This window comes from Pinus tabuliformis, chromosome 3_1 (assembly GCF_031772625.1).
Source record: "Pinus tabuliformis cultivar Carrire ecotype Pingquan chromosome 3_1, CPIR1, whole genome shotgun sequence".
Lineage (NCBI taxonomy): Eukaryota > Viridiplantae > Streptophyta > Pinopsida > Pinales > Pinaceae > Pinus > Pinus tabuliformis.
In genome coordinates, this window is record NC_142301.1 from 963269394 (window position 1) to 963341482 (window position 72089).

The 72089-nt window shown below is 39.1% G+C and overlaps 1 pseudogene; it reads right to left on the reverse strand.

Annotated features, from left to right (window-relative positions):
- Nucleotides 1-21250: 21250 nt before the first annotated feature.
- On the reverse strand, nt 21251-57835 carry LOC149191006 (phytochrome pseudogene; annotated as a pseudogene).
- Nucleotides 57836-72089: the final 14254 nt, after the last annotated feature.

Here is a 72089-nt window from a genome sequence, read left to right on the forward strand (position 1 = left end):
TGTTTGATCCTCAACTTCTTTCACATGACCACCCAGTTTCCCCAGTTCTAAATGTGTGATATATTAATTTTCATTCTGATCATGCCCTTTGTTGGAATTTACTAAAAGCTTATTTTGTTCAAATCCTTGTGCTTCTCTTTTTCTCCAACAACTCTACTCCTTGGACGTAAGATGAAAGATTCTTTCAGATTAAGACATTACCTTGGTCCTCTAATGAGTTATATTGTTTCCTCCCATCAAAATTATTATAGAGGGAAGATACCCTACCATCAGGTGGAAATTTTTCAATATCCTGACTTTTCCAAGAATTATGTTGTTCATCATCAAAATTAGTGTGAGAGTGAATATTGCAACTTTTTTCAGAAGGTTGATAAAGAGTATTGTCTTGCAATCCACCAAATTTCTCGGGTGTTTCTTGAAGAAATTAGGAGAAGGACAATTTAACATCCCATTCATATCACATTTTAAGTTACACCATCTTTACATTCCTCAGAACTTATAGAGGAAAGTTTCCTGTCAAATGAATATGATCCAATGTTTGGTGTAGACCACACTGAACTACAACTACATTACCCAATCTAAAACCTTCTCCATATGTCAGCTGAAATCTGGTGCATAATGTGGTGAAGAGAAAATTTAGGTGACAGAAAACACTCTGCCTACTCCAAAAGTTAAAACAACAACATGCATACCAACTATTTGTGGTCCATACCAGCGTATGGATATTTCATGTGTTTGACCTCCTAATATAGTGGACCATGAGGAAGGAGATCACAAAAGGGTGGTTATATGATTGATGATGTGCCTTTTTGCAATTTTGGCTGGTCACTTACATAATAGAATGCAAGTGACAATATTTGCTCCTTTGACTAAGAGTTGAGTTGTAGTGGGATGCAGACATTGATGAATGGCAATAATCAATATTTTCTATTTGATACAGTTTTACTTTATAGCTACATATCAAAATGTAGATGAGTATTATTGTATGCATTCAATATCTATTGTACCACAACATAAATACTCATAATGATTAGCAAAAGCCCTAAAATTCTACAAGTTTATGGCAAAGTTTACAACAAAATACTCAGAATGGACCTTCAAAATATAACTGAATGTCAAATTATTTATTTCATATTCCTGAAGAATAACATGTGGCATCTTAATAGATACACAAAATCTGAATTATGAAATATTCAGGTGAAACCTGGTCAAACTGTCCCTGGATTCCAAACATTGTATCTCAACCAAAGAGGACCATACACAATATGCTTCAAGAAAGGAAAACACTAGTAATAATAATTCTTCCCTGTCATCTATAGCATATATATAAACTCGCTTTTGTGGACAAACTAGAATTATGACCCTAGCTAAAATTCACACAATTTATTACTTAAGAGCTAAACCGCAATGCACATGATAAAATTAGGCACATTTGGACCACATGAAAAAATATGCACTCCAATAACACAGGATGTAACAAGATTGTGTAGCACAGAGATATGTGTGCAATCAAAATTATACATTCTTTGAGAAACTTGTGGCTATATTGTGCCCCTTAAGGATTCGTTCCAGACCTGAGGAAGTTGTGGGATTACAATTGAGAATGTCATGGTTACATTTCTGTCCTTTGCAAGCTCCAAAGGGTTAGGTATTAGGCCAATCGATTAAAATAAGTTATGGGAACTACAAGATGGGGTTATAAGCCTATGGAAACACCACAACATTAGATGTTACGCCATTAGGATGCATACATAAAAGCAGACATGGATCACTTAGTTAGAAGCCCCCATGTTGTACCACAAGATTAGGTTGCAGACTGACAGGCTGCAGAAGACTAAACACCCCATAAGGTTGTGTTGCAGGTTAAAGGATGCATCACAGGGTTTGTGAAGATTGAAGAGAGTGGAAGAAAAAACAGATCAATAGGAAAATGAAGTGGAAGAGATCAAGAGGGAAGTTGAAGAATCAGAAGTTGAAAAAATATATGTAACATATGTAATTTGTAGTTGATATGTAATTGTAGTGTATTTATAAAAAATCTTTTGATAGTGAATATGTGAGAAACAATATGATTGTGTTACGTACTTGCCATCAATGAGATATTGAAATGCATATTTTCACTGATTCTCATTGTTCCATGTGATGTGTTTTACTTGGATAAAATGTTCATTGATTGTTCAATACAGATGTTGAAATTTGCTTTAACGAGCTAAGGATGGGTACACTGTCAATGGCAATCACTTTTGCATGAATGTGAAGAGTGTGAGTTGAAATACAATTGTATTTCTTGTCTTGCTTGAACGAAAGTGAACACAAACTGGGAAGCTATGACATTTATCCTCGTCCTTAAGGTAAGAAACTCAAATGATGACCTTCATGTTAGAGAAACAGGGCAGTGAAATATGGCACACCATGCCTAAACTCCATAGCCATTTTTTTTACTAATCAAATTAAAATATTTAGAGATATAATTTGGATAGGAGCACAATATCAACAATGCAAGGAGATACACAAAAAAAGCATAAGAAGGCAAGCTTGAAAGTAGATTGCTAGAATTGTATACATAGTTTGCACTAATTTGCATTACTATATCTAGGGTACAAAAGTGTGTGGAGTGTGATCAAAGTTGATAGCGTCTTACAATAAAATACAATGAAGTGGGCAACTGATCAATTTAAAATCCTACTAAAGTACATAAAAAGTACAATTTTAGTATATAGTTCACATGTTCATTAGGCCAAGTCTCATCACAATTCCAGTTTAACTTATTGCCCTGTTACTTTCTTGTTACCAGGCAGAAAACAGTAACCTAATATCAAAAGAAAATAGTTATTCCATTCATTATTACAATATACATTCAAGGGCCAACAAGAAGCTTGAGATTATCTGTTGTATATTCTAATGTGCAATCAAAAGTGACTTTCGTAGCCCTATCTTAAACTGTGGCAACCTACTGTGTAGATTTTGTACCCATGGTGTCGCATTCGATCAACTACTGAGTTTTTTAGATTTTTACACATTTAATTACATTTAGTAAATTACTATATTTAGTATATTCCACCTTCCTCTATACAAAAAATGCACTAGCACCCAAAGGCTTGTAAATGGGTGAGAAAATTACAACATGTATTTATCTAAATTCCATATAACAATTGTTGGGTTGAGATTCTTCCACTATAAAATTATTATTTTCAATGCCCATATGAGATATCAAGCCACCAAAATTTATAAATTTAGACACATTATGAATTGAAGAATGATAGGGTGATGGATAAAATTCGTTCCCTAAACTTTGTTTGTCACCAGCAAGAAGATGTAGTTTTTGTTGCCCAAAGTGTTGTTCTAACTGTTGTGCTTATTGTTGTTGAGCATGCTTCTCCAACTGGTGTCATACATACTATTTTAAGAGTTGATATTGATTTTGTCGAGCATGCTCTAACTGTAGGGCTTGTTGTTGTTGAGCAAGCTCTAACTGTTGGGCTTGTTGTTGTTGAGCTCATTGTTGTAACTATTGGAATTGTTGCTAGGAAAAGGGCGCTTAAACTTTAAGAAATGGCGCTTAAACTTTAAGAGGTATCATTGGGATGGCTAAGGAAAGATAACAAAACCTAAGGCTAGGGGAGATTGGTGATTGAAGGATATTTTACCTTTGGGTGTTCATTAATGGCTAAATCTATTCATTTCCTCTAAAATACTTTGGAAAAATATCTTGTGCAGAATTATATTGTTCTTGGTTCAATGACTGGATCCACTAGGAGCTAAAATGATTTTAGGGAGGTTCTAATCATTGGAAATATTTTTCATTAGTGTTCCCTCTTGCGAAGAAATTTCTAGCCTAGAGGGTTGTGAATGGTTCGAAAATAGATTGGGAAAAGATACTATTATGTGTTATAGTAAATACATACTTTTGTTAGATAACCTGATTTGTCACCTACATGAATCCAATTATTTCATGTTAAATCAAATCAACAAACTAAAGTGAAAAAAAAAAGTAGCATGGTATGTGCACTACCATATAAAATTACCATTTTAGAGAAGGAGATATTTCAGAGCCATGACCATTAGTCTTCACTAGGGTGCACTGCCCAAGCTAGGGCTAGCACACATTTCTAGTTCATCAATGTGATTTAAGTTTGCAGCTTGGTAGTTTTTGTGTGGAAATGTTATTTTGTATGTTGTTTTGCAAAATTTGCATGTGAACTGGGACAACTTTCCATTGGAAATTAGCTACTACGTATTGAAACATGCATCCTATATTTCATTTGAATGGTTGCAAAGACCAGCAACGTGGAAATTCCCTATTGATTCTAGGAGTAGATTCTTAGGTTGAAAGCTACATGGGAAAATTTCTAACATTCGACTGGAAGCTAGTTGGTGTTGTTTGGAGATCTGCCCTAGGTCTTTTGAGGCTTGAGATTCTCTACTCATGGTCATTTCACTCTTGTTCATAGTGCTAACAATCAAATCCATTCACAGTTGCAGAGCATTGATGATGGCACTATTCCACATAGAAAATAGGGTAGAAATGAGGGACAAAGTTCTGCCAAAGTTCCTCTCCAAAGCCAAAATTTTTGAGCTCACGAGTTTTTGGAAGGCCCTTTAGGAAGATTCCTATTGGACATATAACTAAAAATAACTACTGGACAAGCATGGATGTGATGAAAAAGAGAATTTGATTGCATCTAATCAATCTTTGATAGCAGAAGATGAAGCCAAAAAGGAGGGAATTAATGGTGTCTCAGCTGGAGATCTCACTTTCATGGCTCAAAAATCTCTTTGATTTCAACCTGAATGAAGTCGTTGCCAAAGTCTTGTTAAAAATAATAGCAAGAAAGTGTTTCTTGATTTTTGCCTTTATAAAAGGAACCCCAATGAGTTTCTTCTTGTGCATGCATGCTCTAGTTCCTAGAAATTAGGCGATTTCCTATAAATCCGAACGAGTTCCTAAGCCACAAGCAAAAAAAATGCCCTCTTCAAGTGTTATTGACCTCTTTATCCAGTGAATAATTAGAAAAATTCCAAAATTTTGGCTTATTTCTATATTTGGAACTATTATCTTACATGTATTCTAACATTATAAATTATGGTTTAAATTTGAATCATGTTAGTCTTTACTGAAAGCAATTTACAAGAAGGAAAAATTATGAAATACTTACAGTTTCTTTGGTTGGTATGTTTCCATCGTGTGATTTTTGCCTAGTTGTTGAAGGTGGGAACATGCCCTCTGCTCCAGGTTTGTTCCCAAATATTTAGCATCAGATACCCTCATCTTCCTTGTTAGACTATTTTTCATGGCTAGGATTTGCAGCTCTAACAACATGCGCGCCCTCAAGATAAGATGTGTAACTAGTATCTTGTTTAGTATTCCAATTCCCGAAGTTTGGAACATGTGTTGGCCACTGTTGTAAACAAATACAAGAAAAACACCCTAAAAATTTCAATCTATGAAAACACATACAAGAAACCATCCATAGATATCAAAGTTTACAAAAGAGAGGGGGCTCTAAAATCCCTTGCCTTCACATTTTAGGGTCCCATTGTTATTTGTTTGTTGTAATCCTTCATGTTCCATGATGCAGTTATTTTATCTATGAAGTATATCCGCAACATTTCTCAACAAAAAAAAAAGATAGGAAGACCTTCTATGTGACAAAAGAATACGTCAAACTATATCAATGGGACTAGGGGGACAACATTTGACAATAGCAATAAGGAGTGCCTAGAGAATCTATCAACTAGTTCTACAATATAAGAAAAATGAAAGAAGAGTAGATAATAAAATAGAAAACAAAGGGAACCAAAAAGAGTATCCCTAGAAAGTGGAATTGATAATAGATAATACTTGAGAGAGAAAATCCTCCAAGTCATGACTAGTGTCAGGCGGAAAGAGTCGATAGTGCGGACACAACCAACCTCCCTAGGAGCCTAAGACTCTCTAGTGACAAACAAGACAAATAAGAGCGATCCTTCTCTAAACATGCATTTACTATATAAGAAATCAAGTGTTTAGATCCTACCTGTAGTCCAACGCTGTTGTAGCAGTCCAGCCTCGCTGATCCGGATGAGCTCCTCCTTCACTTTGAAACTTGCATTCACCAACAATCAAACGATTAAATAGCACCTGAATATCACATAAAATAAAACATATTTAACATATAGACCAAGGAGTATATGAAACAACTCATAAATAACAAGTTATTGAGAAGAATGGACTCATTTGCATTAATAGGAAACAAAAGGAACAATTACAACCTGAGCCTTGGTGTTGTGCAAGTCCCTCCCAGGGTCCATCAAGAGTTCTCCTTTACTTTGACAAAGCTCACCCACTTCCAAATAGAACAAGCAAAGATGACAATCTCTCCTCACAAGCTTCTAAATGGGAGTCCTAATTCCTGCAGCATCTACCCTTAGAAATGTTTAGCTTTCAACCTCCCCTCCTTCTGGCCCAATGCCTGTATTTATAGTGCTCAAGAGGAAGTTAATCAGGTCCACCATCAATGGGATAATCCCCTCTTTGGATGGGATAGCTCCTCTCTTGATGGGATAAGTTCCTCTTTGGTAGGGATACATGAACCATCTGGAGGCGCTCAATACACATCGAACAACCTTCTAGAATGCTCTAGAAATGACCACAAGTAACTTTTTAAAGATGAAACTTGCGCATTTTGACCTTTACAAGGGTACGCACCTGTCCTTTACATACAAAGCGTACAAGTACACAACTTTTGTGAACATTAGGTGCGTATACGCAGGTAAGGCCGAGAGAATCTGCGTACCCAGAGATAAACACATTTACAAAGACTTTCTCTCTTTTTGGAGTTTGACATGGAGAGCAGAGGCATAAGACTTGCCCAGGAGGTTAGCATAGTTGTTGATAGAGCCATACTAACTGTACATAGCCATGGTGACATTTTTTAGTGTAACAGATTGCCCCCTAAAGTGCGAAGCCTGTAGTAGATTAGGGTTTTGTATTATCTAGGAAGGGTGAAGCGCTTTATCATTTCAAGGATTATCTCGTGGAGAGCCTGGTCAGAACCTGCAATTTTCAACACAAAATACATTATAAGATTATATCATCACTGAGGTAGGCATTCCCATACTCAGATCAAAAACTTTAACTAACAGACTAACTACTGCTCTGATACAGGAATGATTTTGCAGTACATCATAATCATAGACTTGTGTAGACACAGTATGGACGCAACCATCTATTTATAATTGGTCTACTATATAATGAATACAAAACTCCTCGCAGCCTGGATGGTGGGAACTAGATCCAGGGTCTTCATTTCTACTTCCCGAATTGGTACGATTCTAGCCATGCGAATAAATGAGTTGATGTCGAACATGGTAGAAACCACTTGATTACCAGTCGATGATGTAAACTGTTAACAAGTGTGAGAGAGACCACCAGTAATGTCAATGGTTCTCAAAGTACCCAGTACAATCCATGAGATGTGAATGAATGAGTTGATGTCGAACATTTCACGGAATCCTTCGATCGAAAGTCAATGATGTAAACTGACGTCAAAGGCGAGAAACTGCCATTGATGCATGCAGACTTCAAGGTACTGACGATTTCTAAGTCATCTCTCTAGATAATGTGCTGATGTCGATAGAAAGCGACCCGTTGCAGGCAAGCCCACAACACGAAATCACAATTCAAGTTGAAGAAAATGTTGCTGTAAGGACTGACTCAGTGATGGTCAAAATGGATGACAAGGTATTTTGCAGATGAAAGTTTTGTTTGCAGACCTCTTGAACACATAACGACACAACAGATGGCTTGGTAATGAATGACTCAAAGTTAATCCCCGGAACCCGGTTAAAGACTTTCAATGTGGTTTGATCAACTGTGAGGCAAAGGATTTCCCAACCCAGGTGAATGAAAAGTGTCGCGTTCAAGAGTGGTAATAAGGTTTCTTTTGAGACAAAGGATAACAAATAGGCTCATTCTTCTCTCTTTTCCCCCACCATTTCTGGCAAGTACCTCTTTATTTTTAACAAGCTTGAGGAGGATAACATATGCTTGATTATAAGCTCATCCTTCGGATGAGTCCAACCTAGTTTTGATTCGAACCCTAGGAAGGAGTGGTTCGTTCCTGTTTGTAATTGAACAGGTCCTTTACTGTGAAATTTTAACGAGCCTAGTATAGGAGAAACTCGGCGTTTTTCAATTTTAGAGAGTCTGAAAAACTTAAGAAGACTCCAGGTTGAACTTTTTCGTAAATTTGTGTCCCCAAGCCCGAAAAAGTATAAAATAATACCTGGGGGAACCGCTTGATCTTGCGACCAAGGAGTACTTTCATGATTAGTGCCACTGACCTGAAAAGTAAAAAGCGATCAAGGACACGTCGTTTTATTTCCAATATCGAGTTTGAAACGACAAAAACCCGGCAATCTTTTCCTGTTTTTACGGTCAGAAAAGGGCTATAAGGGGACCGTCTTTTAATTCCGTTTTAAAGAGTGTAAAAGAGACGCTCGGCAATCTTTTCATGTTTTAGGAGTCAGAAAAGGGCTTAAAAGATGACTCTGAGGTTTCACTTTTTCGTAAGTTTTGACGAGTTCGAAAAAATGATAAAAATGTACTCATGGTTTTCACTTTTTCGTAAGTTTTAATGAGTTTGAAAAAATGATAAAAATGTACTCACATGGCCGACTTTCAATTTAATTTACGAGCAGGAAAAGACGGAAAGAACTCGGCATTTTCATTTGTTTTACGAGAATGAAAGATAGCAAAATAATCTCGGGATTTTCATGAGTTTAACGAGTCTTGAAAATAACTGAAATTGACTCGAGATAGGTTTCATTTTTACAAAAGCTTGAAACAGAGAAAAACTATGCTTCAAAGTAGTTTCATTTTTACACAAGCTTGAAACAGAGATAAAACTGTGCTTGATGCCCCCTAAGCATAATTGCTAGAGCGCATGCCCCCCAGCTTCATTTCATTCAACTAAGTACAAGCTGGATGGAATGAAGGTTCATGTACGAGATCATTTGAAAGACCTGACCTAAAATTACGTAAAAAACTGAAATAACTAACCTAAATATACAACTTAACATTTATGAGATCTAGTCAAATTCTCAACTCAATTAGAGGAGGATTTGTTTCATTTTTTAACGAGCTTGACACAGGAAAAGAACTATGCTCGGATTCGGTTTCATGTTTACGCAAGCTTGAAACGAAAAACTATGCTTGTTATAAGTTCGCATGCCCCCCAAGCTTCATTGCATTCAATGAGGTGGATGGAATGAAGCTTTACTTTCAAAATCTTGGAAAGACTCGTGGGAGTTGTTTCATTTTTTAGTGAGGTTGACACAGGAAAAGAACTATCCTCAAAACCCTTGTTTCATTTTTTAAACGAGCTTGGCACAAGATAAGGAACTATGCTCGTAACTACTCTACAATCTACCTAACAAAAAACTCTACTCTAAAAACCTTGATTCATTTTTTAACGAGCTTGACACAAGACAGGGAACTATGCTCTAAAATCCTTGTTTCATTTTTTAATGAGCTTGACACAAGACAAGGAACTATGCTCATGACTACTCTCTACAATCTACCTACTTAACCTACCCTTGTTTCATTTTTTAAAGAGCTTGACACAAGACAAGGAACGATGCTCAAGACTCCTTGTTTCATTTTTAAACGAGCTTGACACAAGACAAGGAACTATGCTCCAGAAGTTCGCATGCCCCCAGTATAATGATGCAAAGCGAGGTACATGCCCCCCAGGCTTCATTGCATTCAACCAGATGGATGGAATGAAGGTTTACTTTCAATATTTAACTTGAAAAGGGAGTTGTTTCATTTTTTAAAGAGGTTGACACAAGAAAAGAACTATCCTCATACCTGATTCATTTTTAACGAGGTTGACTCAGTAACAGGAACTCTCCTCATACCTGACTCATTTTTTAACGAGGTTGACTCAGTAACAGGAACTATCCTCAAAATCCTACTTTCTACAATCTACCTACATATCCTAAAATCTACCTGATTCATTTTTTAATGAGGTTGACTCAGTAAAAGAACTATCCTCATGCTAGCCTGTTTCATTTTTTAACGAGGTTGATACAGGAAAAAACTATTTTCGTCCCTGATTCATTTTTTAACGAGGTTGACTCAGTAAAAAGAACTATCCTCTGACCAACTGATTCATTTTTTAACGAGGTCGACACAGTAAAAGGAACTTTCCTCGTACACACTGATTCATTTTTTAACGAGGTTGACACAGTAAAAGGAACTTTCCTCACACACACTGATTCATTTTTTTAACGAGGTTGACACAGTAAAAGGAACTTTCCTCACACACTGATTCATTTTTTAATGAGGTTGACACAGTAAAAGGAACTTTCCTCACACACACTGATTCGTTTTTTAATGAGGTTGACACAGTAAAAGGAACTTTCCTCACACACACTGATTCGTTTTTTAATGAGGTTGACACAGTAAAAGGAACTTTCCTCACACACACTGATTCATTTTTTAATGAGGTTGACACAGTAAAAGGAACTTTCCTCACATACACTGATTCATTTTTTAATGAGGTTGACACAGTAAAAGGAACTTTCCTCACACACACTGATTCATTTTTTAATGAGGTTGACACAGTAAAAGGAACTTTCCTCACACACACTGATTCATTTTTTAATGAGGTTGACACAGTAAAAGGAACTTTCCTCACACACACTGATTCATTTTTTAATGAGGTTGACACAGTAAAAGGAACTTTCCTCACACACACTGATTCATTTTTTAATGAGGTTGACACAGTAAAAGGAACTTTCCTCACACACACTGATTCATTTTTTAATGAGGTTGACACAGTAAAAGGAACTTTCCTCACACACACTGATCATGGCTTCCAACTGGAAGAAAGACATGTCAATGGACACACCTTGATCATGGCTTCCAAAAGGTCTTCATCAGAAGGAAGAATACTTCTCTGGAAGGAACACATGTCAAGGGACTCAAAAGGGATAAGAACATCATGTTCAAGTAATCCCATAGAGTTTTCCATGTCAATTACCGGATCTAAATCAAAGGAAGATGAGCACACAGAGAGAGGCTCACTTACATCGGTAACTGAAAACATGGGACCAGTTGCCACATAATTAACCCGTGGCAGGGTAGATACCACTTGAGAATCAGGAACATTTAGGGCTGTCATATTATTGGTAGTTGAAACAAGACTAGGGAACGAAAGCTGGTCTACAGTCACAATACTGCCATTGTGAGGGAAAGACATCACGCGAAAGAGTGTCGATACGACAGCTTTCATTGCATAAACATAGTCTCGCCCAAGGAGTAAATTGAAATCCAAGGGACCTCGAACTACCATAAGATCAATACAGACAGTTTTACCTTCCAAGGTAATAGAAAACTTAGGAAGGATCCCTAAAGGTTCACTAATGGTTCTGTTAAAAGCTTTCAGATTCTGTGTAATAGGCGCAAGCTGAGGGGAACCCAAAGCTTTCCAAACAGTTGAGGATAAAATACTAACAGAAGCACCTTCATCTACCTGAGTACGATGAATGTCCCTACCACTAGCCTTGACAATGATTTGGAAAGGGATGGAGGAAGGAAGACGAGGTTCTGTCAGTCTGTTCCAATCAAAGGAAAAAACCTCAGTACTTGGAGGGGGTTCTGTAGAAACAGGTGAAATGCCCCCCGGCATAGAAGAATCTGATGTAACAAGAAGAACCTGAGCGGTATGAAGTTCACTCTCTAAATGGAAAGTGGGATCGACCGAATGTGAAATTGAATCGACCACTTGATCAACTAACGAATCATCAACCTGAGTGACATGAGTTTCACTCTCCAATGGGAGAGTGTGATCGACTGTACTTGAATTTAGATCAATCACTCCGTCAGTTGACGGTAGGTTGGGAGAAAGTTTACGGTAACCAGTTGGAAATTCTTGCTGTGGAACAGTAAGGTTTTCCAACAATGTTGAGGCTTCATCCATTTGAGGGCAAATGTGAGTTTGATGACTCCCTTTGCATAACTTACAAGGAAACCTAACTTTACCCTTTTTCCCAAGAACCTGACTATCACTGGTTGATGGATCAATGGAAAGTTGATGAGATTTTTCTGACCATACTTCCAAGACCTTTGGAATACCAGGACAATTGATAAGGAAGTGGTCACCCTTACAAAGCCTGCAAGGGTATTTGGGTTTACGGTGCATGTTGGAGTTTTCCTCAACACAACTAACACTTACAGCCACGGTTGGTTGGTTGACTTCTTTCTTATCTTGCTTCTTCTTCTTCTTCTTCTTCCCTTTCTTCTTCTTCTTAGCCTCCTGGTTACTAGCATCAAGGCTTTTACCAGGCGAAGAGGAAGAAATGGAGGAAGAAAAATTAGGCGAAGAAGGTAAAGGGTCAACAGAAGGTTGGTGATGTTGAGATGGTGAACTCTGTTGAGGTGAAGCATTCGGTTGAGGTGGAACAATTGGAGTATTTTGGGCCAACGAAGTTGAAAATAACCATATCGGTAAACCTATTGTAAATCCAGGTAATGACAAAGTAGCCATATAAGGAGGACCAACATTTCCAAAGTAAGGAAAAGTACTAGGATCCTCGTTAGGAGGGGTTCCTAGGTTGATAAATTCCGGAACATTTGCCATTATATCCAACTTCAGTGAATTTTATTAACAATTTAAAACTAAAATTAACAATTCAAAATTCACACCTAACAATTAAAATTCACAATTCACACCTATGGTCTCTAAAAGTAAAAACAAACAAATTAACACGCGCTATCAAATCTAGGAGTCAAACCACACACAAACAGTAACCTTCCGGCCTGAAAACACTAGTTGGTGATGAAATCCAACATCGCAGAATTCAGTACAGAAGTGGTGGGTGGAACAGTTACCCCGGCAACCTGCTTAATGAATAGACTGGACCAAGTTCCTCCACTTTAACCGTCTCGAGTGAAGTGAACCCCCCAGAAAATCCAAGTGAGTCTAGCCGACGTCTGCTCCAGGTACAGTGGGATCTTCCCTCCACCGTCACCTTGGGTAGAACCCTAAAGATAATGGTCACTAAGGTCACCAACAGCAACAAATATACCTGGGGGAACAGTCTACGACCCGATAGCACGCAAGGGCAGAGTAACAAGCTCAATCCCCTTGCCGGCTCCTTGACAATAATCCAAGGTTTACCGACAAGTGACCCCAGGCTCCTCGACAATAATCCGAGGTTTACCGTTTGTAGTACGTGCGTATCTGGCGTCTTTCCCAATGAAGGAGGATTGATCCCCTCACTGGTTCGGACACGGTCTCGTGCTTCTCCTTTAAGAGGAGCTTTCCCAGAGCATAAATGTAACAGTTGGATTTATCCTACCACAAGATGAGCTACCTGTTTGGTTTTGCTGTCTTGGAGAGTTAATTACTCTCCTACCCCAAGACACTAGCCTAAGCTATGTTGGTGTATCAGAGCCCTAGAAATGTAAAAATTACTAGATGAATTTTAATTAAGCGTTGTGTTATTAAGGCTGTTATTACTCAAAGGGGTAAATGGAGATGAAACCAATGGTGTTATGACCCGACTCAACTGAATGCAATCGAATATGATAATGTAATCTTTTCAATTCGATGAATCCTAACTAAAGTAAGGAGAGAGTTTCCATTCACTTCCAACAATGCAAAAAATTGATCACTAAGAGAAAATATAACAAATTCTCTAATGCACTAATTTCATCAAGAAAAACTAATGCAAATCAATTCCAAACCATTTTTTTTATTTTTATTTTTTGTGTAAGAAAGCTGATCTAAATCTACGATTGATTTTTCAGAATGTAAACTATGCAATGGTAATCTAAGCACAATTCACTTGAAAAGTATGCAAATGTAATCTATGCACATTTTTCATTCATATTCTGAAAATGAGAATTCTAATTATGCAAATGTAATCTATGCAAAAGAATTCTCAAACACAAGACGATTCTAATGTAATCTAAGAATCAATCAAGTGCAAGTCGAGAAAATTGGGTGAGAGTTCCAAAGATCAAAAAATAAAAACACTCAAAGGCGATTAACACTCATACACAATTTAGCCTGAGAAAAACCTCCAAGTAATGACCAAAGGAAATCAAATTAATAATTTCTCAAAAAAGAGACTCAAAACACCCAATTGATAAAAGCTGAGAGCAAGAATGCCAATGAAACAAGCTTAGGTGAAGATTTATGGCAGATAACCAGTGGATCTGGGCAGTAAAAACTAAGAAAAAGCAAAACCTAAGAGGAAAAATGTAAAAAATGAAAATTTCTTGATTTTTAGCAGGGTACGCAGGCAACCTGTTAAGCCAGGTGCGGGCCCGCTCTGTGCACACAAAAACAGTGCGTACAAGTACGCACTGTGCAATACTCAGAGGGTGCGTACTACTGGAAAAACCAAGAAAAACTAAATCTAATTTAACCCTAAGCTAGCCCACCCAAATACAAAGTCACACAGCCAAAAACCAGAAAATAAATGACTTTTCTCAGATCAAAGTTTCATACAAAGGAAAAATCATTCACATCAATGGATTCCCCAGTGGAGTCACCATTTTGTCACGCGGAAAGAGTCGATAGTGCGGACACAACCAACCTCCCTAGGAGCCTAAGACTCTCTAGTGACAAACAAGACAAATAAGAGCGATCCTTCTCTAAACATGCATTTACTATATAAGAAATCAAGTGTTTAGATCCTACCTGTAGTCCAACGCTGTTGTAGCAGTCCAGCCTCGCTGATCCGGATGAGCTCCTCCTTCACTTTGAAACCTGCATTCACCAACAATCAAACGATTAAATAGCACCTGAATATCACATAAAATAAAACATATTTAACATATAGACCAAGGAGTATATGAAACAACTCATAAATAACAAGTTATTGAGAAGAATGGACTCATTTGCATTAATAGGAAACAAAAGGAACAATTACAACCTGAGCCTTGGTGTTGTGCAAGTCCCTCCCAGGGTCCATCAAGAGTTCTCCTTTACTTTGACAAAGCTCACCCACTTCCAAATAGAACAAGCAAAGATGACAATCTCTCCTCACAAGCTTCTAAATGGGAGTCCTAATTCCTGCAGCATCCACCCTTAGAAATGTTTAGCTTTCAACCTCCCCTCCTTCTGGCCCAATGCCTGTATTTATAGTGCTCAAGAGGAAGTTAATCAGGTCCACCATCAATGGGATAATCCCCTCTTTGGATGGGATAGCTCCTCTCTTGATGGGATAAGTTCCTCTTTGGTAGGGATACATGAACCATCTGGAGGCGCTCAATACACGTCGAACAACCTTCTAGAATGCTCTAGAAATGACCACAAGTAACTTTTTAAAGATGAAACTTGCGCATTTTGACCTTTACAGGGGTACACACCTGTCCCTTTACATACAGAGCGTACAAGTACGCAGCTTTTGTGAACATTAGGTGCGTATACGCAGGTAAGGCCGAGAGAATCTGCGTACCCAGAGATAAACACATTTACAAAGACTTTCTCTCTTTTTGGAGTTTGACATGGAGAGCAGAGGCATAAGACTTGCCCAGGAGGTTAGCATAGCTGTTGATAGAGCCATACTAACTGTACATAGCCATGGTGACATTTTTTAGTGTAACAACTAGTCATCTCAAAAGAAAAAACTATGGAGGTGAGGAAGAGAAACATCCTTACTAGCATTTGAAACAAATAGGAGCCATCACCATCCACCACCATAAATGTGTCAATGTTGACATGGTTACCCCTTGGTTTGTGCAAGAAATCACAAGGCTAATTGAAGGTCTAAAGGATTTTTAATGACTTTCATAAGGTGAATGAAAATAATATGCAAAAGGACATATCACTAGTATGCTTCTCAAATCAAGTCAAGCAGCATAAATGGGTCAAATGCACATAAAGAAAGTTACATGGGATATGTTTCAAAAGTGGCTTTATAGTGGCACTTGCAGAGTTTTCATGGCATACAAAACTTGTGATTGGAGGTAATTTGATGTCATAGTAGAATTGAAACAAAGACTTTCTGAATGTGGTCACAAATGTTCTATGTGCTTGGATAGTTTGTTCTGAAGTACAAAATGATAATGTCCATATCAAACCAAAAATGAAAGGTCTACAGGATACACTTATATTACAGAAAAACGAATTCTTTAGTACACAAGTCAAAGTTGATAGAAAATCCCAAGGGAATAAAAAAAACATTAGATTGGAAATGGTGTATATAAAGGCAAGTGACCTATCAAGCACCTTAAAAGAAATAAGGTGAAAACACCTGAAATTTCACTTGAATCGGTATAAAGGGATGCTATTAATGTGTTCTAGGCTACTTTTAGTGATAGAATGGAAATATTGCTCTCTTGAAGCTTGAATTTTGGTGTGATATGCTGTAATGAAGCAGGAAATTGCAGCAAAGCCTTTCTGCAACAAAGAATTCTTGGATCGGATGCAAACTCAAGCTTCCTTAGGGATATCAAAAGACTATCTAAACTGTGAAGCTAGTACTTTGTACCTATTTCAGATTTTGTGGGAGCAAGGTTAGACACTTCTATTTGTATTCTTCAAAATGGCCACTTAGGTTTTATATATATATATACTTCTGTATCAACCACTTAAAGGAGTAAGGGTTGACTTGTTTGAGCCAACCTACAAGTTGTATTGAAACATATTTTATTGAGGACCAATTTATAATGTGTTTTGAAACAAATATTCTAAATGGATCTGTCCCACGTCATTGCAACAATTAGGTGTTGACCTTTGTTTTGGGTGGTTTATAGATATGACAAGTAGAGCTAAAGCCTGTTTGGGAGTATTGTTGGAATATTTGTATGTTGAGCATTCACCTTAGAAGATTTTCCCCACATAGGCGGACACTTGGATGTCTCATGTACATGACAAGAATAGTTGTTCCACCTCTTGAAAGTTAGATGTGTCCACTCTGAAGCCCCTGTGGTCATTTTGTAGGAGTGTTTGGGATCATTCTTGATAGGATTGCAAGAGAAGACCCACCACTAAGGGTGGACAGTTTACTTTGGAGCCCATTCTTTTACTTTGGATGACGCCTAGGGAGTTTATTGGCTAATTTGTAGAGGAGAAGTACCTTTAAAGGGCCTTTGAAGGCTGGATGTTGCACCAAAACCTTTTTCCCCTCATTTGTTGGAGATGGGTCACTTTTTTGGGCCTACTACCTCTCGTGTAAGCATGGGTACATATGAACACTTCACAATATTTTTCACCATTATTGTAAGCCCAAGGTCATGTTACCCCTCTTTCAGTAAGGGTACTCCAAAAAAATTTGGACACACCATATAAGCCCAAAGAATGTGCCTTATAGCCTTGTAAAGTCATGTGGGTGTGTGTTATTTTGTGAAAGTGACTCTAAGATCACCATTGGTGTGGATGTTGATGGCTACTTTCAATTTTGTTTTATTCATTGTATGTATAGATCTATGGCATTGTTGACTTCCCCTTGGTGAGCAGTAACTCTTGACCTTGATGGGTATCATTGCAATATTTCTTTTCAAATTTATTTTAATTTCCAAAAAAGTATTTTATGAAATTTATTTAGGAAAAGCACATAGTAATTCTTGCAAGAATTTGAGTGATTTAAATTTTAAAATCAATAATTGCAAATTTTGTAGACAAATTCTATTGTAAAACTCAACTCCTGGTTTGAAGCAACACCAACACTACAACACATAAACATGTTCAACTTTTAGAGGCCCCAAATGAAAATGACTATATTCATTATAGGTACAACCTATCTTATTCAAAACTAATTATTGATGACCTTTGGGGTGGCTTGTTATGAGATGGAGTTTCTGATGGTATTATTGGAATTTTGGTTGTTCCTCTTGTCTTCTTGTCTTCCAATGCTTTGTTAAATATAGGGTTCCTTTCACTCAAGACTCCAACACTAGGGATAGGTGCACCTCTTCCAAGCTACTACATGTTGAATAAGATTTACATCAATGAAATATAGAGTTGTTGCTTGGAAAGAGTTATTGATTTATGAAATCTTATGTTAATGCCATGAACCTTGTAACAAATATTCATAGTGCTCAATCAATTTGCTTCAGCCAAGAATCTGCCTAACCAAATGCTAATGGATTCCTCTCACCTTCCAGATAATACGAAATAATATTTTAATGTTTTCCTTGAAGTATAGGTATAATAAATATCCATATTACAGATTATGATAAAAAATAAGGCCCTACTAGTGCCTAACTTAAGAAGGCTTCACGAAGACCTATATTGTCTCACAGAAGGTGAAAAATCATTGGAATTCTTAGAATAATGAGTTTGAACAATAGATGGTGATAAGTGTCCTCAGTCAACCTAAAATCTTTAATTTGAAATGTTACAGATGGAAGGGCCTTTATTTTAATCAACCTATGCCATTAATAATTTCTCAAATCAAATATATGCAGACTTGGTTCATAAGTACCTAAGCTTTGTATTCATGGCTTGCAGGACACTCACAAATTTTGCATGCCCATTCTCCACAAAGCATGTAATTTGATTTCTAAAATATGCTTGAAATTAATAGCATACCTTGGTCCTAGACACACAAATTGGGAGTAATATTTATAAAAAAAATATAATAAATTATTCTATTTAGACATGATATCTACCAATCGAAGATCATGGCTATTCAAACCACAAGAAAAAAATAATGCCCTTTTCCAATGCTATTGGCCACTTTATCTAGTGACTAATTAGAAAACTTCCAAAAATTTGGCTTATTTCTACATTTGGAACTATTACCTTAACAGGTATTCTAACATTATAAATTATGGTTTAAACTTGAATTATGTCAGTTTTGACTGAAAGCAATTTACAATAAGGAAAAACTATGATATACTTACAGTTTCATTGGTTCGTATGTTTCCACCCTATGACTCTTGCCAAGTTGTTGAAGTTGGTAACATGCGCTCTACTCCAAGTTTATTCCCAAATCTTTGGCATCTAATATCCTCATATTCCTTGTTAGATTTTTCTTCATGGCCAGGCTTTGCATCTCTAACAACATGGGCACCGTCAAAATAAGATGTGTAACCAGTATCTTGTTTAGTATTCCAGTTCCCAAACTTCAGAACATGTGTTGGATGTTGTTGTAAACAAATATAAGAAAAACAACCTAAAATTGTTAATATATAAAAACAGAGACAACAAAACATCCATAGATATCAAAGTTCACAAAAGAGAGGGGAACTATAAAATCCCTTGCCTTCACCTTTTGGGTACCATTGTTCTTTGTTTGTTGTAATCCTTCATGTTCCATGATGTACTTATTTTATCTATCAAGTATATATGCAACAATTCTCAACAAAAAATAAGAGAGGGAGATCTTTTATGTGACAAAAGAATACTTCAAACGATGTCAGTGGGACTAGGAGGACAACAAATGACAAGAACAATAAGGAGTGCCTAGAGCATCTATCAACCAGTTCTAAAATATAAGAAGAATGAAAGAAGAGTATATAATAAAATATAAAAGGAAAGGAACCCAAAAGAGTATCCCTAGGAAGTGGAATTGATAATAGATAATACTTGAGAGAGAAAATCCTCTAGTTCATGACTAGTCCTCTCAGAAGAAGATACTATGGAGGTGAGGAAGACAAACATCCTTACTAGCATTTGAAACAAAGAGGAGCCATCATCATCTCCCACCATAAATTTGTCAATGTTGACAAGGTTACCCCTTGGTTTGTGCAAGAAATCACAGGGCTAATTGAATGTCTAAAGGATTTTTAATGACTTTCATAAGGCAAATGAAAAAAATATGCAAAAGGGCATATGATTGTTATGGTTCTCAATTCAAGTCAAGAAGCATGAATGGGTTAAATGTGCATAAATAAATTTACATGGTTTGTGTTTCAAAAGTGACTTTGGAGCAACGCATGTATATTTCATGGCAGACAAAACTTATAATTGAAGGTAGTTTGAAACCTTGATGCCATAGCAGAATTCAAACAAAGACTTGCTAAATGTGGTCGAAAATGTTATGTGTGCTTGGATCATTTGTTCCAAAGTAGAGAATGATAATGACCAAGCCAAGAATGAAAGGTCTACAAGATACTCTTATATTACAGAAAAAAGGCATTCTTCAGCACACAAGTCAAAGTTTGAAAAAAAAACCGAAAGGAATTAAAAAACATTAGATTGGAAATGGTGTATATAAAGGTGAGTGACCTATCAAGCACCTGAAAAGAAATAATGATTAAACACCTGAAATTTCACAGTGTTAACAGAATGGAACTATGGTTGTCAAAATAGGACAAACTTCTCCAAGCATTGATCCACTCTCAGTTGTTAAAGCAAAATTGTTCCTTGCAAGTCTAAGGTTTGATGAGGCTGCAATCGATTTCAAAGAAAACACTCCTTCCCATACTAACTTGACTGTCTTAGGTTTTAGTTTTTGAATTGAATGAAATATCTCACATCTCTCATTATAGATTCATCGAATGGATTTAGATGGTTGTGCTGTAGGAAACATCAAATCTTCCGCACAGTCACCAAATGTGCAGGATAATGGTGAGATGTTCTTGGTCTTCGGCTTCATGATGCATCTATGAAAATCCAATCTGCCATTATGTATAAATTTCTTAGTGAATGAAGATGAGACAATGGTGAAAGAACTACTACAATTAGTGGATCTACATGAACTCTATTCATAGGAAAAGGCTGTTGAGGAATCCATAGAGGAAGACTAGTTTTTCTAGCTGATTTCTTCTAGCCATGCCCTATCTCCTGATCCCTTCTGTTCTTATTTCTCTAATATTTTTATTTCTATCAGTGATGTTTGATGATCAATGTTTGTCACTGTCCTCTATTTTTTCATGGGTTCTCAGTCAACAAAATTGGCTTGCTATGAGGGAAACCTTTTCAACATGAAAGAATAATTGAGTCTCCTTCGACATGCAAAAAGGAAAGCATCTTTCACTGCACCTTTAGCTATGAATTCTAGTTTTGACCATCAGACTCTTCATATGTGAATTTATCATCCTTCTCTACAGAGAAAAGGATCACCTCTGAGCAGGTCAACACAATGCTTACACAATTCTTCCTCTGATAAACGATATTTTCTGTATCTTAGTGGTGCTCCTTTGTTTTCTGCTAGGGGTTCCTTTAATGAGGGAAATTATGCCACCTATTTAACCAACTGCCATTCTGACTGATATATTTATGCCCTTCAAATCTGGAGCTACGGATTGTATGCCTTGAAACTCTACTCATAAAAAATGAAATCCAAAACTTTAGCAGCTTTAAAAGTGAGAATTAGAGCCTCTTTGTCTCAAGGGTGGAGTCCACTCAAAACACCATCCACATTCATCTGCTCCAAATATGAAGGAATTAGGGGACTTGGATTCTAAACTATTGTCCTGTAGCCACCTTGATGCGAGTGAACTTATCCATAATGATCTTCTGCCCAGTGACATCTTGGGAAACAAAGCACACTCCCACAACATTCTCCTTCAAGTCCCTGCTCGAGCAAGCATTAACAAGTAAAACTACTAGACCTTTTTCCTCCTCTGAGCCATGTCTTTTCAGCTTAATTTGAACATTTTGCTTTTCACCTCCTTGCAAAGCAAAATGTAGCATCGTTCTCAGCTGAAGTTTCCTCAATGATATTGATTAGAGGCTCCCACAGGACCTCTTCCACTGACAACCCTATAAGTTTAACAACTTTTCTATTCCATCCATTTACTACTCCATAAGCATCGACTACCAATATTGGAGTCTTTTTTGTTTCAATCAGTCCCACCATCTCATTTTTCACTGCATTTAATTCATCCATTTCATGAAGTATCAAATCAGTGAGTTACCTATTTATCAAGATATTTTTTTTACTATCATCAGTTTCTTTACAGGAACCTCACAGTATTAACTACAATGAATGGATGGCATCCATCTCAACATCCTCCCAAGGAAAACTCCTCATTTTTTACATTTCAAGGAATGCATCAAATGAAGATCATGGATGCATTTTCTTACCATCGTCTCTATCTTGCAGGTCATGTTTGGCTCCTCCCCATTTGATTTCTTTTGCAGTATGGTATCTGAACCAAAACAAAATTCTTTTGAATTAATTCTCACCGCAGAACTTCTATAAACTGCATTACCTAATGATCCCGCTCTGGGATAGCCTACATAAACAAGACTATCTATGCTCAAACTTGTGGAATCCATGTGATTTTCAGACAGCCATGCAACAATATCTTGGATCTGAGCCTCAGTAGGAGTTACCCCTGGAAGCCAAAAGTTTTCTTCATAGAAAAGGGCAACACCATTGCATCTGAAAAGATCCATGATGTTGGGCTTCTGAGTGACAATTCCCAAGGGTGTGTCGCAAAGCAGCATGTTGTAGACCAATGCTTTAGTGCATAGAATTAACTTTTCTCTAATTTGAGCAGTCAATTCAACTTCCTTTTTTAGCTGAATTCCAAAAACTTGAATTAAGAACTCGTAGGCATACCTCAAAAGAAATGGAACATAGTGTGGACTAGTGTGATGACAAACCACCAGTCCCCAAAGCCTTCTTCCTTTCTGTTGCATCTGCCCCTCGCTACCTCCATCCAATTCCTTCTCATTGATTATTATAGCCATTACTAGAGATGTTATAGAACCCATGTTGGCCATGTATTGAGCATGGAAATCATGAGGTGTTATCAATGTAGATCCACAAAAACTTAGGTCTGTAGGAAATATCTTGTCCTAAATCACTGTTACAGGTTGTATATAGCAATCACAAATCATTCCTACTCTGTTCCTCATAAAAAAAATCTTGAAACCTGAAGGACATCAGTTGCAGAGTAGTGAAGACCCAAATAAGGTTCTAAATCATATCTTCTTATCTCGGATATCACCTCACCATAATCATCATCATGAAATTTATAAGACATAACATGGTCATAGCCTATAAGGTCATACACCTATTGTACATTCATGTCACACAATAGCCAAATATTTCCACCAGGGATCGATTTCCAACCATGATGTTGCCCTTTGCAGCAAGATTATACGATTGTAATGCTCTCATTATAGAGGTGGAAACATATGAAGTCCTAATAGGCTTAAAATATGTCACCAACACCAGATCAATTATATGGAGTATAGCATAGAAGGGCTTACCGGAACTCTTTGAATGTACCAAAATAGGATTTAGAAGATTGAGTTCTTAAAACTTGGCAGCCTTCTACAATGCCATGGTGCTTGAAGGAGTGAACAAGGTCCTTGCATCACTGCTAATACAAAGAATTTTTTGGTCCTCCATGCTGGGAACTACATGAGCTGACACTTGAAACATATTCGGAGGATTTTCACTGTAAGCAATCACTTCAATAGTCTTTTCATTCACTGCCGCGCGCCTAACTGGATGAATAAGCTTTCTCCTTTGTATTTGTTATAGATATGCACTAACTACAACTGATGGAACAATCTCTAAATCTTGGTTATCTATTATGGAGTCACAAATTTCAACACATTGAATTTTAGGCTAGGCATCCCAACTTTAAGAAGTTTAAGAACTTGCCTCAATCCCTCATCTCCCACATCTGAATTATCATTTTTCTTTGTGTCATATCTAAGTCTTTTGTAGCTTTAAGTGATAATGAAAAGGAAGCATCCACATATTGTCCATTCCACTGCAAGTAGACCACCTGCTCCTTGTATTTCTAATTTTTGTTAAGAAAATTTGAAACATAGGAATGCCTCGAGCTCCTGCAGCCTTAAGCAACAACAAAATTTGCCCATATAAATCATTTTTAACAAAAAATTACATGGGATAACACGACCAAACGCGTGAGAGATATGGCACCAACGAGACATGTAGAGTAAGAAAGCATGGCTTTGGGTTCACAATGCTAGCCTTCTTCGCCTCCTCGAGAATAGATCTAAAATCTAGCAGGCGTGTTAGGCCAAAAGTGGCATCGACACTCGATCCTTCCAAATGTGTCCTTCCTTCTCCTTCTTCCTCATGGAAAGACCTTTCAAATGGAGGGAAGTAAACCATTTTGATGTTTGGATAAAAATTTCAAATGGAGGGAAATAAACCATTTTAATATTTGAAAGAAACAAATCCATGAAACCTTAATGAAAATTAAATGAAATGCTCTTCTGTTTATCAAGGGAATTAAATAAAAGGTTGAGTCTACCAAAAGATTATTTTGTTAGACATTTGAAAAACAAACATATAAATATTAATTTTTCTTGATACTTATTAGATAAACAGATGTTCATGATTTTTTTCTAGAATAAAGATTTAATGACAAACAAAATGTTAGAGCTGCACAAGTTCAATGTCCAATGAGGCTCTAGATCTCCTAGGGCAAATATAAAGAGATAAGCCCAATCTAAAGAGAGATATATAAACTAGAAAGGATACCAACTTTAATTCTCAGCAAAGCTTCAATGCACCTTCTAGAACTTTAGTTCTCCTTGCCATTTTTCATGGAAATCGTGGTTGTTGTTGCTCAAGACTTTCTGTTAGAGGGGAAGGTAGAGCTGCAAGGTAACATGCGTGTTAATATGCCCTAGAATTATTAGAGGGTGTTTAATATGAAATTATGTCTCTTCTTCATTGATTACACATACAAATGATTATTTTTACATCTTTATATAAAATTAAGGATCATTTTATAGTTTATTTAATAAATAAAAGGTTGAGTCTTTTCTTTTGTTTAATGGGAGGTATTTTTTATTATAAATAATTATTAATTTATGAAAAAAATTAGGTTTTTGTGTCACTAAATATCAATTGAGGGGGATTTTGGTTGATTTATCAAAAGTGAATTATGGTGATATTAAAACAAGTTTTGTGTGGTTAAAAAGTGAAGAAAAGTACTAATGTTATGGTAATGATCAATCATTATTTCCAATTAAATGTTTGGTTTAATAAGGATAATTCAATGGTGAGAGAGCTTTGGTAGTGGTGGCACATAACAAAATATCCAAGGGTGAGAGAGCATTGGAAACGTTATAAAAGGACAAGAGACTATTAAATAAAAGTAATATTATTAAACATAAAACAATATGAAAGAAAATTTATTAAGTGTCAGCAGATGAAGAAGATAATTGAGCTTGGGCTACTTGGTATTGAAGTTCTTTTGCTTCAATTTCAAAGAGACCAGTTACTAGAAATTTTTCTCCATCAGATCTGTATTGGGAAGTTTCTTTCCATATTTGAGTAGGTTCATATGCATTGGTGAAATTTTCCACGACCTTTTGCTGATATTTAGATTTTTGATTTTGTGGGAAATTTGTAGCTCAATGACCTTTCTTCTTACATATATAATAGTCAAAATTCTTTGAAGGAATATTCCTTCATTTAAATAACAATTTCTCCCTGGTTGATATGATGTTTAATAGAGGGAGTCAGCATGGGAAAGGTAATACTTTGGCTCTCACATGTTTTAGAAAATTGATATCTCTTGATATCTCTTTGTCCATAAACATTAACGGTGGAAAAATAGCATAGCTTCTAGAGCTAAGTTTTTTCCAACTTAGTTATATCTTGAACCACAAATTAGTGTTTACATCATGGATACGATATAAATTGGGTGGCTTGTAGGGTAGTATTGCCTTAAAATAAGAAGGATAGACATCAAAATAAGCTTTGTGTGGTCAAGTGAAGTAGTAATGTCATAAGATAAATGATCATTTCCAATGAAATTTTTATTTTAGTAAGGATAACTAATTTATGGAGATTTTCCATGATTTTCAATAGAGGGAGTCAACATGGGAAAGGTGGTAGTTTAGCTCCCACATGATATAGAAATTAATCTCTTTGTCTATAAACATTAGAAGTAGAAAAAAATCCTAGGCTATAGAGCTAATCTTGTTCCAAATTAGTTATATCTTGAACCACAAATTGTTGTTGACCTCATGGATATGATAGAAATTTGGTGGCTTGTAGGGTAGTCTCAACATGAAGTAATGTTGTGACTTATTATCTAGTCATATATTTTAATCCTAGACTAAATTAGTCATTTAATTTAGTCACTTTTAGTTTAGTCACTTATTAGCTAGTCGTATATTTTATTCCTATACTAAATTAGTCATTTTTAGTTTGGTCACTTAAAATTGCTCAAATTTAGTAGTAATTTACTTGAAATAATTGTGGTGACTAATGTTTTTAGTCACCTAGTGTTTTGGAGAATTTGGTATCTACGGATAAATACTGATTCCCTAGATAAGTAGCTATATCTAGAACAACAGTTTAAAGTGTTTTAGAATTTTCCTATAAGAAATAGATAAGATGAGAAGATAGAAGACCTAATTGTAGTTCTGCTTTCCTCTCATCTCCCTTGTATTGATCTTGTCGCTCTTTCCCATACTTAATCCGCTTGAGAAGTACCTTGTAAACACAATATAAAACAAAGAACCGATCAAAGCATACGATCTATTGAATATAAGTGAAAGGAATTAGATACAATTCACACATATAAGCATTATGAAACAATACAAACATATGGTGAAAATGTTCAAACACTTTATTAGATAGAAGAAGGAATTACAACCATTGGTGTCTAATTCAAAGCCATTCCTCCAGCTTGGATCCCATCCACATCACATCAAAAGCATGACAAACTTGTAGCATTACAATACTTGCTTCAAAGCCAAATATCATAGCAGCATTATCTCCTTACAATTCAACATAATCCAGCCCCTGATCACTTAGATGAGTGGTCAATTTATAGGAAGATGAAGGAGGTTTTGTCATAAATGGTGGCATTGAATGGACTTCCATACTTAGAATTAGTTCCGTGGAGGAAGGGATGAGAGGATAGGATGCACCTTAACTCATTCCTCATCCATTTTCGAGCTCATAGGAGTTGATAAGTGAGGGAACCTTCTAGATGACTCAAAAAGATAAGAATATTCCCCAAACCCTATGTGAATTTTACTCATTCTCGCCCAGCGTGGGTGAAAGGAAGCATAAGTTCTCTGCAGAGCACACTGGTAGTGGACTCAATTGCTTTGCAGCGCACCTTCATAAGGGCTTACCTGCACTAGTCCCTCTAGAGGCTATTTCTGGATGTCTTCAAGTCATGAGACTTTTTGGGAAGGAGGCATTCAAAGGGGTGACTTGTTTAGGGCATGAAGCAACTGAAATTAGGGTTTGATGAGCCCTAAAACACTGATCTGGATGTTGGGATTTGATGTTCCCAAATGGATCTATAACACTTAGTCATTAATTTCGTCATTTTCTACTAGTGTTTTCAATATACAAATATATAAATTTACATCAGGAGCCTTAAAATCTCTCTAGTTTTTATAATTACAAATTTGAGTCTATGTTTGAGATTCACATACTATTTTACTTTGAAAATTTCTACTTGATCCTAGGCTTAGGTTTCTTATAAATAGATATCAACAAAGTAAAAGGATAATAGGCTTCTATGGTATAACCTTTCCCAATGAAAAATATTTAAGATATTCCACTCAATAGACACTATATACATGGGTAGATTTTACATAGAATGCATAACATGCACTTTTATAAGACGAATTGGCCTATATATTTTCTATTCCATGTTTCCTAATTTTTTTAACATTAATCTAAGAGAACATTAGAATAATTATTTTTTCATACAATAACCCACACATTCCTACCTTACAAAGGATTTAATTTATTTCTTACTATACTCTAACAACATACCCACAATTTATACACATATTGTTAAGATTATGTTTGGCTCCATATTAATATTACATGGATTTTTTTCTCTAATTCTTGGTTAACCTGGTTGTAACGTCATTGCCTAGAATATAGTGTAGAACTTTCACTAAACCATAGTTTATAATAAGTACTCCCATAAACAATATTTACAATAACTTTATTTTCCCATCCCCCTGAAAACTATAAGAGAAGCTCACTAGTTAGTACATGCATACTTCCATAGATATTCAACTATACTCTCGATTAAATATTTCCATACTAAAATAGAGCATACATTTTCCCTCAAAACATAGTCATTTTTTTGTCTTACTAATATAGTCTACCATGGAAATAATATGGGAAAAGGGATGTTCCTTGCGGCCAATGATTTGAACTCATAGAAACACCCCTCGACCTTAAGCTTCTTCCTTCCTCCCTATTTTCTTGACAACATTCAATTATTTTCGGTTAACTATATTTATCATTTTCCTTCCTAGTATATTTTAATAGTGTCCTACTTTTAAGGTCTACCTGCCTTTCTTTTTGACTTAGGATTTATCAAAATACAAAAAATATTTCCTTTTTTCCTTCTTTAAGCATGCACTCCTCTCTAGCAATGATTATCCTTAGTGTAACAACTATCTCCATCTATTATTTTCCCTATCTCCCCACCCAACATAACATCTCTCTCTAGTTATGTTTTCTCATGGTGGCAGTGATTCCCACTATAGATTTTGGAGAATTTTGGAAGGTTACAACTGTGACCTCTATCACATTCCTCTTTTCTATACACCACCTTGACTTAACCAATTAATAGTTTCATGGACAATGAAAAATCGAAAAATGCTCACATGTTTTTTCCCATATCATTTCCAAGATTAAAGAAACATTTATTTATCATAAAACTTATCTACATAGGTTTATTAGGTAATTTAACTGTGAGTTAAATTAATTACAGTTAATCATCAATCCATGTTCATATACTTTCTAAGTACACTTACACAATATATGTGAGGACATAACTTTCAACTGAAGGAGTTGTTGTTAGGATAAAATGCCCAGTAAGACCCAAGGATGAGTGTCATCGACCAAATTTTCAACTTCAGCATGGTCTCCATCCTGCTTCTGAGCATTAGTAGTAGCCATGATAGTGGAGCATAGTTTTTTCCCTCTTTAATCAAGCTTCGTCCCAAACCTGGATTTTAGGCACTGGTAGACATGCGTACGGGAAGATGTAGTGAGCAATAATAGGTTACTTTCTAGGCAAAAAATGGGCATCACCAGAAATTGTACACTGCACAGATCTAACGAGTAAAAACAATGACACAAGTCTAGCCTATGGTCAAGAACATTTCACATCCCCCATGATGCACACACGATAGTGCCTGGAGTTCATATGGAGTATGCCACATGTCTATAGCATGAGCCTCTTGCATGACCTCGTGGCTAAAATTTTATGGCTTCCAACTAACACAAAATTTCAACAGCTATCCATGCCTTAATTAGCTAGGGACCACTAACATGTCACATCGACATCCCTTTCCCACCGCATATACCACCCAATGACATGTGGACTGTCATTTCCCCCTACTCCACATCTTCCCTATACACTGAGTCATTCTCCACGTTTGCAGTCTCATCTCCTTTTTTCCATTCACCACCCTCCATGGAGTGTTATCACTTCTACTCTATGCATCACGCAACATCAAAATAACCGTGACAAAGATGCCATCGCACGCGATCGAATAATGGAGATATTTTATCGTCAAGTGATTGCAAGGTTTTTGCATAGGAAGATGTGTAGTGGATAACTAACCCAAGTGTCATGGAGCTAGAACAACTCCTCATCACTTTTACTCCATCTCTATGGTTACGAGCTCAAATATGCAAAATCATGACACATGGCTGTCAAAAAGAGTCAAATCCCTGTTCCATAGTCAAACCCCTATCTCATTCGCCCAAAACAACAGGATTTGCATGATTTCAAGCTGCTTGAAGTTTGAGTGCATAAGAAATGTTGTTGAGTACAAAGAACTTGTGTTGGGCTTACAAAGAACATTTAGCCTCAGCTCAGTCACACTCAAAGCAATACTACACCTCGCAAATAATGTTGATTCTTTCAAGCACACAAAAATTGATGAAGGTAAGCACGAGGAGCCCCTGAAAACTGAAGTTGAGGGCAACAAAGGAAACCCCATTCCCGAGGGTGAGATTTCTCTCAACAAGGTCTATGATTTGCAGAATTTTTGTCAAGGGTAAGGAAACATAACCCACAGGACCACGAATACAAATGAACAGAGCAACCCAAGAACCAATCACAATCCGAAGATGGTTAGTCTTGATATGAACTGTACAATGCAGTTGATCCGGATTTAAACAGGAACGCAATAGATTACAGAGATAACCATAAACACAGAGATGCGATAACCATAAATACAGAGATGCAGCGGAAATAATACTTCATTTCATTAATGGAAAATACTGAAATGTGCTTACAAACAGAAATGGAAAGAAACCAGCTAGGGCGATGGTAGCTTATCTCTGAGAAGAGATGTGATGGCTACATGCCTCTGAACTGTTCCGAACTGAGTTACAATGAGGCTCGAAGGCCTATTTATTGTTGAGAAACAATGGAAAACCCTTCACATCCCGAAACCTAACCCTAGAAGATGAAACGCCAAATTGTGGGCCCCGTTTGGGTAAATTGGTACATCAATTTCCCGGGGTCGTAACTTTGGCATACGATCTCCGTTTGACGCGTACGATAGCTCGTTAGAAAGATCTATCCGAGTACTACCACTTTGGGAGGCAACATGGGTCCATGGACCCATGTTGCCCCAGAATCCCAAAAAGACGTCGTTTAGGGCCTCAAAACGGCTCCGGAAGTTGAGGACCCGAAAAACTGCTAAAAATAGTAAACTGCGCTACAATTTAGGAAACTAAAAAGACTGAAAGAGACAGTTGTGGGGGTCCAAATGGGTTGGTGGGTGGCCACCAACATCCACCTGGATCATTCCTCCCCCCTTAGGAAGCAATGGTCCCCATTGCGTTGAGTTCCTCCATCTGCTGAACTTGTCCTGCAATCTCTGATGTGTCCAGTGATGGTGGGAAGCATGGTCGACGATGGTCCACATTGAACACTTGGTGCAGGCGAATGAATGGAGGAATGATGTGCTCCAAAGAATTGTTCCCCATAGCCTTGGTACTAGTGTAAGGACCGTGTCGGAGTTGCCTGAGTTTCTGATGGGTTCTGGTAAGGCGTTCTCTCTGCAGATGTAACCAAACTTTGTCGCCCACCTGAAACTTGTGTGGTACCCCTATGGGTGAGGAGAAGTTGTTCCTGTGTTCTGTCATGACCGTATCCCTTTGCTGCTGCTGCTGCGTGGAGGAACCCTTTGCAGGGGTCATGGATGTAGCAACGATCTTCCCCTTATTTTGGGAGTGAACCAGACAAATGAATTTCCTGGTCTGTGATATGAGCTTGTTGCCTTTCTTGGTAGTGATCAAGGATGTGGCAGTGGGTGGGGTTACCTCTGGTATCCTGTATAATGAATTACTCAAAGAAATAATGACAGCACGAGGCCTTGACTCATACACAGCATGTCGCCTCCACAAGTATGGTTGGCCTAATAATACATCGCAAACATCCAGAGGTGTAACATCACACAATACCTCGTCTGTGAAGGGTTTGATGCTGTAGGGAAGGCGGCACTGCTGGCGAACTTTCAGATCTCGTCCTTCGTGAAGCCACCCGATACTGTACGGCTGTGGATGTGGTGTAGTCGGTAGGCCCAACCGCTTCACGACCTCTGCTGAAACGAGGTTCTTTTGGCTGCCACTGTCGACAATGAATTGTAGCGGTGAACCATTCACCCACATCTGTGAGTGGAAAAGACGCTCCCCTTCCTCTGGATCTGCAAGTTCATTCTTCTGGATCTTGGCAGTGGCAACAGTGGCACTGGGATCCGCATCAATGATCTGCTTCCCTTTGCCATTCCCCTTGTCGGGTTCTGGCTCAGGGTTGGAACATGCATCTGATTCAGAAGCCTTCAACTCAGCCACCAGCGACTGCTTGGTCCGACACTCACTTGTGTTATGAGTGGGACTCTTGTGGAACTCACACCACTTTCCTGTGTCCTTCTTCGGCTTCATGGTGTTGTTCTTTTCTTGCAGCTTCGAGGGGTTGTCTTGGGTCACCCCGCCTTGGCTTTGTCCTTTGGGCTTCGGATTTGCAGATCCAAAGTCTCGCTTCTTCTGTTTGAACTTTTGCTCGATTTTGACAGCATATCGGTATGCTGTGCCGAGTGAGGAGATGTTCAAGAACACCATCTCTTCCTGGATGTATCTGTGTAGGCAGCCGCGGTATTTGAGTACCAGATGCAGCTCAGAATCTTTGATACCCAACTGTGTGCGAAGGGTATGAAAAATGTTTGTGAACTCCGGCACATCTTGGTCTCGTCCTTGCCGCAGTGTGGTCCATTTGATGTATTTGTCCTCATAGCTTCCGACAGGGTAGTACTGCTCCTTGATGGCATCCCGGAAGTCATTCCAAGTGGGTGCGGATGAAAATAGTGAGCCTGTACTTTCATCCTTCTGCTCGCAGTAGGTTTCCCACCAGTCCTTGACGTGGGGGGCTGCTTTGAGAAGAGCGAAAACAATCTTTTCCCGACTTGAAAATTCATGAACAGAAAAATACCCATCTAGCAGATTTAACCATTTATCTACGGCATCTGCGTCTATTTGACCCTCGAAGATGGGGATTTCAAAATTAACTTGTACCTTAAACGGTGTGGCGTTTCCAGAGTCACTGTTGGAAGCCGATGCGTCGCCTCTGGGTAGCCGCTGAAGGATCTGCGCAAAGCTATCCATCATCGCGTTCCTTTGCCGCTCGAGCGCTTCTTCGAGCAAGATTTTGATAGGATCTCCTGCCCCCTCGTCTTTCTTCTCATCCGCCATGGGAGGCCGTCGGGATTTGCGAGGCTGGTCTTGCAAAGGTTCGACCAGTTCAAGCCCTAACTCCTTATATCCCGACCTCGTTGGGGACATGCAAAGAAAAACAGAGAAAAAGCAGACCGCTCTGATACCACTGATCCGGATTTAAACAGGAACGCAATAGATTACAGAGATAACCATAAACACAGAGATGCGATAACCATAAATACAGAGATGCAGCGGAAATAATACTTCATTTCATTAATGGAAAATACTGAAATGTGCTTACAAACAGAAATGGAAAGAAACCAGCTAGGGCGATGGTAGCTTATCTCTGAGAAGAGATGTGATGGCTACATGCCTCTGAACTGTTCCGAACTGAGTTACAATGAGGCTCGAAGGCCTATTTATTGTTGAGAAACAATGGAAAACCCTTCACATCCCGAAACCTAACCCTAGAAGATGAAACGCCAAATTGTGGGCCCCGTTTGGGTAAATTGGTACATCAATTTCCCGGGGTCGTAACTTTGGCATACGATCTCCGTTTGACGCGTACGATAGCTCGTTAGAAAGATCTATCCGAGTACTACCACTTTGGGAAGCATGGGTCCATGGACCCATGTTGCCCCAGAATCCCAAAAAAACGTCGTTTAGGGCCTCAAAACGGCTCTGGAAGTTCAGGACCCGAAAAACTGCTAAAAATAGTAAACTGTGCTACAATTTAGGAAACTAAAAAGACTGAAAGAGACAGTTGTGGGGGTCCAAATGGGTTGGTGGGTGGCCACCAACATCCACCTGGATCAGCAGTAGAGGCAAGTATTTGACCGAATGATCAAACAATATCGGGATATGTCCGCATGGGCAGATGATGACCTGAGTTCACACAACACGTGAATAATCAAACATGGGATTCCAAGTACAGGAGGTGCTGAGCTATTGCATCAAAATCTAGGTAAAGAACATATGTCATTTTAGCTCCTCATACAAAGAAATTTGACTAAGATTTTAGATGTTTGGGTCACTCATAAAGTTTGTCATCATACATGGGTATCTAATTTAAGTTCTACATGAAAGAAAGCCAGGGAAATCCACTTATGCATTGTGTTATCACTTAGGTTGTTCCCTGGCTCCTAAGGGAATATGGCCGAGGTAAGCACTAACCAATATTTTAGCTGCAAGTCCTAGCCTACTTGCAACCAGAGAGGGCTCTCTATTTATATTTTAGCTTTGTTGTGGAGTAATTTTAGGCTAGTTATGATGTACAGGGTTTTGCTTTAAATTTGGTCGGATGATGAGTTCAGGCAGAACTGAGATGCAGTTTCAGAACAGTCTAGACAATTAGGTAATGGAGTCAATGATGGGATAATGTTGTAAGTGTATTTTGTGGAAAGGGTAATGCTACAGAGACAGACAGGCATCTATGGAAAAATTCTTCAAATCTAGGAATAAATGGCATGAAATCAGGGAATGAAAGGCAATCAAGGATCTTTCAGTATGTTGATAGAGGGAAAGTTTGAGAATATTGTCTAGGAGTAGTTAAGAAGTCCCAAACAGCATCCATAATGAGAGAATCAGTTCAAACATGAGCAATTAAGAATTCATATTTATGACTGATCCTGATGAAAACATAATTAGAAACAAAGATTGAGCAGAGGGTGTATTTAAACAAGTCCTGAGCTATTCTTTCTTCCCTATTACTAAGATCATGAAACATATGTGAAATTTGCAAACACAGAAATACAAAACATGGTTTAGAATAACTTATTGTTCCATTAAATGACACAGGAATTCTGTAGCAGAACGCAGTTCATTTCACATCCAGACAGCACAGAGAGCATCAACTTCACCAGCAATTTGTATTAAAAGTCTGAAAATTTACAGTGTAGCTCTTAGAGAGAGTCATCAACCAACCCCAAAATACATTCTATGGGGAAGTATATATACAAAAATATGATACAAAATATCTAGATGATGAGTCTTCATGTAATAAATTACATCACCAACTCTCCCAAGGAAGTAAATGAAGAATTAAATGATGCAGTTAATATTGGTATGCTAGCTGTCTTTTTGTTAGAAAATCTTTGACTTTTTGGACCAACAAAGTCGGCTGTGGCTGCGCTTTTGATTTGCGTTTTGGGCTTGTTGTTCCAGCGATTTGTTGAGTCACTACTTTGACTTGCTCTGCCTATTGTCTTCATGCTCAACTCTGCTGAGTTGTATTTGACCTGTAGCTGATCGAAATCTGTAGTTGAACGCAGACGAAAAAGACTGAAATTACTTGGGCAAAATTTCCAGCATTGCCTGCCACCAATCTTCTCTAGGCAACTGATGTCTCTATATCTTTATGGGTGTTTCATCAGCTTCTGTGTATTTGTAAAAAGTGGGCTGGAACTCAAAAAGATGATTGATTTCATGCTCAATGTAAAACAGGTTCTCTAATTTATCATAAAGAGATTGTCCTGAGGGAGGCCCTGCTTCTTCTGAGGAACTTGTAGATGCAGTAATCTGATTTGTAACGTAATTGTTTACCCTAGTGGCATATTGTTCATGGGTCAGTAGTTTTCTAGCGCTGGTTGTCAGGCCGGGTAATCCTCTGTTCTGCAAAGCTGCAAGCTTCAGCTTGAAATCATCTACTTCTTCCTGCATTTCTTGACACTTTCTCTCCAAACTTTGCACAAAATTTCTAAGGGTCAGCACCTTTTTTGTTGTTAGAACAGTTTCTGTCCTGTTACTGATGTCTAAGGCTGCCAACTCCTCTTTAGTGTGAGTGTTCAAGAAGTGAATCATTTTGCTGGCCTGCTCAGGCATATTTCCCAATGTTGCTCTAGCCCTTTGAGTCTCAAATTGGGCTAAACCTATCAATTCTATCTATTCATGCATGGTTTGGATTGGTTTCCATTGCTCAGTAATTGATTGTCTGATTTTGGCCCACAAAATCTTCTTTATTTCAGTCAGGGTCTTGTCCAAAGTTAGCTCTTTCTCCAAGGCTTTTATTTTTTCATTCAAGGCCTTAATTTCCATTGTTTTTTCAACTACTGTCATTTTGGACTTATCATATTTTCCTTCTAGATTGGCCAACGTTTCTTTGGCCTCTTTTATCTCTGTTGCCTGAAGCTCTATCTCCTTGATAGCTTTCAGCATTTCATCCATGCTCATGCTAGATTCAGGTGCTGTTGTTGTTGCTGTTGTAGCATCTGTAGCTGTTGTAGTTGCTGGAATAATAGGAGGGGTCATTGCTGCTTGTGTAGGAGGAATAGTAGAAATAGCTGGAGCAGTTTGAGGTGGTTGGGAGGTCGACTCTCCCTACTTGCCTTGCAGTTCTCTCTCCAAATCTCCCTCCATCTGAATTATTCTCTAGTTCATTTGCATCAGTAGGTCCATTATATCCTCAGCTTCTTTCTCTTGCACCAGTTCTGTTGTTTGTGGGTGTATAGTCGAGGAGAGCCTCATTTGCTTTTTCAGCGCAGCAATATAATCCTATTTTTTTTCATTAGGGCCTTGATGGCTTTGGTATTCTTGGGATCATGCCCTAGGTCCACAATAATGTCCTCCGATGTTTTTATTCTGTTGTCTTTGGTTGAGGAGGATATTCTCTCCAAATCTAGCTGAGTATTTGTATTCTTTAAAGATTCCTTCAATTCATCAGCCAGCATTGCCTTATCTGCCAGGGTGGCATAGACCATCTCACCCATTTGCTTATGCAGCTCTATTTGATCCATGGAGTGTATTTCCTTGGCAAGGACTTCTAAGCTTGTCTTGACATAATCTGCAGGTGTTTGGGGCTATTGTACCTTTGGCTTGAAATGGTTGAGAATCATTTTTTCTTCTTTGAAGTCATATGCTGCCATCAACCTTTGCTGTTTGGCAGGTGTTGCTTTAAGGAATTGATCATATAAGTGTACCCTTAACAGTTCATTCTGAGCTTTGATTTCCATGAAAGTTGTTTCAATGCTAGGTGGCCGCTTGGTTTGTTGCCTTGAGGAAGAGATTTCCATGCCCTATTGCCTCTCTTGCTCTTGCTGAAAAGAGATAGTAGGTGTCTGCTGGCTTGCTTCCCTTCTCGGGCTCTCTCTTACTTCTTCACTAACTTCTTCCTCAATTGGAGGATCAACTCTTTGCCTCTTGGCTTCAGGATGTTGTGTAGACCTGCTAGCAGGTGTGGAGTCTTCTCTATCTTGCTTCTTACCTCTTTCCTAATTAGCAGGAGTTTGCAATGCTAGAATTTGAGGAGGCACAGTTTGTTGTGAAGGAGATTGTTCTTGAGTTTGCTCCTTTGAGGTGGTAGGTTGTTCTATGATCATTCCTTGTTTTGTATCCATTGGCTCTTTTCCTTTAGCTATACCTATTGGTGATGTAGATGCTTCTTCGGCAGCTTGTGAAGCTGCAGTAGTGGATGTACCTTCTCCAACTTGGTGCGGCAGTTCGAAAGTTACCTGGTCAAAAGAATCCAAGTCAAGAGTTTTTTCTAAATCTTTGACATTTTGCTCCATAATTTCTTCTTGGGTAAATTCCTCAACTAATGTGCCTTGCACCCACTCATCTTGGTTAGCATATTGTTCAATTTGTGGAAATTTACAATGGTCATATGCCATCAGCCTATATTTAACTCTTCTGGCACTGATAAACCCTCCAGGTCATAAGGGACCCACCAGAAGCTCCTCTTTAACTTATATTTGTCCCTCAATATTTGATCAGCATCTTGCCAACCCTCTTTCTTGTTCATAATGAAGGGGCCTAGATGATATTTGAATTTCAGGTGAGCTTTCTTCTTGGCACTATGAAAGTGAGTGAGATCAGAATTGATAAGCTGCCTATAGTACTCCAAGGAAAACAGTCTCATTGGTACATATCTTGGGAGCCTGTAAGGGCAGAGCTCACAGCCATATATTCTAATGACAGTGTGATTTTGGTAGAGATACCAATAACCTATTTTATAATTCTTGGATAGCTGCAAGATCTTCTGTATGTCATATGATAATCTGGGAGGAGGGGATCTCATTAGGAGACAAGAGACTGGGTATACAAATTGGTCAGTGAACTCACAGTAGGAAAATGGAGAGTTTCGAACCTCATGAAAAACTGATGACCAAAAGATGACAGACCTTCTTTCACCCTTTGAATCTAATTTCTTGATGGGGCATTGGAAGCATTCAAACTGGTAATACATGAACAAATGATAGATATATGATGAATATTTAAAGACTCCCTTCCTATCTAGTTTCACTAGCTGGTCATGTATTTTGTTGGCTATGAACTTGGCATAATTATACTTGAAAGAAGGGGGTTGTCCTGGACTGTATGCAGATAATAAAACCATCACTGTTTCATCAATGTGCTCACTTGTTTTGAAACCTAGCACATAGGAGATCATATCAACTAGCAGTTTGCCCACCTCATTGAAATGGACATATAGGAATGGAGGTGGTCTTGTAGGCTGGCGGTCTACCCTCATGAATGTCTTAGCAATTCCTGCAATTTCAGAGCTGGAGAGCTTGGAGCCTTCAACAAGCAAGTAGTTCATAGAGAAAGGGAACAATAGCTGAATCTGTTTGAAGTTAAGCATCTGGTTGATGGAGTCAGGAGTAATATAAAAAAGTATGCTCCCAGATGGAGACTTGACAGCTCTCTCGGTTGGCTCATAGTTCTCAGCACATAGGCAGATGATCTCAGCAAAAATATTAACAGACAGAAGAAAGTAAACAGGCAAATTAGATTCCCATATGCCATACATGTCACAGTTGTTTACAAAGCTGTTTCTTAGTTGGCAAAAGGTTTGTAAGTGATTTATGTCCCCAACTAAATCTTGAATGAGGTAATCCTTATCAGTAAGAGGCATGGCTTCAAGCTCTCTGTTTGGTGGATTCATAGGAGTGATACTAAGAGTTGTTGGAGTGGCCATTATAAAACTTTTTTGATGTTATATTTGGACTCAAGTTTTAGAGCAGTAACAGACTGAGGATAACTACTTATGAGGATTTGTAGAGGGGTTACAGAATGAGTCTAGCTGAGCCAAAAGTCTTCAATATCTGTAACTATGGTGGAGAAGGAAAACTTTGCAGAGTTTGGTTAAGGCTTTGTTTTCTCTTTAACAAATTCTTTGGATTGAGAGACTGTGAGGGAAAAATGCCGAGGGGAAAGGGATTATTACAACTCAATGTACTGACATTTTTTAGTGGAATGAGGGGAAATGCGACAATGCCGAGCTGTTATGGAATTTTGTCGGGAACCCGAGCTTAAAAAATGAGTTTTCAATGGTAAATTTGCAAACGGGCGCAGGTTTATAGGGTTCTTCTTGAGGTAGGGGTTTATCAGTGGATTTTTGGCAACATTTAGGTGGGGCAGAGTCGTTAACTTGGGAATTTGCAGGCTTCAAGCATGAAAAACAGAGAAAAATGGGAAGAACAGGGGCAAAGAGGCAAAATTGGGCAAATACCTGGTTAAAATAGCATCGAGGGCAACTGGATTGGTCCAATGGTGAACGGTGGAGATGAATTCGAAGGTGGCAGCAGCTCAATTGGTCGAATTTTGAATTTTGGAGGCAAACGGGCGAAAACGGCAGCAACAGCTCTCCACTATGTCCAATGAAAATGACTAACAAAACGATCGAAAACACATTTTTTTATAAAAATTTGGCACATTTGCGCTTTTGGCGCTTTTTCGTGATGACATCAGCATGATGTCATTGGTGGGTCCCGGTTACGGCAGGGTGACGTGGCAGCTAACTTGGGCGCTGACATGCGGTGGCACGGTGGCAGGGTGGGGACACAGGCAGATGAGGTGGCAACGACACGAGGCACCAGCGGGTTGATGCAGAGCTGACGTCAGTGGCGACGTGGCACTGATGTCAAGGGTCGGAGGGCGGTTTATGGTTTCTCCCGCACCACCTTTGAACATAGGCAGTATTGGGGGAGGGGACTCTGAACACGCCGGGAGGCCAACACGTGGCAAGGGTACAGCAGGGAAACCTCCCATCCCTTGAATGTTAACCTCCAGCGGATCGGGGCATGAAAATGACCGCCCACCATTGGATCTGAAGTGCTGGCCATTGAATAGTTGGTGGGGCGATTGGGTGGTGTGCAACTTCAAAACGGGACCCGCACGAATATTTGGTGTTTAATCATATGCACCAAGGTTTAGACCTTGGATAGTGGCTTAATGGGTTATGCGCTGGCAGAATGTTTAATGTTTAAATAAACATTTAAATCAAAACCTTAAACAATGAGTGCAAAGGGTAGAATGGTAAAATTTTATGGGTAAAGGGGTGGGCAATGGTTATTAAGTTAACCAAAGGTTAGATTAACTGCAGGTTAGGACGCGGAAGGGTTAATAGTAGTCCCAGATGGGCTATTATTTCCCAAAACCATGTTACATAGCTATAATGCTATAGGGCAGGATATGTAATCTTTTTTGGGGTTTTATATGATTTTTTATATAAATAGGGGTGGGAATGTAGCTAGGGAGCTATATAATAGAATTAGAAGTTAATATGAATTTTCAAAGTGAAAGAGTAGGGAAGAGGCTAAGTTTATGAACTAAAACTTAGACATAAGAAGTGAATGGAATGTGGAGGAGTGATTTTACACAAGAAATGTGGCTTCTCTTTATTGAAGGAAGTCAAAGCGTGACTTAGTATTTTACAAAATGAAGTGCATGAAGGACTGGTTGGGCAGATACCAGAGTCCTCAAGGGGTGTTAGTAAGAAACTTTTAGGGGGAGTGAAGGGGAATTAGACATGCTTCCAAAGTTCTGCCATTAAACATCTGCTTTGACATTTCTGTCATTGATGAGACAAGTTTTGTTTAACCATACAAAAAGAGATCAAAAGCCTGCTTCTGCAACCTCAAACTACCTACCCAGCCTAATACACCTAACATTTTTTCTTCCTCTTGAGTGGGTGCACTTAGACTTGCAAACCCTGATTGTTCTCTTTTCTTTTGACTGCCCTCCTATCTAAATGTACCCTTATCTCTTCCAAGGGCCCAGATTAAGCAGTTGGGCTCCTTAATTTCTCTACCTAGCTATTGGTCTGCCAAGCTTGAACTGTTTGGACAGACATTCTTTTTCTATTCTACAATAGCAATATAAACATGGCATGGTCTAGATTGAACTGTTGGGCCGCCCATCAAGTGTGATAACGACAATACTTGCACATTGTGGACTTGTAAATAAGGTAGTAGTGGCATTTTGAGTGGCCACTTTCCTGGTCATTCTTTGGGGTTCATTTTTACTTTTCTTTTTGACAAATTTACTCTTTTTTCCCTTTGATAATTCTTTTAGGGCATACCCTCTTCACATATTTTAACTTTCTTTTTCTTTTCACAAAATATGGAACCTTTGCACCATCAAAGATGAACATATTTGGCACTTCCACTGTCAATCATGAAAAATGAAACCTATTGGTAGAGGAACCCAGTGGCTCCACTTGGGGATGGCTTTTCCAGATGAAAAGCCAAGAACAGCAGGTCAGATTGCCTTATTTTTCAATTCTTGTTGCAGTATAAACCTTCCTTGTCTTCGAGACCATTGATCTAAATCCTTGTAACTCGTATGAAGTACCCTTTGAGCTACTTTGTGCAAAATTACAGCTCTGTCTTTACTGGTTTCTCCGAGTATTGATCATCATCTGTATACTTGCCAAGTGCTGTTCTTGATTTCTTATGATAGACTCAAGATATATATAAAAAATGGTGCAGTTCCCTGATTTTCCTCAAAACTTGCTGCATTTGTTTCCTTATCCTACTGCTGTAAATAAAATGCTAGAAATACAAATATTTATATACAATATACAGTCATGTTATGTTGATCAAAGGGAATCAAAATAGTGTTTGAGCATTCGCCCATTGACTGGGCCTTCTTCAGTATTTGTGCCATCCAAACTTTTCAGAAAATATGTGTTATTACCTTGTACAGCATGAATGACATAAGGTCCTTTCCAAAGAAAATCAAATTTGCCATGCTTCCCTTTGTCCTCTCTTCTAGAATCCCATCTCAGCACTTTGTTTCCTATGAAGAAGTCTTCAGCTTTTGTTCTTTTGTCAAACATCTTTTTCAGCTTCTCTTGCAGTACTTGGGTTCTGTGATATACTTCTTCTCTTGTCTGCTGCAAGTGAATGGTTTGATTAATCCTTCTCTGCATATCGTTAGGCTCTGCTTGTATTTCTTGCAGCAATTTTAATACTGGGATTCCCAAAGATGAAGGGAAAATAGCCTCTAGACCATACACCAATTCATATGGACTGGTACCAATAGATCTTTTGGTGGTCAATCTGTCTGCCCACAGTGCATTTACCAGCTTCTTATGCCAATTCTTTTTGTTCCCCTCCAAGACCTTTTTGATGATATTGATGAGGTTTTTGTTGGAGGACTCAGCTAGGCCATTGCCTTGAGGGTAATAGGCTGTGGAATGGCCCAAGGTCATGTGGTATTTGTGGCAAAAGTTGATCATTTTTTTGGATTTGAAAGCAGCAGCATTGTCTGTAATAATTTTTTGTGGATAGCCAAATCTAGACAAGATGTTGGTTTCTAAAAATTGTATAATAATGGAGTCATTGGCTTGCCTACAAGGGATGGCTTCTATCCATTTAGTAAAGTAGTCTGTTGCAGTCAAAATCCACCTATGTTGGCCAGAGGATGAAGGGTGGATTTCACCAATGAAGTCTAAACCCCATTGCTGAAATGGTCTTTCAGTTGAGATAGGTTTGAGGGGTAAAGGTAACAGCTTTCTTTTTCCTTCAAAGATTTGGCACTTGTGGCAACACATTACAAATTTTTTCACATCAGCAAACAAGGAGGGCCAATAAAATCCAGCCCTTAGGATTTTATCAGCTGTTGATTTCCAGTATAAGTGTCCTCCACAGTCACCTGTATGAAATTCTTTGAGGACATTGTTAGTTTCATCCAATGTTAGGAAATTAAGTAAAATTCCTTCATGATTTCTCCAAAACAAAACATTGTCTATGATACAAAACTTTGATGCTTTCATTTTCAAGAACCTTTTCTTAGTTCTGGACAACCCTGGAGGAGCTTGCAGGTTTAACAATACAAAACATATATCAGCATACCAGGGAGATTGCAAAAGTCTTGATTGATCTATGGAGTCGCCATCTCCTCTTTGTTGTCCACTTCATTGATGTCAAGGGCTTGGAAATTGGTTTCAGTCATTAGTTTGGCAAACCCTTGTCCTTTTATCAGTTTTGTAGGCTTGATTTCAATGTCATATTCTAAAATATTGGCAATCCATTTGCCCCTTTTGCCTTCAATTCCTTCTTGAGTTAAAATGTCCTTAACCACAGCATTTGGGACATAGGCAATCACATGAGAGTATAAAATGTAAATTCTGAAATCCTTGATGGCCTTTACAAGGGCATAAGCTTGCTTTTCCATAATCTGATATTTTGAGGGAGAATCTCTAAGAGCTTTGTTGAAAAATGCAATGGGCTTCTCACACCCTTGGTCATCTTTTTGTAATAGGACAACAACAATTGTATGCTCATATGCAAAGGAAAAGATAATGAAATCTCTATCAAACCTAGGACTTGTGAGGACTGGTGTATTTGTCAAAGCTCTTTTGATGTCCTCAAAGGCTTGTTTGGCTTCCATGGTCCACTTGACTTTAGAATCTTTCTTCAGCATATTGTTTAACAGTCTTATGAGCTCAGCCAAATTAGGAATGAATCTTCTCAAAAAGTTAATCTTCCCTAGAAAAGCTTGTAGTTCTTTGATATTTCTTGGATGAGGCACTTGAAGGATAGCTTGAATTCTGTCCAGATCGATCCTAATGCTATCTTTTGAAATGATGTGACCTGGGAGCTTGCCCTCTTGTAGGCCAAACAGTAATTTCTTTGGGTTTAAAGATATGCCATAATTTCTGCAAATTAGGAACACCTGTCTTAAATGTTCTAAGTGTTCTTGGTATGATTTTGAAAAGGCAGTGAGATCATCAAGGTAGACTACTAGGAAATCATGGATCTCTTTGGCAAAGGCTATGTCCATTGCTCTCTGAAAAGTGGCCCTTGCATTTTTAAGCCCAAAAGGATTTTGACATATTTAAAGGTTCCCCAAGGTGTTGTAAAGGAAATTTTGTCTTGATAATCCGGGTGTACTAAAATCTGATTGAATCCTGAGAATCCATCTAACAATGAGATCCTAGAGGCTCCTACTACCCTTTGTAGGATATGATCCATTTTTGGTAAGGGGTAATGGTCTTTGAGAGAGACTTTGTTCAAATTCCTTAAGTCAACACACAGTCTAATCTCTCCCGTTTTCTTCCTAGTAGGCACTAGATTTGAAATCCACTCTGAGAACCTAATTGGAGCAATGATTCCTGCCTCATACATTCGTTTAACTTATTTTTCAATTAGAGGGAGAAGGAAAGGATTCACCCTTCTAAGCTTCTGTTTAAAAGGCTTTTGATTCTCTTTCAATGGTATAGTATGTTGGATGACTGAGATATCATAAGATTTGAGGTCCTCATAACTCCAGGCAAACACATCTTGGAATTCTTTAAACAAGTCAATGTATTTCAATTTCTGATCAGCAGGCAATGCTTTGGACAATTTTATCATTTTGGGATTTTGTGTGGTTCCAATGTTGCAATCCTCAATTTCAACATTCAGTGGTTGTATTTTTGGCTTCCTTGAAACGTCATTTGAGTTGAATAAATCCTCCAAAGGGGTTAAACTTGTGGGCAAAAAATTGTCTTTTAGATCAATTACTTCAGCTTCTCCTTCAGCTATTTCATCAAAATCTTTTTGCTTCAACTGTTGTACCTCCTTGTCATTAAAAGTAGTTGGATGCAACATCAGACTTGCTGTTTCAACTGATATATTTTGTTCCATTCTGTCTGTTTGTTGTTGATCATCCATAGTGCTAGTATCAATGTTCATGCTCGATAATTCCTCCTTTAGAGTCAGGAAGTTATTTATCTGTGTGTCATTTTCAAAGACTTGCCAATTTTTTATATTATCCGGGACTGCAGGTCTATGTTTGATTTCAACAGTGAAATTGTGGTTGGGTTCAAAAGGTAGCTTGCATGTGTTGGCAAAAGTTGCCAAGCTATGTGCATGTAAATTGTGCTTTCTTGAGATTTTGGTGAGCTGAAATTCTAAGAAAGTGTTAAGTATTTCAATGGCTGCACCTTTGTAAGCCCTCAATCTAGGATCATTTGTGAAAAAATTTCCCTTCATTTGTTGTATGATCAGATCTGAATCCCCTAAAATTGAGACTTTGGTTGCACCCAGGTTTTTGATGAGCTTGAGTCCTAGCAAAAGGGCTTCATACTCAGCCATATTGTTTGCGCATCTGAAATTTAACCTATATGCATGACCTTCAGCATGATTATTCTGCATGTTGTGTACCCAAACCCCTGCCCCTGCTCCTAATTTGTTTACTGAGCCATCAAACTCTAAGTACCATAAGATTTCATGGTCAACATTACTATTGAAATCTTTAGAAAGTTGCACCATGGGCAGATTGGGTTCCTGTAAATCATTTGTTATGTCCTTTCCATTTGTTGCATTAACTATATGAAGGATTTTTTGCTCTTGGCCACTAGATTGCTCATCTATGCCTTGTGTTTGTGTTTCTTCTAAGAGTTTGACATCGGTTGTGGAACACATATCAGCATTATATAAAATGAACGAATCCATGTCGGAATGTATTGAATAGATGGGGAAGTTTTGGGGCTTTTCTTGACTACTCACCACATATTTCATCATTGTTTCACAATACAATCTCTTTGGTTGTCCAAAGACTGAAATAGTGGCATAAGACATGTCTAGTTGCAAAGATCCTTGGAGTTTTGCACCCCAAGATCTGGATAACAACATACCGTACTTGGGTGGAATATCAGCTACCACCACATCCATCAGAATTGTTTTGGTTGGGTATTGGACCAGGGAAACACACAAATCTTTAATTAGGCCTAGACACCTGACTTGGCTGGAATCAAATGAGAACAAACCTTTGTATGGTCTTGTGATATCTAGGTCTAGTTTTTGCATCATAGATTTAGGCATTAGGTTATGTGAGGCCCCTGAATTAGACATTGCATTGTGTAACACTTTGTCATGAATGTTTAAACTGACATAAAAAAGTGGAACTCCTCCATTTGCCATTTTTCCATTAACTTCAAGACCAAAAAGTAATTCAGGTTGATCATCTAAAACATTTACAACATCCCTATTATCTGGTATTTGGAGTGACCTATTGATTTGTTGTCTATATACTTCATGTTTGGAAAGTTCAGAAAGAGGGATAGATATTTTCAGCTTACCTATTTCTGTTTCTAGGTTAAAGGTTTTTTCTGTCTGCAGCTTTGTGTTGGGGACAACAAGATTTTCTTTTTCAGTTGGATCTTCAATGATCTTCTCTTGATTTTGACTGTTGTTTTGAAATGCCTATTTTCTAGAAATAATTTCAGGAACAATGTTTGGATTTGATTTTGAGGGGACGGATGAGAATGGCTGATTTTTAGAGGGTTGTACATCTGATATATCTTCCACAGTGACTTCTATTGGGTTTGGGTCTGTTTTATCAGAGAACTCTATGAGAGCAGCTTTATCCTTTGCTTTCTTTGGCTGTTTAGCACCCTTTGGTTTGATGGTTTTAGGCACATCTATGGTTCTGCTCCTCAGTTTGTACTGTTTGTGAACCTCATAAACTGCTGCATCATAACCTTCTCTAAAATCAAATGACTCTCCTGATTTGGTTTTAAATTGATTGCAATTATGGGCCTCTTGATCCTCCTGTGTTAAAAAGACTTGATGCTCATTGTCCAAACCCATTAAGTTGATGTGAGGGTCCTCGGTTGGTTCACTAGATGTCGAGGCCTCGGAATAATTTTCTTGAAAAGGAGGTATGATGTTCTGGTCAGGACCAGCCCTTCCAACATTTGGATTTTGATTCTTTCTAAAGTTTGGGTTTCTAGCAGTACTTGGTTGGACTTCCCATGATGACTTTCTTTCGATGGTTTCCACCCTATCCCTAAGTTTGTCCATACCTTTGATGATTTCATACAATTTTTGTTCAAATGCTGAAGGTTCTTCTTTAAAAGTAGTTCTTGTTTCAGCTCTTTCCCTATTTCTTTTAGCAATTAGATTTGCCTCTATGCTAATAGCTATATTCTACATGTCTGCTAAGGTCGGAGGGGCTCTTTCCCTCAGTTGCTATGCCATGTCAGAGTCAAATCCATCAGGGAATTTGATCAAAGCTAAATCAGGTGGAGGTCTAAGGTTTTGAGGAATGGCATTGTAAACATTGTTGAATCTTGCACAATAATCTAGGATAGTTTCTTGTGGGCCTCTTTTTATAGTGTCATACTCAAATAAAATGTGCAGTGGATCCTTTTTCTTTTCCCATCTGTTGAGAAATGTACGGTAAAGAGCATCCAGGTTGGCTATGGAATTTACAGCAAGTGCTCTAAACCAAGTTCTTACTTCTCCTGTTAAACTTTAGACAAAAATTTTCATTCTCACATCATCATCATTTATCTCATAATTCTCAAAATAGTCCTGCATTTTATTTGTATGATGCAGAGCAGTATATGTACCTGTACCATCAAAGTAGGTGATCTTACTTTGGTAATCCTGAGGCATAGCCCTAGGATTTGCAGGTAACTATAAAGGGGCATACCTATTTGCCATATTTACAGGAGCAAATGGAACAACAGGAATAAGTGGGACAGCTAGAACAGCAGTAACGGTGGTAGAAATATGGGTAGTAGATGGTTGTGTAGAGGAGGTGCTTTGAGAGGTGGATGAGGAAGAAGGAGAAGAAGGAGTAATGTGAGGACAGGCTGATGGTTTAGCAGGGGTTGGAATATAACTTTGCTGAACTGCTTCAGGGCTAGAATCAGCAAGATCTTCTTGTTCCTCCTTTTTCCTAAGGATATTTGGGATTAAGTTGGGATTGTCAAAAACAGTTGGAGGGTCTGGGTCAGGATTTGACCTGGTATAACGAGTTTTCTTCTTTGGAGCCAGCTTCCAAATTTGTTTTTGGTATTTTTATGGGAATGCTTCTAGTTTAGGAAGGAATTAATGAAATTTTTGGAACAGTTGTTTAGAGCTTAAAACTAGAATGAAGATTGACTGAAGCAGCTTCTATTTAATCCTGCAAATCCAAAGGAAGAACAGTTTCAAAGGCTTCCTGGCTAACATTCAGGCTTCATCTGTAGTTTTAAAGAATAGACAGCACTTGGAAAAATTCATTCTATTCCCCAGTGGAATTTCCAATGATGTTATCACTCAGGTTGTTCCCTGGCTCCTAAGGGAATACAGCCGAGGTAACCACTAACCAATCTTTTAGCTGCAAGTCCTAGCCTACTTGCAACCAGAGAGGGCTCTCTCTTTATATTTTAGCTTTGTTGTGGAGTAATTTTACGCTAGTTATGATGTATAGGATTTTGCTTTAAATTTGGTCGAATGATGAGTTCAGGCAGAACTGAGATGCAGTTTCAGAACAGTCTAGACCATTGGGCAATGGAGTCGATGATGGGATACTACTGTAAGTGTCTTTTGTGGAAAGGGTAATGCTACAGAGCCAGAAAAGCATCTATGGAACAATTCTTCAAATCTGGGAATAGATGGCATGAAATCAGGGAATGAAAGGAAATCAAGGATCTTTCACTATGCTGATAGAGGGAAAGTTTGAGAATATTGTCTAGGAGCAGTTAAGAATTCCAAAACAGCATCCATAATGAGAGAATCAGTTCAAGCATGAGCAATTAAGAATTCATATTTATGACTAATCCTAATGAAAACATAATTAGAAATAGAGATTGAGTAGAGGGTGTATTTAAATAAGTCCTGAGCTATTCTTTCTTCCCTGTTACTAAGATCATGAAACATATGTGAAATTTGCAAACACAGAAAGACAAAACACGGTTTAGAATAACTTATTGTTCCATTAAACGACACAGGAATTCTGTAGCAGAACGCAATTCATTTCACATCTAGACAGCTCAGAGAGCATCAACTTCACGAGCAATTTGTATTAAAAGTCTGAAAATTTACAGCGTAGCTCTTAGAGAGAGTCATCAACCAACCCCAAAATACGTTCTATGGGGAAGTATATATACAAAAATAAGATACAAAATATCTAGATGATGAGTCTTCATGTAATAAATTACATCACCAACTCTCCGAAGGAAGTAAATGAAGAATTAAATGCTGCAATTAATATTTGTATGCTAGCTGTCTTTTTGTCAGAAAATCTTTAACTTTTTGGACCAATAAAGTCAGCTGTGGCTGCGCTTTTGATTTGCGTTTTGGGCTTGTTGTTCCAGTGATTCGCTGAGTCACTTCTTTGACTTGCTCTGCCTGTTGTCTTCATGCTCAACTCTGTTGAGCTGTATTTGACCTATAGTTGACCGAAATTACTTGGGCAAAATTTCCAGCCTTTCCTGCCACCAATCTTGTCTAGGCAGCTGATGTCTTTGTATCTTTATGAGTGTTTCATCAGCTTCTGTGTATTTGTAAAAAGGGGCTGGAACTCAAAAAGATTATTGATTTCATGCTCAATGTAAAATAGGTTCTCTAATTTATCATAAAGAGACTGTCTTGAGGGAGGCCTTGCTTCTTCTGAGGAACTTGTGGATGCAGTAATCTGATTTGTAACGTAATTGTTTACCCTGGTGGCATATTGTTCGCAGGTCAGTAGTTTTCCAGTGCTGGTTGTCAGGCCGGGTAATCCTCTGTTCTGCAAAGCTGTAAGCTTCAGCTTGAAATCATCTACTTCCTCCTGCATTTCCTGACACTTTCTCTCCAAACTTTGCACAAAATTTCTAAGGGTCAGCACCTTTTTTACTATTAGAACAGTTTCTGTCCTCTTACTGATGTCTAAGGTTGCCAACTCCTCTTTAGTGTGAGCGTTCAAGAAGTGAATCATTTTGCTGGCCTGCTCAGGAATATTTCCCAATGTTGCTCTAGCCCTTTGAGTCTCAAATTGGGCTAAACCTATCAATTCTATCTATTCATGCATGGTTTGAATTGGTTTCCATTGCTCAGTAATTGATTGGCAGATTTTGGCCCACAAAATCTTCTTTATTTCTGCCAGGGTCTTGTCCAAAGTTAGCTCTTTCTCCAAGGCTTTTATTTTGTCATTCAAGGCCTTAATTTCCCTTGTTTTTTCAGCTACTGTCATTTTGGACTTATCATATTTTCCTTCTAGATTGGCCAACTTTTCTTTGGCCTCTTTTATCTTTGTTTCCTGAAGCTGTAGCTCCTTGACAGCTTTCAACATTTAATCCATGCTCATGCTAGATTCAGGTGCTGTTGTTGTTGCTGTTGTAGCATCTGTAGCTGTTGTAGTTGCTGGAATAATAGGAGGGGTCACTGCTGCTTGTGTAGGAGGAATAGTAGCAACAGTTGGAGCGGTTTGAGGTGGATGGGAGGTCAACACTCCCTGCTTTCCTTGCAGTGCTCTCTCCAACTCTCCCTCCATCTGAATTATTCTCTGGTTCATTTGCATCAGTAGGTCCATTGTATCCTCAGCTTCTTTCTCTTGCACCAGTTCTGCTGTTTGTGGGTGTATAGTCGAGGAGAGCCTCATTTGCTTTTTCAGCGCAGCAATATCATCCTCCTTTTTCTTCATTAGGGCCTTGATGGCTTTGGGATTCTTGGGATCATGCCCTAGGTCCACAATAATGTCCTCCAATGTTTTTATTCTGTTGTCTTTGGCTGAGGAGGACATTCTCTCCAAATCTAGCTGAGTATTTGTATTCTTTAAAGATTCCTTCAATTCATGAGCCAGCATGGCCTTATCTGCCAGGGTGGCATAGACCATCTCACCCGTTTGCTTATGCAGCTCTATTTGATCCATCGGGTGTATGTCCTTGGCAAGGACTTCTAAGCTTGTCTTGACATAATCTGCAGGTGTTTGGGGTTGTTGTACCTTTGGCTTGAAATGGTTGAGAATCATTTTTTCTTCTTTGAAGTCATATGCTGCCATCAACCTTTGTTGTTTGGCAGGTGTTGCTTTAAGGAATTGATCATATAACTGTACCCTTAACAGTTCATTCTGAGCTTTGATTTCCATGAAAGTTGTTTTGATGCTAGGTGGCCGCTTGGTTTGTTGCCTTGAGGAAGAGATTTCCATGCCATGCTGCCTCTCTTGCTCTTGCTGGAAAGAGCTAGTAGGTGTCTGCTGGCTTGCTTCCCTTCTCGGGCTTTCTATGACTTCTTCACTAACTTCTTCCTCAATTGGAGGATCAACTCTTTGCCTCTTGGCTTCAGGCTGCTGTGTAGACCCACTAGCAGGTGTGGAGTCTTCTCTATCTCACTTCTTACCTCTTTCCTCATTAGCAGGAGTTTGCAATGCTGGAATTTGTGGAGGCTCAGTTTGCTGTGAAGGAGCTTGTTCTTGAGTTTTCTCCTTTGAGGTGGTAGGCTGTTCTGTGATCATTCCTTGTTCTGTATCCATTGGCTCTTTTCCTTTAGCTGTACCTGTTTCTGATGTAGATGCTTCTTCAGCAGCTTGTGAAGCTGCAGTAGTGGATGTGCCTTCTCCAACTTGGTGCGTCAGTTCGAAAGTTACCTTGTCAGAGGAATCCAAGTCAAGAGTTTTTTCTAAATCTTTGACATTTCGCTCCATAATTTCTTCTTGGGTAAATTCCTCAACTAATGTGTCTTGCACCCACTCATCTTGGTTAGCATATTGTTCAATTTGTGGAAATTTACAATGGTCATAGGCCATCAACCTATATTTAACTCTTCTGGCACTGATAAAACCCTCTGGGTTATAAGGGACCCACCAGAAGCTCCTCTTTAACTTATATTTGTCCCTCAATATTTGATCAGCATCTTGCCAACCCTCTTTCTTGCTCATAATGAAGGGGCCTAGATGGTCTTTGAATTTCAGGTGAGCTTTCTTCTTAGCACTATGAAAGTGAGTGAGATCAGAATTGATAAGCTGCCTATAGTACTCCAAGGCAAACAGTCTCATTGGTACATATCTTGGGAGCCTGTAAGGGCATAGCTCACAGCCATATATTCTAATGACAGTGTGATTTTGGTAGAGATACCAATCACCTATTTTATAATTCTTGGACAGCTGCAAGATCTTCTGTATGTCATATGATAATCTAGGAGGAGGGGATCTCATTAGGAGACAAGAGACTGGGTATACAAATTGGTCAATGAACTCACAGTAGGAAAATGGAGATTTTTGAACCTCGTGAAAAACTGATGACCAAAAGATGACAGACCCTATTTTACCCTTTGAATCCAATTTCTTGATGGGGCATTGGAAGCATTCAGACTGGTAATATATGAACAAATGATAGATATATGATGAATATTTAAAGACTCCCTCCCTATCCAGTTTCACTAGCTGGTCATGTATTTTGTTGGCTATGAACTTGGCATAATTATACTTGAAAGCAGGGGGCTGTCCTGGACTGTATGCAGATAATAAAACCAACACTGTTTCATAAATGTGCTCACTTGTTTTGAAACCTAGCACATAGGAGATCATATCAACTAGCAGTTTGCCCACCTCATTGAAATGGAAATATAGCAATGGAGGTGGTCCTGTAGGCTGGTGGTCTGCCCTCATGAATGTCTTAGCAATTCTTGCAATTTCAGAGCTGGAGAGCTTGGAGCCTTGATCAAGCAAGTAGTTCATAGAGAAAGGGAACAATAGTTGAGTCCGTTTGAAGTTAAGCATCTGGTTGATGGAGTCAGGAGTAATATAAAAAGGTATGCTCCCAGATGGAGACTTGGCAGCTCTCTGGGTTGGCTCATAGTTCTCAACACATAGGCAGATGATCTTTGGAAAAATATTAATAGATGGAAGAAAGTAAACATGCAAACTAGATTTCCATATGCCATACATGTCACAATTGTTTACAAAGCTGTTTCTTAGTTGGTAGAAGGTCTGTAAGTGATTTCTGTCCCCAACTAAATCTTGAATGAGGTAATCCTTATCAGCAAGAGGCATGGCTTCAAGCTCTCTATTTGGTGGATTCATAGGAGTGATACTAAGAGCTGTTGGAGTGGCCATTATAAAACTTTTTTGATGTTATATTTGGACTGAAGTTTTAGAGCAGTAACAGACTGAGGATAACTGCTTATGAGGATTTGTAGAGGGGTTGCAGAATGAGTCCAGCTGAGCCAAAAGTCTTCAATATCTATAACTATGGTGGAAAAGGAAAACTTTGCAAAGTTTGGTTAAGGCTTTGTTTTCTCTTTAACAAATTCTCTGGATTGGGAGACTGTGAGGGAAAAAATCCGAGGGGAAAGGGATTATTACAGCTCAATGTACTGACATTTTTCAGTGGAATGAGGCAAAAAGGGACAATGTCGAGATGTTATGGAATTTTGTCGGGAACCCGAGCTTAAAAAATGAGTTTTCAATGGTAAATTTGCAAACGAGCGCAGGTTTATAGGGTTCTTCTTGAGGTAGGGATTTATCAGTGGATTTTTGGCAACATTTAGGTGGGGCAGAGTCGTTAACTTGGGAATTTGCAGGCTTCAAGCATGAAAAACGGAGAAAAATGGGAAGAACAGGGGAAAAGAGGTGAAATTGGCCAAATACGTCATTAAAATAGTGTTGAGGGCAACTGGACTGGTCCAATGGCAAATGGTGGAGACGAATTTCAAGGTGGCAACAGCTCAATTGGTCGAATTTTGAATTTTGGAGGCAAACGGGCGAAAACGGCAGCAACAGCTCTCCACTATGTCTAATGAAAATGACTAACAAAAAGGTCGAAAACGCATTTTTTTATAAGAATTTGGCACATTTGCGCTTTTGGCGCTTTTCCACGATGACATCAGCATGATGTCATCGATGGGTCCCAGGTACGGTAGGGTGACGTGGCAGCTGACTCAGGCGCTGACGTAGCGGTCACACAGTGGCAGGGTGGGGACACAGGCAGATGAGGTGGCAGTGACACAGGGCACCGGCGGGTTGATGCGGAGGTGACGTTAGTGGCGACATTGCGCTGGCGTCAAGGGTCAGAGGGCGGTTTATGGTTTCTCCCGCACCACCTTTGAACACAGGCAGTATTGGGGGAGGGGCCTCTAAACACGCCGAGAGGCCAACACGTGGCGGGGATATGGCAGGGAAACCACCCATTCCTCGGACGTTAACCTCCGGTGGATCGAGGTGTGAAAATGACTACCCACCCATGGATCTGGAGTGCTGGCCATCGGGCGGTTGGCGGGGCGATCGGGTGGTGTGCAACTTCAGAACAAGACCCGTGCGAATATTTGGTGTTTAATCATATGTGCCAAGGTTTAGACCTTGGATAGTGGGTTAATGGGTTATGCGCCGGCAGAACGTTTAATGTTTAAATAAATGTTTAAATCAAAACCTTAAACAATGAGCGCAAAGGGTAGAATGGTAAAATTTTATGGGTAAAGGGGTGGGTAATGGTTATTAACTTAACCAGAGGTTAGATTAACTCCAGGTTAGGATGCGGAAGGGTTAATAGTAGTCCCAGATGGACTATTATTTCCCAAAACCATGTTACATAGCTATAATGCTATAGGGTAGGATATGTAATATTTTTTGGGATTTTATATGATTTTTTATAGAAATAGGGGTGGGAAAGTAGCTAGGGAGCTATAAAATAGAATTAGAAGTTAATATGAGTTTGCGAAGTGAAAGAGTAGGGCAAAGGCTAAGTTTATGAACTAAAACTTAAACATAAGAAGTGAATGGAATGTGGAGGAGTGGTTTTACACAAGAAATGTGGCTTCTCTTTATTGATGGAAGTCAAAGTGTGACTTAGTATTTTACAAAATGAAGTGCAAGTAGGACTGGTTGGGAAAATCCCAAAGTCCTCAAGGGGTGTTAGTAAGAAACTTTTAGGGGGAGTGAAGCGGAATTATACATGCTTCCAAAGTTCTACCATTAAACATATGCTTTGACATTTCTGTCATTGATGAGACAAGTTTTGTTTAACCATACAAAAAGAGATCAAAAGCTTGCTTCTGCAACCTCAAACTACCTACCTAACCTAATAGACCTAACATTTTTTCTTCCTCTTGAGTGGGTGCACTTAGAATTGCAAACCCTGATTGTTCTCTTTTCTTTTGACTACCCTCCTATCTAAGTGTACTCTTATCTCTTCCAAGGGCCCAGATTAAGCAGTTAGGCTCCTTAATTTCTCTATCTAGCTATTGGTCTGCCAAGCTTGAACTGTTTGGACAGAGATTCTTTTTCTATTCTACAACAGCAATTTAAACATGGCATGGTCCAGATTGAACTGTTGGGCCACCCATCAAGTGTGATACCAACAATACTTGCACATTGTGGACTTGTAAATAAGGTAGTAGTGGCATTTTGAGTGGCCACTTTCCTGGTCATTCTTTGGGGTTCATTTTTATTTTTCTTTCTGACCAATTTACTCTTTTTGCCCTTTGATAATTCTTTTAGGGCATACCCTCTTCACATTTTTTAACTTTCTTTTTCTTTTCACAAAATATGGAACCTTTGCAGCATCAAAGATGAACATATTTGGCACTTCCAACGTCAATCATGAAAAATGAAACCTATTGGTATAGGAACCTAACACATTGATTTTAGAAACTTGAACTGCTCCCGAATAAAAAAAAATTACCCAGTGCCATCATCTGAGCCTATCTTGCAAGCAATATCTGAATCCGTGGGCAGCGTCTTCACTTAAAGGTCTTTCAGAATACCACCAGGTCCGGGTAGCACAAACCGGTATCCTAATATTGGTCCATGAGAAGCTTGGTGCACATACACGCCATCTACAATGCCTTGACGAGAGGGTTGAAAACCTTCCTGCCAACGGCCAAGATCTCAAGCATTGCTTCCACTAGGTCGAGATGTGCCCCATTCCATGTACATAGTCTGCCTACTACTCGTTGCTTTCATCTTGTTTTCCTTGCTTACTATCTTTGTTTCTAATTTGTTTGTTCTGCTACCTATTTTTGTTTATGTTTCTTTTGTTGCTTGATGTATTACTATTTTTGTTTCCGGAAATAAGTGCTACGAAATACTACATTTTGTCTTTTGAATAGAGTCTGTAGTTGAAATTTGAAGAGGCTTGTGACATTACAGCACTTGGCCAAACTTGTGTTTGTCTTCTTTGTGCTTAGTTTTAACCTTCAGCTGATGAAGTCTTGATAGAAAATACGATCCATATGCAAGGGAAGTTTTGGTCCAACCATGAAATTGTTTCCACACTCAAAATCCCCATGCCTAAACTAACCCTTCCGCTCTGTTTGTTTAAGCCCATCAAACTAGTAGAAACAGAGAAGGAGAAATATCTAAACGAGAAAACCTATGTTAGAGGTCTTACATGCTTCTTTGAAGGAACAACCTCTTCTACTCTAAATAAGCTGGGATCCCTCTTCCACCCCAAAATAAATAAGTTCCTATGCACAGTCCTCTTGAAAAAATACCAAGGCAAAAGAAGAGAAAGGCTTCCTACATAGAGAGATGAAGCATGAAACTCTAGCAGAGTAATAACCAGGCTCATTAGTAGTGGATCGATTCATGTGTTCCTACGTCACTCTGCCAGGGTACTGTCTAGGCCTACTGGAAGTGGAGAAACACTAGAGATGAAATATTATACTCTGAAAATCTTCAACTTGCGAGCTAAACTACCCTTCCCGAATTCGAAACATTGTGATCAAGCTGAACTTTTGATTGTGTTTGACTGAGTTGGAAAAAGTTGAACAATGTATGTTCATGGGGTAAGTGGAGAAGTCGAAGCAACCTGCAAAGAGATTCAATACTCCCCAAAAGACCAAGGCCTTGTGCTAGCAATGAACAAAAATAGAAAAGCTGGAATTCTACAAGTGTGTCACCAAGTGTTGTAGCAGCTACAACCACCATCCAAAATTTTTGCCTGCACCCAATTTCAGAGTCTCCCTCGAGCTTTCCACTTGATGACTGCACACACTTGGGCTCATTCCATGAGCTCATGTGAGTCTTCACATTCGCCTTGCTTGTTCATTTCACCAAGTCTTGCATGTTGATCTCAAATTCATTCTTGTGACCATGTTCTAGTTATGCTCAAAGTCTTCGCTTCTTGTGTACTTGTTGTGTTCTCTATGAAGACATCTGTCACACTCACACACAGAGTCACATTCACTATCATGCAAGGGTCGTCACAGCCGACCAACGATCAATCAAAAGTTTCATGCTTGTCACTTACACCATCGGTCAATCATATTGAACATGTGTGTCTAGATGGTTTGAGTCGTCTCTTCATCGAGTCATGCAAGTGTGTGTTTGCAGGATCACATATGCATCTTTCACTCATTCACACACTTCATCATTTTTTCAATTGAAGCTATGAATATCGGACTCCCCTCTGACAGTCGGACCATCACCCCACCATTAACTTGATCAAATGTCACCTAGTACAGCATATAAGCACCAAGCAAGTCTTTTCATGCTGCTCTAGTCGCAAGAAAATCAATCTGCCTTCATGCTAGTCAACTGGAGAGTTTCACTCGATAGCCACCCCCAAACTCACTCCCATAAAAAATTTCACAGAGGTTGTAAGCATTGCCCGCTCTAATGACTGAGAAAATTGCATAGACAATCTGGATAGACACCGAGTGCCTATCCCTCTCTCTCATGAAATTGCACAAATTTTCCAGCGAGCCCTCTTGACAGTCCACCAACTGCTCATCTAAAAAATTGTGCAATCTTCATTAGAAGGCCCTCTACTGCCCAACAATCCACTTAGCTTAGAAATTGCATAGATATGATTAGCAGGTTGGCCTCCCAACATTAGTACAATTTCTCTCACGAGAAGCTACCAACAGCAGACTGCTAGTTCCCTCAAGGAATTGAGCAGTTTCTACTCCCAACAACTGACTGCCATTTCCCCTTAGGAATTACATAGTTTCTATTGCCAGTGACCCAGTAGCCAGTTACTACTTCCCTCTAGGAATTGCGCATTTTTTCTTCTAGGCTCTAGGTTAGTTACTCCAAAAAATTGTGCAATTTCTTTCGGCCAAGCCTCCCTGCAGCCCGACCTGTTCCTCCAAAAAAATTACATAGTTTTTACTGTGAAGCCCCACTACTCACTTGTTCTGAAAACTACGCATATTTTGTCTGCCCAACCTTCATGCAACTCAGACTATTCCCCTAAAAAACTACGTGATTTTGTCCTCCAGTTGGGCTAGACCTCACAGACAGTCACTGTTGATATGGATTGCCCACCTCCATCACCTAGTGACTCTTGAACAGTTTTCATCAGTAGTGCCTGGAGCCTCCATCCTGCCTCATAACCTTGTTTCCTCTCCCAATCACCTACATCTGAGATGGCCATGTATCATGGTAGACTAGGAGGTTTTTCAATTTGATGTCATCTCATCATGAGTGACTGTAGGAACAAGTACACAATCAAACATGGCCCGATGATGAACGGGATGAATGAAGGGGAGGACATGCAAAAGGACAGGTTCACTAATAGTCGAACAAATGATGCATGGAATGGGATGTTGCCGTGAATGGATGATCATAAAAATATTTTTTTGTGGATGGATGGATGAGAAAACATGCAAGATGTGCTCATGGACGGACGTGCAAATGAACATGCACCTTTCACGAACAGACGAACTTGTCAAGCCTTCCAACATACAAGCAAGGAACAACTTGCAAAAGCAACATCAAGTGAACCAACAACCATCAAACACTCCACCCACTTTTCCATGCAAAGGTGAAGCTATGACACACCATGAGGACATCCATCACCTAGCAGCACTGTAGCTTGACATGCACAACAGTAGTAGCATGAATGTACCAACACCTTCATGTCAAGTCATGTCATGATTCATGTCACCCACATCTCTACTGTGGGCCATACTATCTATCAATATAATGTAACATGGAAGTCCAAGAGACCAATTTGTTGAGAAAAGAGTCATTTAAAGTTGAAAATTCATGGAAGTCAAGTAGTCATGAGGGTAGTCGAACAACCACAAGGGTTAGTTTCACCCTTGGCTATAAATAAACCCTCATTTGTACATGCAAAATACTTTTCACATTAGCTCCTCCCACATGGCCAAGAGAGTTTGTTATCTTTTCTTTGAGGGGTAAGCAGTGGCTCCAACACCCCTCACACGAGGTTAGCAATGTATGGTGTAACGATGTGTCTTGGAGCTTTCGCTTAATTTATAAGCCTTCTAATAGGCTAGCATGTTTTCACACATGTATTGTATCTATTGTAAGACTAATATTTAACACTTGTAATGCATGTTGCTCAAACCTATGTTTAACACTTGAACTAATTCACTTGTTGTAATACACATATTTTAATGGAAATGTGTTGTATATGTTGTTAATGTTGTCTCACCAATGTAGACTACTCTCTCGGACATCAAATAGAAGTTTCATCTCGTGTTAACAACCATTGCACTCATGCAGACTAATCTGATGAGTGTTATACATGTTATCTTCTCTCGTGTGTTGTGATTGCCGCATCCATGTGGAATGTTCCATCGAAAGTTGTGCATGTCTTGTTGTGTTGTGTGTTCCTAATAGAGGTGGGACTTCTACCAACCAACTTGGGGCTCACTCTCACCCTCTCTCCCTCTACAGTGAAATATCAATTGACACAAGTAACACTTACACTAACCAGGCACGCGAACCTCACTTCTCAAAGACAAAACAGACCACTCTCCTATGCTGACAAGCAAGAATTGAGGCAGATCATTAAGATAATGGCCACTGAGCCATCATACAAGATGGCACTCCCACACCAAATGGTGTGAGGTCTAGTTGGGACTTCATACTGGGGTGATCCCCTAAATGTTGGTAGGTCTAGCATCATCAAAATTTCAAGCGCTAGGAGGGAAGCCAGTTGTATATGGTTGAACATCCTCTCACACTCATTCATCAATCATTGGTGAAGGTAGTAACTCATACTCCCTCTCACCTATGCATGACTCAGCAGTCGGTTACTTCTCACCTCCCAAGACTAAACAAAAAATTCCATATCATGACCTTCACTTCGTCTATCCCATCACTCGCAGTTTTCAAAAGGATTCAGGCTGATCCCATGCATACATCATCTTCTGTACTCATCAAGAAAGCCAAAAGCCACTCCTACAGGGGTTGTTGTATCATCAGTGAAAGAAGCAGTCCTTGCCACAGTTGAAGGTCTAGTAGAAGCTATTGAAGATGGAGAGGAACCTCTGGCCTTCCGACAAGGCAAATGAGACACCTTTGTGATCTTGGGATCAGACTTCGGTATAGGAGGCCGAGGGGAAGGCAATGGAGGAGGCAGAGGCAGAGATGAAACAACGGACTCAGAGTCAAAACTGTCAGATTCTGAAAGAGAGGAGGAGGATGAAGAAGAAGAAGAGATGGTTGACCCAAAGCTGGAATGGATGACTCAGGGACCATTGGCTCTCCTGACTATTTTTCACAATATGTTAAAGCAAATGGAGAGAATGAACATCAAGTTCAACCCTAACAATGTGGTGAAGGCTGAAGATCATTTCGACAACTTCTACCTACATCTGCAGACCCTTAAGGTACGGCATGAAGACATATCTTGTATATTGTTCCCATGTACCTTGGACGGTCGTGCAGCTGCATGGTATCACAACCTTCCACCAAACTCTATACAGAAATGTGTTATAGCACCATTTACCACCCTTGGTATTTGTGATGCTTGGTTTATGGCCTAGGGAAACTCCTCCTTCCAGCCATTGTCAAAATATATTAAAAACTGTGTTTTATTCCCTGTACGCTACGTTTCCTTGAGATTAAAGTGTGTACACGTGGGTTAGTCAATACCCAACCCACGTATATGTGTTAAAACACTTAAAAAAAAAAAATTTCCTTAATTATGGGTGGATTTCACGAGTTTTACCTATTGATTACCTCCTATTTCCCATGGCCCAACTTTTTCCCAACTAAAAAACTAATTGGGAGAAGTATAAATAGACTTCTATAGGAAGGCCTAAAGGAGGAGAAGAGATAGAGTTATTATACTGAGATTATCCTTGGCTAAGTCTGATGAATCCCTATGCCTCATGCAATTCCCTAAGCTTCACGAAACCCTTTTTTCCTTGATTATAGACATTCTCCCTCTTGTTTGAGATATCATGGTGTTGGTTATGAAAGAATATTGTTGAAGGCTTGGATAGGATGAATCTGGAGGACAATTCCGCTTGGAGAGGGAAGAAGAAGACTCAAGTGAATTCTCTCCATGTTATTTATAGCTTACTGCAATAAAAGAAATCTTGTCTTGTTTCCAAATTAACTTTGTTTATGCATCAAATTATGTTGTAATTCATATATGAATGTTGTTTTGATGTATGATCAATCATTTGCTTATATGATATAAAGTCAAATTTCGTGAATATGCTTTACTTCTATACTGCTATGTATGTTCGAATTGAATGATTTTTAGTTTTGAAGAACATCGGGAGTTACAGAGGGTCTGAACCCTACGGGACCTACTCGAATGAAGGAAATCCGGGTACGGTTGCTCTTAAGTAGTTTGATTATATAAGAATTTTGCCTGAGTTGTATGAGTGTTTATTTCTGTAGTTTGCTTCTGCTCTATTGGGGTTCTAACCCAAAGCCCAAGGGTACTTATTTTCGAAACAGAATTGGTGACCATACTGGGGATAACAATCTTGTTATTCCTAGTTTGGGTTTTTCAATGTCGAACAGGGGTGAGTCTTTGGTTTGCTTGTTGTTACAGTTTTATTTGGTCTATTAGAGTCTCATACCTTAAGTATGATCATTTTTATCTATCTTTGTTTTCTACTTTTCTTGCAAAGATTTGTATATGCTTTTTACTATTTTTACAGTAGCGTACACATGCTTGTTTCTATGAAGTGAACATGCATATACATCAGTTTCCTATATCAGAAGCGCGTGTACACATCTCTGTGCTTGAACACAGTCACCTATACCAATTTTTGCATTGTTTTTTCAAATCTCTCTACCGAGAAAGATTTATTGCCTGGTCTGTTTAGTCTCTGTGTGGTCAATTTCTATATGAAGAATTTCATTATTCTGTAAGCTTACTGTTTCGAAGTCTCTTCCTCACTCAAAAGATTAGGCCTAGGTTTGCTTTTTGAGCATGTTTGTAATTGGTGTTTTAGCACACAAGACTTTGTTCACAAGTTCTTGATTTTTCTAGTCCTCCAGAATAGGTGATTTTTTTCAGTCTCAGTGTGAAGCTTGGTTTTTGATCTACTTTCTTTGCCTTCGTTCGTTTTGTGACCTTATAGCTTTTCTTGCTTTTTGAAAGTCTTTTTGACGAATTTGAAAGTATTTCTTTCCTGGCTTCTTGGTTAGTTTGTCAAGCTCCTTACTGCTGTTTGGGTCGTTTAGCACAATTTGAAGCCCTTTTTTCTCAAGTTTTCATCCATTTTTGAGTTTGTAACTTGAAAAGACTCTTTGTGCTCTTTTTTCAATCTTTGAGTTTTAGTAGCATTTTGAGTTATTTCAAAAATATGTTTTGGTTGTTTCTTGAAAAAGAAAAGATCTCAAAAAACATTGTTTTTGTTTTCTTTTGCCAAGTTTGATTTTGGTTTCTTTTGGTTTTTGAAAGTGAATTGCGATCTTTTATGATTTTTCCTTCTTGTTTGGAGAGAATTTTGTGTTCAAAATTTGTATCCTCTTCAATAATTAAGTTGGCTCATTGATAGTTATAAACAATTGCTTTCGCTTTTTTAAAGTGATTTAGGATCATGCATATTCATTGTACCTTGCATTAGGGTAGTTTGCATTGTTAAGGAATTCGTAGTCTTTTTAGTTTTTGTGTGTGTGTAGTGCGTTTCAAGAAAAGAAAGAAAAAGTCTTTTTCTTTATAAAAGTTTCGTAGAACCCACGTAGAGATCTCTTTTCATTGAAGAACAAATGATTGCATTCATGTAGTTAGTTTTTCTTTGATTTCTTTTGCATCATACAGACACCATTAGTTTCACTTCTATCTATACCCTTAACCTAAAAGAACAACCATTTTTTTTCTGCGTAAATACTAATTCTATTAAAAAAAGAGAAAATTTATGTACAATGAGGTTGAGACCTCAGAGGAGGTCGATGCCATCCCTCAGCCAGATATTCAGAGATATTACATTTCATGCTTTCTGCTGATTTCACATTGCAGACCTCAAAAGATTTTGTTTGGACCATGACCCCCTGAGATATTTCTTTTCAGCATCTAACAAGGCAAAGCTAACATCTTTAGAAATTTTACTGAGACGCATACTATCATGCCTTCCATTAATAAAAAAAACAAAAAGGTACCCATCAAACCCACAGTTGTAACAGTAAATAGAGAGCAGGTTGGCTAGCGCCACGAGCTTGAACAAGAACATAAACCAGACATAGGACCATAGACTTGGAAACGAAGACACATAGCCAAAATTACATAGAGCAGAGGCAAGAATGCCACCCGTCAGTGAAGAGCTGGCTTTAGTCTGCATGCTGCGGAGAGTCAGGCGTGTCCCTATCCACCTGGCTGGAAGAAGCTACCCAAGTGACGAAGCCATTGTCATCATTTCCTTCAATGCCGCCTTCAAGAGTAGTCACTAGATTGAGAATGCAACCTGCACGTTGAGACAGCCCATAGGCCAAAATCTCGTTCTGAGTTGGGTCGACCAGATGCTGAGGCTCTTCAAAAACAGGGGTGTCCTCCTGCATATTTTCTGCGTTAGACACCACCCCGACCATTTCCCCTTGAAGAACGCTGTCTTCCTGAGATTGAGAGGAAGTAGCTTGAGTCGAGCTGATAGGATTACTCTCTTCCTCAGCGAGAATAATTGTGATGCTTGCCGTCAATACAGGCCTGCTCAGCCTACTGTGGAATGTGAACCTGGTAGTTTGAAAAGAATTGTGTGGAAGAGACCCAGCTTGACCCGAGGGCGGAGAAGAAGGGGAGGCTGAGGCAATGGGAATGAAATTCTGCGGAGCAGGTCGAGAGGTTCTGCCTCTATTTCCAGTGTTGCTTCCTCTGCGCGAGATTCCTCGACGGCGAGGCATGCTTAGGATAACAGGCTGACTGAGAAATGGGTTGAGGCGGAGCAGACGGGCAAGAATTTGAGTGCAGAGGAGCCCAATAACATCAAAAGACCAGGCGAGCTTCCAAATACGATGAACCAGGCAAGGGTGCGGGAAGAATTCCACGCGGAGGTGAAATAAACTAGTGACAATGGTGTGAATTAAAATCGAAGCCATACATAAAATCTTACCTAAATGCTCTTGAACTAGGCGCTCATAAATGCCAAACTGTGAGACCATCATACCGTTCTGCAGCGGAGTCAATTCGCGTGCCTTTGAAGGTGTCTGCCAGCCTGAGGTGCATGCGATGGGGGTCATCCACCAGCCAGGTGCAAGGCCAGCTGCCTGCTCTGTGCGGCTTCTCATTAATATCATTGAATGCCACCCGCATCCAGGTGACCTAAAAGAACAACCATTAAAATCAAGCACTTAATTAAAATAAACTATAACTTTTGTATTGTCATCAGAATACACCAACGAGTTAAGGTTTATTAGGGCCTTGGATTAGGCAAGAGGAGAGTTAACTCTCCAAGGCCACTCTAAACTACAAAACGTAGAAGTTTTATTAATGAGCGAAATCCAATAGCGTTAGGGATACTAGGAAAGCTCCATATCTGGGAGCAAAGCACGAGGGTTAGTGAAGATAAGGATGAGAGATACCCCTCTCTTACTTGTCAGATCCTACCTCACGAGTGTTTTTCCTGGCTTCTGGTATGAGTTGGTGACCATAGTTGCCTATCCTAGGAACCACACAGGTGGCTATGGAGGGGATTCCCATAGCACCAGAGGTTGACATTGTATCACATTCAACAATACTTTTGGAGGGCTCCCTTGCGATGCTTGGGGGCTTGCATCGATAAAGGTTGTTGTCTGGAGGTCAGTGTAACTACCTCTGATACCTTCGCTAGTAGGCCTATGGCATAGTTACCCGAGTCTATTTTTGGAAGGCCCTTTTTATTAACTTTCTTGTATTTTCGTGTCCAGTCCTAATCACCCGGAGTGGAAATACTTGAGAGTTGTTTAATTGTTGATATCTTTAGGGACATTCTAGTGAGTTTTCTTTGCTCCTAGTTAGCCTAGCTTTATAATTTTTTGAGTCTTTAAGTAGATATTTTAAATAACTCAAAGTGGCTGACCAACCATCTCGACAATCTAGGAGACTTCGTGGGCTATCACCTTCGAGTCTGGAGCCTTCTCCTACAAAGTGTAAGAGAGATTCTACCAGTGGTTTTAAACCAGTGGCAGCAAGTGCATTAGAGATTGATCCTCCACTTGGTGGCATTAGTTCACAAGATAGACCTCGTGCCAATACAGAGTTAGACAGGAACACACTAGTTCTTTGTCGAGTACTCTTCCAGTCGGAAGATAATATCGAAGTAAAAGAGCTTTTAGAGTCGGTTGCCGCTCCGAATTATCCTCTTCCTCCTAACCATGTAGACATTTCGTTACACGTTGAAACTCCAACTCATAGGCCTTCGAGCCCAGGTTTACATACATTTATTCCTTCGATGACCTCTACTGGAAGCATAACATCTACGACAAGTGTTGGGAGCATACAGACTGCCATATCTATACAAGGGGAGGAACTATTTCCATCCTTTATATTACTCCCAGCATGACTATATTTGGGTCTACTTCCATTCCATCAATGAGTGGAGGTTCTCAAGCTACTACATCTAGTTTTGGATTTTTCCCTTTTGGATTGTCGTCTCAAGGGATTCCTTCAGTTCCTTTGAACATACCATCAACCACCTCTACATCCATGATGAGTGGATCAACTTCTTTTCAAGGTTTCCCATTCGGAAGTGGTCATATACCACATTCCAATTCGACAGTAGGGTCAATGCCTTTTCCTTTTACAAGTCAAGGTAGTAACCCTTTCTAGAGTTTGACAAACCCTGCAGTTAGTGGGATAGGAGTTGGGAATTCAACAAAAAAGGGAATGTGTCGTATTCTTCGGTTAATTCATTTTAGAGTTTTCCACCCTTTTCTAATTCTTGGAATCCTTGTGAGGGGCTGTCAGCTCCTTTCAATACTTTGATAGGGGGTAACTTCACTAGTTACAGAGGATTTTCAACAGCAGTTGGTCAAACTCCAAATTTTGCTGGACCACAAGTACTACCTTTTGGTTCAATAGGCCCTATGAGTTACTTCAAGAAACTTGGTGCCTTTCAAAATCTAGGTCATTCTTTTCATACCTTTGGGAACCCCGCCCGCTCTAGATGGAATTCCCAAGGTCCCCCACTACTTCCTTTTCTGGCCACGCTTAATTTGCCAGATTTAATTAAATTGATGAATGATCCAATTAGGTACATCGACCGCCTCTACATCCATGATGAGTGGATCAGCGTCTTTTCAGGGTTTCCCATTCAGAAGTGTTCATATACCACATTACAATCCGACAGTAAGGTCAATGCATTTTCCTTTTACAAGTCAGGGTAGTAACCCCTTCTAGAGTTGGACAAATGCTGCGGTTAGTGGGATAGCAGTTGGGAATCAATTTTTCGGTCAACAAGGGAATGTGCCATATTCTTCAGTTAATTCATTTTAGAGTTTTCCACCCTTTTCTAATGCATGGAATCCTTATCAAGGGCTATCAGCTCCTTTCAATACTTCGTTAGGGGGTAACTTCACTGGTTACGAAGGATTTTCGGCAGGAATTGGTCAAACTCTGAATTTTGCTAGAACACAAGGACTACCTTTTGGTTCGGTAGGCTCTACGAGCTACTTTGGGTAACCTGGTGCCTTTCAAAATCTAGGTCATTCGTTTCATACCTTTTGGAACCCCACCCACTCTAGATGGATTTACCAAGGTCCCCCACGACTTCCTTTTCTGGCCATGCTTAATTTTCTAGACTTAACTAAATTGAAAAATGATCCAATTAGGTACAGCCCAGCTTAGCCTCGAATCCCAACTAAACTTCCATCGGATATTCCAAAGTTCGAAGGGAAGAGTGGTGAAGACCCGGGAGACCATGTGACCACATTTCACTTTTGGTGCTCATCGAACTCCCTGATAGATGATTCGATTAGGTTGAGGTTATTTCACCGCACCCTAACTAGAAATGTGGCAAAATGGTATATAGATTTGCCAAGGGACACCTATACTTCTTTCGCTGATTTGGCTAATATCTTCTTGAACCATTTTCAGTTACCTATCCGCTATGAAGCCAGAACTGAACTTCTGGCTAACTTTCAGCAGGACACCGCATCTCACATTTCGGATCACATCCAAGAAAGGAGAATGAGAAAAAGGCTTATGAAAGCTGAAATTCTGCCATAGTTCCTTCTCGAATGGTTTCTCAAATCATTACAAACTGAGAACTCAAAGGATGTTTCTCTTTCCGGTGTTTATTTGGAAGATAAAGCTATTTTTCGAGCCCAACTATTAGAACTGATATATTCTCAGTCTGGGACTCTTCAGAAAATCCTACTTGATGCTCCTAGATCTAAGGTCGATTTAGCCAAACCGAAGCCAGGCCCTCACACTGATGGTATAGTTGGATCAATTGATGCGAATAAGATGAACCTTTTGAATCAATTGCACCATTTGACTCTACAAACTGCTTCTTCTAACCAGGTAGCACCGTCTACACCTACACCTTCCCAACCTACCTCTATAAACATTGTCCAGGCCTCTAACCCTAAATGAAATCAACAATTCGATGGGAAGAGAAAGGGACAAGGTAATAAGAAGAACCAGGAAGGGAAAGGCAATGCAAACAAACCTAACAACGGTGCTGGTAAGGGTAGAAAAGAGTCCAAGAAAAAGGTTAAGATTCCATGAAAGTTATGCAATGGAGATCATCTAACTCACCTCTACCCTAAGATAAAAGATGCTCGGCACTTATTAGTGCAACAAGGGCCCTCTAGCTCCCAAGCCGTTCTGACTAACCCATTTCCCCAAGGGCAGCAATTACTTTTTGACATGAATTCGAAGGCTGGTAATTCTGCAGGGGGCAACCAGGAGGGGGAAAATTCCTCAAATGTTTATATGATGAACTCTCATGTCGACGTTTCTACGAGAGGATGTGATTATGGTGAAACGGAAACATCTAAGGCTAAATATGTTCCTAAAACCACATACCCACTTCATATTGAGCAATGCTCTCCTGAGTCTATACCTCGGATACTAAAAGGTTCCACAAAGTGCTCAACTATTAACCCTAATGCTAGGGCAACCCAGAACTACTTGATTGTACAAGATATGGCTCAAAGTCCTTTTGTTATGTCTACTTTGGAGTTACTACAGTCATTTCCTGCTTAGAGAAGTGCTTTGGTTTCAGCAATGGGTGTAGTAGATCCAAAGAATTCTTTAGTGCTAACTTTTGATATGTTGAATGTGAAAAAGAGACTTCCTCACCATATGGATTTCCAGATAAAGTACCAAAAAACCAATATTTTTTGGATAGTTATAGATGAGTGAGCTTCCACATGCGTAATGTCTATGTCATGTTGGAAGGCCATTGGATCACCTTCAGTTATTCCTTCACTGACTATCTTGATGGAATTTGATAGACATTCTCATAGGCCACATGGGATTATTCCGACCTTTCCTATATGTGTTGGGGGAAAGGTCATAAACATTGAGGTAGAAGTTGTTGATGCCAACTTTGATTATAATCTCCTCTTAGGTAGGAATTGGATTTAGAAGATGGATGCCATAGTTTCATCTTTATTCCACATCCTCTATTTTCCTCATGAGGGGAGGATTGTTAAAATTGATCAGTTAGATTATTCTCCAAGTGACTCCCATGCAACTTTGGATTCTACCATTCTATTGCTGGATAATCCCCATCAACCTATTGAGAATTTAGGAGTTGGGATGTACTCTTCATTAATGGGTATATTTGACCTTCCTATGCCTATAGCTAGAATCAATGCAATTTCATCCTCTAGGGGACCTTCACAAAAAGAGTTCTTTTGAACTCAATATTTTTCGGACCCTTGGACCTTACCTTCATCTAGCACCACATTAGATGGAGGATAGGTTGGTGGAATGGAATTTCCCATGTCTGCAGCAGAACTTAGCTATTATTCTATCATTAACTCTACAGAAAACCATCCCACTTCTTTTTCACAAGAGGAGTTAGATGGCGATGTGGCTCCAGCTTGGACCCTTGATTCTACTTCAACTCTAGATTTCTTGGGTACAATTTTACCATCTGAAGAAGAAATTTTGGAGGCAATGATGGGTGTGGATTGACCATGGGGAGATTGTTATAGACATTTTTGTGCCTTACAGCTCTAAGCATGAAATGTCCATAAACCAAGGGCTCCTAAGTCCCTAAAAGAGTTGTTCTGACTCCTAAAGGAACAAGGTCAACAAATTACAGCTTCTCCCAGAAGTTCTCCACCAGAAACTGCTCAGAATAAGTCAAATCAGGATCATTTCAGCTGCTCCACTAGCCAAGTACGTTGCATAGCACCTAAGTCCACTAGCTAGGTGCGTTGCAACGCACCTAAATTCACTACCAGGCTGTGTTGAGCGGGAAATGACAAGTGGCAGAGTCATTCCACGAGGTGGAGAGACAATGGAAGCTTCCAGAATCTTCTCCAATGACACTTGCCTCACTGAATTCGACCAAGGATGAGTAAGAGGCTCTCAGTCTCCAAGTGGAAGCAAGAACTGACAGAGAGAAGCCACTAATCAATTCATGAGCTGACTCATCCTCCTTGCATACATCTATATATGGATCCCTCGTCCCAGAGATCCGGAGGCTGGAATATTGTACATTGTAAGGAATTGCTGTTGGTTTTGAGATACATATCAGAGAATTGGGTGATCTATGCTTTGTTGGGGTTGAAGAAGGGACTTCTTTGCTGGGAGGTTGATGCTGGGTCAGGAATCATCAGTTGTAACTCCTCCTGGACCTTCTTGTATATCAATAAAACTATTTGAGTTTCTTCTCCACGCTTGTGTTTCATTGATGCTTGTTACATTTGTATGGTTAACTTAAATCTGATCCTAAGTTATTTATGAATATAAACCCATGTCTTTGTATAGTTTCTTTCTTCTGTGATCTTACAGGAACTTGGTGAAGCTGGGCAAGTGAGAGAGCAGGTAGCTGGAAGCTGTCAAGGAGGAGAGAGATTGGATCAAAGGACTAGTGCAAGACACAGGTTGGTTCATCTTATTCCTCTTTGTTTATAGTTCATAAAGAAGAATACAAAAGTAGTTTTCTCCGTTTGTTTCTAAGGTCGCTGTCACACCTTAGTGGGATAGAGCAGATCTAGATAGACACTTTTCCCGATAACAAAATGGCGACTCCACTGGGGAGCGTGTCTAGTTAGTTTGTTTGTGTTTCTCCTGTTGTTTGTTTCATAAACTTAGAAGTAGCAATCGAACTGCATTTGCCATTAACAAATGCAAAGTAGAAATCTGCTGCTTCAATCCACTCACTGGATTTGTTTATGATTTGAACAGCTGATTCATAAACCAACTGATTACCCTTGTGATAGCTCTTAGAACCCCCCTTAGATCTACCTCTGGTTGTGTATTACTGATTGCTTTTACTCGGCCAAAAACCATAGATTAAACTGCAAGCTGTGACCTAGAACCCGGATAGAATTCTCGTTTCTGCCCCGACGCAAGCTCTGTGAAGAGGTTCTGCATTTCAACGCACTTCCCAAGAGGGCTACCTGCGCTGCAATGCAGTTTCTCTGTGTAACAAGTGCGCTGATCAGCCTAGCCTTGTGCAGCTGAGGTTCTTTGCTTCATTTTTCCAGTTTTGTCTCTGTTTTTGCAGCCTGTGATCAGTATTTCACTGTTTCAAACCCCTTTTCTTTACTGATATTCCGCCTCAGTTGTACAAAAGAAACTGTAGATGTTTTTATGTGTTTGTGGCATCGTTTACAGTTTTCCATTGCAAAAGTATAATAGTCGTACTGTCATCCTTTGATTTAGATCTGTCGCAAGTGTCGATTTTGATCATAGGAGAAAGTTTATTTGCTGTTGATAGTCGATTATGCTTTTATTTTTGCCTTTGGCTTGAATTTGTGACTTTCTAGTGTCGAAACGAGTATTTATTTCAATATTAAGAAAGTGAAAAACAAAACACATGCATGTGCATTCGCATATTGGCAGTCTGTTTGCCTTGATTTAGGAAAAGTGCATTTCCAGTGTGCTCTTTGCTCTTTGCGAAAAGATTGTGTCTTTCTTTTCCCTTAGTAGCTAGGATTTTCATTGCTGAAAAGAGATAAAAGTTTGTTTATCATCTTTAGATTGCATTTTAGGAATTACATCTACATCTCGTGGTGATCCCAAAAGGCAAACTTCATAAGAAAGATCAACTTAAAATAAATTCAATGAACTTAACAATGCTTTGGAACTTAACGCACAACATTTATAGGTCTAGGCTAGAGACGTATTCCGGCGTCGTAAAGCCTGGTAACTATTGTCCTCACTGATGGTTGGGTGATTCCTCCACTTTGAGGCGATAAGTGCCAGTACGAACTTGTGCTCCCACGTACCGTCGAGTATATATTGGGCGACCCCTATAGGCTTAAAACCTTTATCCACAGGAAGCCGTGTCGGCTGCCCTACTGATCGCAATGCACCGAACACAGCATTTGAGAAGATTGACTGCCGTACCGTAAAAAGTATTCTGCAGTTTTGCGATTGGTTTGGTACTCCCTCTACCTAGACCTCTAGAGCAGTCCCTTTCGTTCCTTTTCAGACTCCTTAACGGAAAAGGTCCATCTGAGCACTTGTCACTTCAGGCTCATTAAAAATCGAAGGAGACTAGAGTCATCTTTTGTTTTTTCTCGACTCTTAAAAACTGAAAAAACAAGTTGTGTCAAAGCGTGTTAAAATTTATTTTAAACAGAATATTCATACCCTTTTCCTACGTTGATCTTGGGTTGAGAAAATGGAGCCTACCAACCAAGGAATTCCCCTTGGTGGAAATCCTAGCCCCTTCTCCTCTTGGGGAGATGTTGGTGTGCCCCATATGGCCACATTGTCGCTTCCAAGACTGACAATTGGCTTGCCAGTATGGCTCTTCTCAACCAATGTCGTTCAGAACACCACCATTCCTGAACAATCGAATTAGCAATTAGACGAGTCCAGAGTTGCCCACCAGCCTTCTACTTCATCTAATTCTTCCTCTCCTCCTTCCTCTTCACTTGATGGAGCTGGTAAAGCTAAAAGCCATGTTCCTAAGGAGAAGAAGGAAAAGAAGAAGAAAGAGAAGAAGAAGAAGGAGCCAAAGGCGAATGGGGGAAAACGAGTGTTGTCTAACGAAAATCCACACACTGCACCGACCAGGCCTAAATCGCCATGTGTCATTTGCAAAGGATACCACTTTCACAGAGATTGTCCTTGCATCCCCCGGATACTAAGGGACTGGTCTCCTCGTTTGTACAATTCGGTGTCGTCAACCTCTGGTGATCATGTTGAAAGCACACCGTCAACTAGTGAAAGTGAAGCCCTGGGACAAAAAGGGAAAGCTAGATTTCCTTGTAAACTGTGCGAAGGCGACCATGCCCTCCACCGTTGTCCCTTCTTAGATGAAGCTAAAAGATTTTTGGATGATCGTTCGGTTTCACCGTTA